The 64,917-nt window shown below is 41.5% G+C and overlaps 2 protein-coding genes across 2 annotated transcripts; one reads left to right on the plus strand and one right to left on the minus strand.

Moving 5' to 3' along the window:
- Nucleotides 1-21,034: 21,034 nt before the first annotated feature.
- Nucleotides 21,035-28,929, minus strand: LOC139447760 (uncharacterized). Its single transcript, XM_071229247.1, has 4 exons — nucleotides 28,818-28,929; nucleotides 22,993-23,165; nucleotides 22,426-22,506; nucleotides 21,035-21,484 (listed from the first exon to the last, which is right to left on the minus strand). The coding sequence occupies exons 1-4, from the start codon at nucleotides 28,927-28,929 to the stop codon at nucleotides 21,035-21,037; spliced, it is 816 nt and encodes a 271-aa protein (XP_071085348.1).
- A 15,215-nt stretch (nucleotides 28,930-44,144) lies between these two features.
- On the plus strand, nucleotides 44,145-45,384 carry LOC139448585 (ATP-sensitive inward rectifier potassium channel 12-like). The gene has a single exon (XM_071230153.1). The coding sequence runs from the start codon at nucleotides 44,230-44,232 to the stop codon at nucleotides 45,289-45,291; it is 1,062 nt and encodes a 353-aa protein (XP_071086254.1). The 5' UTR covers nucleotides 44,145-44,229; the 3' UTR covers nucleotides 45,292-45,384.
- Nucleotides 45,385-64,917: the final 19,533 nt, after the last annotated feature.

A 64,917-nucleotide genomic window follows, 5' to 3' on the forward strand; every position in this document is an offset into this window, starting at 1 on the left:
TTCGAATCCTTGTTTATATGTGACATCTCCCAAATGGGGACATTTTCATAAACTTGGCAAGTGATGATGAATTTTAATATTAATATTATTATGGTTTATGAAATTGTTAATAAAACTTTAATAAAATTGTGCTTCACTCTCACGAAAAATATATTGTCTGTGAGTAAATTTATATGTCACGTTACATCGGCATTTTTCAGTGATATTGGGACTACATGAAACATGGCTGGTTTTACATTTCTGATACAGGTGCTTGACTGACTGAGTAGTTCATGATCAATAAGATATGTTTAAATCAGTCAAGTTTGCAACAATAGATGAATAAGTTGATACATTTGGACCGCAGTTACCGATTACCAACTTAAGACATAGAGACAGGGAGGAGATATATAACCAAACCTATGATCCTGTTGAGACAGTTGACAGTTAGAACGTTGGATTAAATGACAGTAACTAATTTGAACATTCCCCAGTTATATCATAAAATACATCATAACTCATAACAGTCCGAGAGACAGCTTCCAGACTTATACTAGTATTGAAGGGACAATAGCTTTTGACAGTTTAAAAGTAAACTCACCTTAAGGTGCTTGGCAAGTCAAAACTTACCTCCCTGTATATGTTTTTTAGGTTTGACAGCAACTATGCTTGTAGATTTCATAGATAGACATGACTGGTTAGCTAGATGTTATTACAATACGCGAAAATGTCTTAAAAGTCCACAGTTTGTTTAAAAGTACAAAAAGTGTGTTATAGATCTATCAACGTTTTCTTTTATTGAACATAATATTTGCACTATATTGCTGTAAGCTGTAAATAATCTAGCCTCCCCATGTACGTAACTTACATATATTTATGTATGACCAGAACAGCAAAAAAAGTTCTGGTAGATAGGTACCTCGGAGATTTAACGTGCGCTTTCCGACTTTAGCCTATCTCGCACACGGGGAAGCGTAAAAAAGCGTAATGATTGAATTAAGAAGTGCAAACACCCCCCCCCCCCCCCCCCCCCCACACACACACACACACAAAAAAAAAATTAAATTAAGTTTAGTCCTTGTAGTAGTCTCTTGGTCAGCTTCTCATCCTGGGGGTCGGGATTCTGGTAGAGACTCTTGGCAAGGAGGGCGGCGGTATTGGCGACGCTTGTAGTGGTTGATCGGAATGTCTGATTTTTCCACTAGTAAATAAAGTTCTTTGGTATGACCTCTTTTATCCCTGCTGACGTTATCCTAATGTTCAATATCAGTCTGCCTCACCAAGCGTAAGAAAGCATTGTACATGATAAACCACACTGATGCAATTTTCTATACATATATTTGTAGATATGAAGCATTCTAGTTAATTGTGGATACACTGGGCAGACAGAATTGTGTTTATTTCCAGGCCATCCTGATCGTCGTTTACTACTATAAGATGTATGGTTGGAGGCAAGATCAAAGGCGCCGCACAGCATTTATTAGATAACAGACGGGGTCGTCCGTTTCGCTTTGAACAACCACCCCACCTGTCTGTAGGAGTTATATAATCAGTGCGCAAATAACTGTGTCAAGTCCACTGCCGGGCTGATGCGGTGTCAGTGTCAGCGATGAACATGAATGCCCAAATCATAGACCTGTAGCACTCACAAGTTGCTCAGCCAAAATATTTGAAAAGTGTATATTCAATTCTCTGATAACAGCAAATGTAACCTTAGAAAAAGATTCAACATACAAACAATCAAATGTAGAACACAGACCTATGCTTATTATCATTTCTTCTGGATATGATCAACCTGCGGAACCCTCTATCCGATGAAGTAACTAATGCTCGCTCATTAAAAGAAATCAAATCCTTAATTAATCGTTCTGATGCAATTATTAATAATTTTGACTTCAAATATTTTCATAGATCATGCCAAATTGTCCACTGTCGCCTTAGGCTCGGCTGCAGTGACTTAAACGCTGATAAGTTTAGACGACATGTATCAGACATACCAGACTGCACTTGTGGATATCACCTTGAAGATGCAATTCACTTTTTCTATAACTGTTAAAAAATACGATAATATCAGAAACACTGTGTATTTCTACACACATGGGTATGGTCTAAACATGATATTACATGGCAGTAGTTAAGCAGTTCTACAAACATGACTCTTCTTAAATCAGTTCATGACACCATTGTCAAAAGCAAAAGGTTTGAGTAGCTTAATTTTATGCATGTAGTAAAGGAAAACTGCATTACCTTATTTCACAGACACCACTTGCTTCAGTGTACTGGCTTCGTGTATTTCATTTGTGCATTTTGTATGTTTATGTTCATCACTCTCTTATATATATATATATCCAGCTGTTGTTAAGTTGTTACCTGGAGAGGTATTACATAAGCAAGTTTTGCTTGTTTACCGATCCAGATTTCTTTTGAAATAAAAATACGTTTAAGCCAACACAGCTAACCCTAAAACACATGATTGTAAACTATTCAAAAAGGAGCACTAATCTCTGGCTTCTTCTCGGGTGTCGAACTCAAACTCAAACTCATTTATTCTTAGAATAACATGACATACAATTATCTACAATTTTTATTATGTACAATTTAACTAAAATAATAAAAATAGGATACGTGGATACTAATACAATTTACCAATTGTATTGTACACATTGTTAAGGAATTTAGATAGGCCTTTTAGATTTCTTACACTGTTAGTGGTCATAATTTTCTTAAATGTTTGGAAACTTAAGATATTGCTTATTTAAGAGTTCATATCGCCGTTGGTGTAAAGCTTCACATCGGAATGAATAATGCAATTCATCTCCCACAGCGATAGAATCACAGAGTGGACACTGGCTGTCTTCCCTGGGAATGTTCAGCCATCGACCAGTTTCAACTGGTAATCCTTGGTTAGAAAATTCTGAAATTTAGTATTGGGAGAAATATTGATTTTAAGAGCAGTAGATATTTCGCAAATGAAGGTTGATTCTTCAGGTAATACGACCTTTGGATTTCCGCTTGGGCTTACTAGCTGCCGTGAGTCAATTTGCTCGTTAACGCAACCGAGCGTGACAAGAGACTGGGCTACCAGTCTGCAAGGACAGCTAAATAAACTTACGCATTTTTGAAAACTGATTGGTTACCCGTGATCTATGAAGATTTCAACAAAGGGCGCATGGTAATTAATTTCTTCAGCCTAAACAAACAGACAAATAACGGCGAAAGCTCATCGGATGTCGTTATTTGGAAATACCCCTGATTGTTACAGTTTGATAATAAAAAATTGATTAATTACTGTTATCTTGCACAGTGGATATGTCAAAAGTAAGTGTTTACATGTGAAGGTAGGGTTACTAAACCTAGGGAATACACTCATATCATGGCGTGAAGTACAGATGTAAAAACAACATACTTTGTTCAAAGGGTAAGCGATAATACACTGACTGGTTGTTCATTGTTATCTAACTCAATGTATGTTTTTAAGAACCGTGGACATTATAAAAATAGTTGTCACGTGTGCTTTCTCAGCTAACTTGGCACCTATGTGAAACAATTGAAACAAACTAAGTGATCAGTTAAGAAACAAACACGGGTTATAATATTCGATACATTTAAATAACGTTTAAAAACGATATATTTAAATATTTTAATATATTTCATATATATTCCAAATATTGTTTCCAAATAATTATTATTAAAGTATTTGATTCTCACATAGACATTTGACTTCGAATAAGTATTTTTGTACAGCTGCAGACGCAATGGATATTGTTCCTTTATGTTGATATTCCCGGATACATTATAACTTTGGTAGGTTGTAATAATGATATTTGCATTTTGTTTTCATTCATTCGCTGCAGCTTTGAACAGAATCATTCTTGTTCCTTTCCGTTTGGTTAGGAAGTTTTTCGATGCGCGATAGACGTTGTTTTCACAAGTATTTTCTTTTGTAAGCGTGTATATGTTACAGTCAATGTGTAAAATATGATTCACTCAGGCAATTTATTAAATATCTAAATATTTCAGTCATTTTACAAATTGACTGAATAATCCATTCATTTATTTAACCGACTGACTAAAAATGATAAAGACGACCAAAAGAGCTTAAACACATCACAATATATTAATTATGCTAAGAAAAGAAGCCAAACAATACAGAACTGTACTTGGTGATGATATTAAACATAAACAAATATTTGGAATTCGTTATCATATTAATAAAGATGGACATATTTTTCAGTTAATTTGTAAAATAAACTGAATATTTAGGCTTTTAATACATTTCCTTAGTGAAATCTGTTTACATTTTGAATGTAAACATATACACACGGTAAAATAAGCAATGTGCAGATGAAATATTTACTTTGTGTTGCAAGTCAAAATAGTGTACACGAAGATCGCACAATTACCAAGCAAGTGACTTATCAAAACTGCATCACCATTACCGATGCTCCCCACAAATATACCTACATTTCAAAAACTGTATTTCATTTTTGTTGATCAGTGTGACCATATGTCCTTCTACTTTCAATAAAAATGCGCTTACGAATGGCGAGCACAGGTCGCGAACAAGTCTAGATTTCTGCTATATCATCCGGGTACTCACTGAGAAAATACAGTAATGCACAGGTAACAACTACTCCCGCGGAATTGCTTTAGATCAGTGCTCTTTTGTACGTTGAAATACTATATATTGTGAATGCCAAAATGATGTATCAAGGTTCAAGTAGAAGATACATTGACCGTTGCACTGGGAGTTTATTCAACAGACCGTGAAAATAACACTGCTGTATCTTATTATTTATTTTAGATGACGCAGTCAAAGCTCACTTCTCCTGTCGGCCATTATCGAACGGCCAGCTAAAACACAACCCCGCGCTTACGTCTACAGGTCTCTTCCTGTAGTACGGTAATTAGTATTCTCTTTCTCAAGTGTATCCTCAATGATATAACCCACCCTCATTAATTACATGCTGCTCTTTTCCAGCCTTGGAGCTGTGATAAAGAGTCCAAGTCATCATAAAGTAATTAGGGTCCAATAAAAACAATGCGCCGCCAAACCTCATACATATTATCACTGAAAGTCGTACTACAGACGGTTAATGTCAAATCACAATAAAAGCATTTCAATTGCAATAACATGTTCCAGGACCATGTATTCTCTTAACACCATCGGATTTAGAAGCAATGGTCGTATAAAACAAAACACATCTATTTGATCACAACAGTATTCATGTTATTCACACAAAATCACATAAAGAAAGGAGACATTAGGAAATACATGTGCATTATCATTTTTCGTCAGGATAACAAAATTTTCTCTCCTTGTTACCACCTCCAGGTTCAGCTTAAGACGGGTCCTCCTTTGGTCAAAAGTTTGTTCCCCCTCTAATGAGTGTGTCACGCGTTGCACACGAGTGGCGGACGGGGTGCACACCCGTGTGCAACGCGTTGCACACGGGTATCACACGCATGACCAACCCGATGCACACTGGTTGCGTAACGCGTTGCCCATGCGTGTAAGGGGAATGGACTTCTAGGCAGTAGTGTACGTCCATTCCGCGTTTGGGGAAACATTTTTGCAGGACTTGCAATAAGGCAGCTGGATTTGTTTTGTTCTGAAGCATAATTTGTTGTGGGTCCGAATAACACATGCAAGTCTCCACCGTTCAGAGAAGAGCTTGGATGTTTTCAAACTTTGATTGAACAACTATGCTGCCTCAAACATACATCCCTAAGGCATATGTTTTACTTCAGATAAACGCGTGTTGCTTTTTGATGCACAGTGAAATCGAGCTTGGTTATTCTCTGGAGTTGACGATGTATGTTGTGATGCTTTCTTGTTTATTTGTTTCAGTAACATGTGTCTCCCCGGGGGTAATCGGCTGTTTTGTTATGTGTGCTAGCGGAATCGAGCTTACGGCTGCAACCTGTCCTGGATCACTAAGATGTTGTGTACGTACAGACGGTTGTGCTTCGTTTGTATGCTGTTTGAAACCGCACTCGGCAATATTCCAGCAATATGACGCCGGTCTGTAAATAATAGAGTTTGGACCAGACAGTCCACTGATTGACATCATGAGCGTCGATGTACGTCAGAATCAGTTCGATGCTCAACCAGATATTTGTAACATGGTCAAATAAATAAACTTATATTAATCTGATATAAACTTATGCATCAAATTATCAAAGCATTTCATCCAAACAACCACTCTTATACAGAAGGAGCGTGTGTGCGTGCGTGTGTGTGTGCGTGCGTGCGTGCATGCGTGCGTGCGTGTATTTAACGCCGACCTCAGCAGTAGACCAACCAATTAACAGCAGCCTGCAAATACTTTGGTCTCGACCAGACAAACCAGTTATTGACACACACAGTTTACGATTTTTCAGCTTTTGGCCTTGATGGAAAAAGTAATTTATGGTTCTATTAAATATTTTATTTCTATTTATTAGTCCACTATTCCATATAGTAACATATCACAAATATGATGTATACGTTAACAATTCCGTCATATGTAAAATACTAACGTGGATTTTCTTCTCTTTGCAGCTGATCTGAATACAACCAGGATAGACTGTTTTGTATATAACTTTCCTCTTCTGTCAGTATAACTGTACATATATGTTGTTGGTGAAATAAATAACTCCCTGATGTTGTTACTGGCATGTTTTTGGTGCTTCCAGTGACCGTTTGGGCTCAGATTTCATATTCTTCCTGATCAGACATATTTACGCGGTTGGTGAGGAATGTGATATTATAAACAAGTGAGGGGAGGTGAAATGGGGTTTAACGTCGCGTCCAAGATTATTGCACTTATATAGCGACGTGCATGTACGTGTGTGTGTTTGTCTGGCGTGGCTGCTTCTACTAGTCCAGACTTATGCCGATTTATAGTGCTAGCACACTGAGATACCATGCCGCAGTTTAACATGAATACCCCACTCAGACACAATATACTGACTCCGAGCCGACCAGCCCTTTAATGCCGAGCGCCAGACAGGGGAACAACAAGTACCATATTTAAACGTCTTTTGGTATGATGCGGCTGGGGATCGAACCCCGGACCTTCCGCTCCCCGGGCGGACGCTCTACCACTAGACCACGGAGGCGATCTTATAAACAAATGAAAGATATCACCCAACGAATGGAAACGTTGATCAAACACAAGTTAAACGATTTACTACTGCATTACACGTTTTCCATTAATTACCTTAGATTAGTTACAGACTGTATGGAGGGATACAGGTGATCGGAAAATGTTTGGTTTTATTATGACTTAATCCGAAATTGTCCCTGCAAATTGAGCCAAGTTTCGTACTGTGATCTCAGCTCTGATGACTTTCACCTGTCATGAAGGTCACGTAAATTCCATGCGATGAAGATAACAACAAAGAGATCCTGAATGCTAAATGTCGTCAAATTCCAATTATGAAATACACAAATATCGTATACACTATTATCGTATACATAAGTTATCGTATACACCATTATCGTATACACAGGTTATCGTACACACACGTTATCGTATACACAAGCTGATCAATAATATTAAAAAAAAAACCAATAGTACATCAAGTTGTACAACCGCCATCATATAGCTCAGGATATACACACAAAAATTAGACAGGTTCGATCCTCTATGTGATCACAAAACATTATTCTTTCGGACCTCAACGAAATAGATTTCTGTCTTGACATTTCCCGCCCCCATGAACAATCTCGGCAATTTAGCAATGGGGTTGAAGCTAATGTGACCGCAGAACCCAAACAATCTTTGATATGTACCACTTGCTGAAAACGATTCTGACTCAAGATAAAAATTAATGAACAACTTAAAGACTAACTTGCGTATCAATAACATTCGTATTTCACATTAAATGGAGTGTCTAAGTTGGCGTGTCAGCTTAATGTTGATGGAAAGCCCGAAGTGATGCAGGTCGATAACGTTTACCACGTCACCCAATATGTACCATGACATAATCCCTCAAGCATCTTTTATATACCATGACGCTCTCAATCAAGCATCATGTATGTACCATGACACTCTCATTGAAGCAACATGTATGTACCATGACACTCTCACTCAAGCATAATGTATGTACCATGACACTCTCACTCAAACATCATGCATGTACCATGACATTCACTCAAACATCATGCATGTTCCATGACACTCTCACTCAAACATCATGTATGTACCATGACGCTCGCACTCAAACATCATGTATGTACCATGGCACTCTCAATCAAGCATCATGCATTTACCAGACGCTCTTACTCAAGCCACATGCATGTACCATGACACTCTCACTCAAGCATTATGTATGTACCATGACACTCTCAATCAAGCAACATGTATTTGCCATGACACTCTCACTCAAACATCACGTATGTACCATGACATTCATTCAGACATCATGCATGTTCCATAACACTCTCACTCTGCATCATGTATGTACCATGACACTCTCACACAAGCAACATGTATGTACCATGACACCCTCACTCAAGCATCATGTATGTACCATGACACTCTCAATCAAGCATCATACATGTACCATGACACTCTCACTCAAACATCATGTATGTACATGTACCATGACACTCTCACTCAAGCATTATGCATGTACCAAGACACTCTCAATCAAGCAGCATGTATGTGCCATGACACTCTCACTCAAGCATAATGTATGTACCATGACACTCTCACTCAAGCAACATGTATGTTTCATGACACTCTCAATCACGCATTCTGCATTTACCATGACACTATCAATCAAGCACCATGTATGCACCATGACATTCACTCAAACATCATGCATGTTCCATGACACTCTCACTCAAACATCATGTATGTACCATGACATTCACAAGAACATCATGCATGTAACATGACATACTCACTCAAACATCTTGTATGTACCATGACACACTCACTCAAGCATCATGCATGTACCATGACACTCTCACTCAAACATCATGTATGTACCATGACACTCTCAATCAAGCATCATATATGTACCATGACACTCTCACTCAAGCATCATGCATGTACCAAGACACAATCCCTGAAGCATCTTTTATCTACCATGACACACAACCTCAAGCAACATGTATGTACCATGACACTCTCAATTAAGCATTCTGCATGTGCAATGACATTCTCACTTAAACAACTTGTATGTGCCATCACACTCTCATCAATCATCATGTATGTACCCTGACACTCTCAATCAATCATCATGTAAGTTCCATGACACTCTCACTCACGCATTCTGCATTTACCATGACACACTCACTCAAGCAGCATCTATGTACCATGACACAATCCCTCAAGCATCTTTTATCTACCATGACACACTCACTCAAGCAGCATCTATGTACCATGACACAATCCCTCAAGCATCTTTTATCTACCATGACACACTCACTCAAGCATTCTGCATGAACCATGACACTCTCAATCAAGCATCATGTATGTACCATGATATTCTCACTCAAGCAACATGTATGTACCATGACACAATCCCTCAAGCATCTTTTATCTACCATGACACACTCACTCAAGCATTCTGCATGAACCATGACACTCTCAATCAAGCATCATGTATGTACCATGATATTCTCACTCAAGCAACATGTATGTACCATGACACTTTCACTCAAGCAACATGTATGTACCATGACACTCTCACTCAAGCATCATGTTCATACACTTTATTCAGATGTATTGTAGGCCATAGGCCCATGATACAATGGTTACAGTGTGGTAATGGGAGTTGGAGATCCCAACAGACTTTGCCTTAGATTCAAAGCTTTTAGAATATACATGGCTAGTTTCTTAACAGTAAATGGGTTGGTGGATGACATTAAAATATTGTACTTATGTCTTGTCGGGAACTCATAATAATGCAAGGATATATATTCTGACCTCAAAGCTTGATAACAATCACAAATTAAAATAAAGTGATGCTCATCTTCGATATAACCATGTTTACAAACAGTACAAACTATTTCTTCTCTAGGTTCCTTATTATGTCTACCTGATTCAATTCTTAGATGATGAGAACTACATCTGAAACGTGCCATAATACTTCTAAATTTATCACATGATAGCCTTGTAATATACATTTCAACACCAAATGTTTGCTTATACAAAGAATAATAATATGATTTCGAACTTTCACGTATAACTGAATGCCAGTCTTGTTGGTACGATAATTTTAGCCTCACAAAAAAAATCCTTTATGAACAAAGGTATATTTGCAACACACTGTTGATCCCATATAAAACCAAAGCCTGCTGACACAATTATGTGTCTAATTTTGGAAACCCAGTTTACTTTACCATTACTTACAGCTTGCAGTTGCATATTATAGCATTTCTTTACATATCTAGATTCTGGCATTTTCAAAATTTTGCACCAATATTTAATAACTCTTTTATAAGCATAAATGTATAGAGGATATCGGCCACATTCACCTCTTATAACGTGATGTGAGGTGGAGACCTTAACACCTTAAAAGCGCTTACAAGCCATCATGTGGATACTTTCAATATCATTACAAATTTCAGGACTCAGACCCCATATTTCTGCTCCATATAGCAAAATTGGGCTAATTTTGGTATCAAATATTTTAAAAAATAAATCAAAGGGTATGGGCTTAAAGTTGGACAGAGATTTCAGTATGCCACATAGTACTTTCTTGGCTTGTAGTGCTGCAACCTTAACATTTTTACCCCATGATAAAGTTCTTGTAAAAGATAAACCTAAATATTTGTACGAGGTTACGCACTCAAGACTGAAACCATCAAAGTTCCATTTCTCATACTTTGATAAAACACCACCTTTTTTAAAAACAATGACTTTAGTTTTTTCCAGATTAACACACAAATGGTAGGTATCACAAAACTATTTTAACGTATCAATACGTTTCTGAAGACCATATACAGTGTCAGAAAGCAAAACAACATCATCTGCAAATAATAACAAAAATAGTTGAATAAGTTCAGGATGAAGCTGTATGCCTGTTGAACAAGATAATTCTATATCCATTGCCAACTCATTTATAAGCATAGAAAATAATAATGGACTTAAGACGCATCCCTGCCTTAAACCAAGAGGACAATGAAATTCTTCAGAGAAAATATTATTTGACCTTACACTAGCCTTAACACACTTATATATAGACTTTAAAGAAAGTAAAAACTTGGTGGATACACCCTGCTGCATTTATATAGACCACAATGTAGACCGATCAACAAGGTCAAAAGTCTTTTTAAAATCTACAAATAATGCATAAATTTTGCCATGCTTTTTTGCTAAATAACGCTGAATGACTGCAAGCATCATGTATGTACCATGACACTCTCACTCAAGCATAATGTATGTACCATTACACTCTCACTCAATCATTATGCATGCAACATGACACTCTCACTCAAACATCATGTTAGTACCCTCACACCCTCACATGACGTGTCCACATCCTACGATTACACCACCAAATAACGTGTCCACATCCTATCATTACACCCTCTTATGAAATGTCCACATCCTACCATTACACCCTCATATGACGTGTCCACATCCTACTATTAAAGCCTCATATGACGTCTCCACATCCTACTATCACACCTTCACATGACGTGTCCACATTCTACCTTTACACCCTCACATGAAGTATCCCCATTCTGCTATCACACCCTCAGTGACGTGTCCACATCCTACCATTACACCCTCATATGACGTGTCCACATCCTGCTATTAAACCTTCATATGACGCGTCTACATCCTACTTTCACACCCTCACATGGCGTGTCCACAATCTACCATCACACCATCACATGAAGTAACCCCATTCTGCTATCACACCCTCACATGACGTGTCCACATCCTACCATTACACCCTCATATGACGTGTCAACATCCTACTATTAAACCCTCTTATGACGTGTCCACATCCTACTTTCACACCCCCACATGACGTGTCCACATCCTACTATCACACCCTCATATGACGTGTCTACATCCTACTATCTCACCCGCACATGACGTGTACACATCGCACTATTACACACTCACTGTTCACATCCTACTATTACACCCTCACATGACGTGTCTATATCGTACTATCACACCTTCACATGGCATGTCCACATCCTACCAGAACACCCTCACATGGCGTGTCCACATCCTACTATTACACCCCCACATGACGTGTCCACATCCACAGGAACTCGATGATAGCGTCTATAACATAATATATTCGTATAGAAAAAAAGATTTCTACCCTCTATATACATAGAGACAAGGAGTGACACCCGCCATCTTGATTCTCAGTCAAGATTTTGCACTCGGTTCGAATCACAGCTCGATATCGCATGAAATATGAATGTCACTTATTTCAACCCATTAGAACATGCTAAACAAACCTCAGGCAACACAATCGTGTTCATCTGTGGCCACCTTACCTCGTATTTATTTTAAAACAACCTTCAAATCTCAACCCTAAGCTTCGACGTCGAGGTAAACAAGAAAAAGGTGGCCGGAAATAACAGCGCTGCACGGGCTTGAATTCGCCAAACGTTTCTGACTGGCTAAAAAAAAATAGTGGATCGAAATATTAGCTCACAGTGAAAGGAGGGAAATTCAAAACCGCCAATGGTAGGCCTGCTGGCAAAATGTTGGGGTTGACAAGAAAATCTATAGCATAATTAAACATTTCATTGCAGATTATCATTGACGGTCTTGAATTTCCCTCCCTTCACCATGTGCTAATATTATGATACACATTTTAACCAATCAGAAACCTTTGCTGAGTTCAAGCCCGTGTAGCGCCGTAATTTCCGGACACCTTTTTCTTGTTTACCTCAGCGGCGCAGCACAGAGCTGACATTTGAAGGTTGTTTTAAAATAAATACGAGGTAAGGTGACCACAGACGAACATGATTGTGTAGACGAACATGATTGTGTAGCAGGTGCCAATAGGTTGAAATAAGTGACAATCTTTTTTCATGCGATATCGAGCTGTGATTCGAACCGAGTGCGAAATCTTGACTAGGCACCAAGATGGCGGGTGTCACTCCTTGTCTCTATGTATATAGAGGGGTGTGATGTTTTTTCTCTATACGAATATATTATGTTAAACACGCTATCATAGAGTTCCTATGTCAACATCCAACCATAACACCTTCACACGACGTGTCCACATCCTACCCGCACAGCCTCACATGAAGTGTCCACTTCCAACTATCACACCCTCACATGACGTGTTCACATCCTACTGTCACATCCTCACATGACGTGTCCACATCCTACCATTACACCCTCACATGACGTGTCCGCATCCTACTAACACACCCTCACATGACGTGGCCGCATCATACTAACACACCCTCACATGACGTGTCCACATCCTACTATCACAACCTCACATGACGTGTCCACATCCTACTATCACACCCTCACATGAATTGTCCACATCCTACTATTACACCCTCACATGACGTGTCCACATCCTACTATTACACACTCACATGACGTGTCCACATCCTACTATTACACCCTCACATTACGTGTCCACATCCTACTATTACACCCTCACATGACGTGTCCACATCCTACTATTACACCCTCACATGACGTGTCCACATCCTACTATCTCACCCTCACATAACGTGTCCACATCTTATTATCACACCCTCACATGACATGTCCACATCCTACTATCACACCCTTACATGACGTGTCCACATCCGACTATTACACCCTCACATGACGTGTTCACATCCTACTATTACACCCTCACATGACGTGTCCACATCCTACTTTTTCACCCTCACATGAATTGTCCACATCCTACTATCACACCCTCACATGAATTGTCCACATCCTGCTATCACACCCACACATGACGTGTCCACAATCTACTATCACACCCTCACATGAATTGTCCACATCCTACTATTACACCCTCACATGAATTGTCCACATCCTACTATCACACCCTCACATGACGTGTTCACATCCTACTATTACACCCTCACATGAATTGTCCACATCCTACTATCACAACCTCGCATGACGTGTCCACATCCTACTACTACACCCTCGGAAGACGTGTCCGCATCCTACTATCACACCCTCACATGAATTGTCCACATCCTGCTATCACACCCTCACATGAATTGTCCACATCCTGCTATCACACCCACACATGACGTGTCCACAATCTACTATCACACCCTCACATGAATTGTCCACATCCTACTATCACAACCTCACATGACGTGTCCACATGCTACTATTACACCCTCAGAAGACGTGTCCGCATCCTACGATAATTACATCCTCACATTACGTCTCCACATCCTACGATTACACTCTCACATATCGTTTCGATATCCTACTATTATACCTTCACATGACGTGTCCACATCCTACTATTACACCCTCACATCATGTGTCCACATTCTACCTCTACACCCTCACATCACGTATCCATATCCTACGATTGCACTCTCACTTGACGTCTCCAAATCCTTTGTGTGTGTGTGTGTGTGTGTGTGTGTGTGCATGTTTGTATGATAGTGGGTGTGTATGTCCCTGTGTGTGTAGATGTGTGTATTTATGTATGTATGTGTGAGTGTGTGTTGCTGTATGTGTGTATATGAGTGTATGTCTATGTGTATGTGTGCTTGTATATCTATGTGTATGTGTGTGTGTTGGTCTGTGTGTATATGTGTTGGTCTGTGTGTATATGTCTGCATGTGTGTCTGGGTATACTTTTGTGTGTATCTGCGTGTCTATGCGCATTTGTGTATGTATGTTTGTACATGTTTGTATGTCTCTCTCTCTCTCTCTCTCTCTCTCTCTCTCTCTCTCTCTCTCTCCTATTAAAACATTTAAACAAGGTTCAACGCTATTTTGCCTTTTACGCCCAATGCAATCTGTTTCGGCGGAGGGGCGGTCGGGTAGCTTAGTGGTTAAAGCGTTCGCTCGTCACGCCGAAGACCCGGGTTCGATTCCCGACATGTGAAGCCCATTTCTAGTGTCCCCCGCCGCGATATTGCTGGAATATTGCTAAAGGCGGCGTAAAACCAAACTCACTCACTCACTCACTGTTTCGGCGGATAATCGAGACTGGTTATTCCCTGGTGTTGTCGATTCACATGTACGACGTGGTGGTCTCTGTGATCGCTTGTCGTCTCTGGTGTTTTCAGTGAAGTTGTCGCGGGTATCAACGGGTAAATAGCGTTCAAGCAACACCCAACTGGCGTTTCCGCAGGCCAAAAATCGAACATGTTTTTTGGTGTAATTGAGCGTAAAATGATAAGCCATGCGATAACCCTCAGAATTATTTAATCACGGACGTTGTGTCTGTTGCCTTCTAGTGGATAATTGCATCAGATTGCACTCGTCGACATGATCTATGTTCAGATCAGTTGCTATGATACATTGTGACTTGCACCCTGTTGAGATCCGGGTTGAAATCAGTAGTTTGTCGTAAGAGCCTAATAATGGGACCGGGTGGTCAGTCTCTCTGCCTTGGTTGATACATATTGTAAGCCTTTCTACTGTTACTGGAAAACACCAGAGGTTGGAGGTGGTTCTGTTTCAAACCCACAATACTGAATTTCAAATTACGAATTGCTGATGTGGTTAGGCGTAATTTGTCAAATGTCTATATAGGGGCATCCTGTGAATAAACCTATGTGTGCTGAATTTCTTCTTGTGTATTTCATTCAGCAATTTATCTTTGTTGAAGTTATTAGAGGTTTGAGGTGAGGTGAATGTGGTTTAACGTCGCGTCCACGATTATTGCACTTATATAGCGACGTGCATGTACGTGTGTGTGTGGCTGCTTGTACTAGACTGGACTGACGCCGATTTATAGTACTAGCACACTGAGATACCATGCCGCAGGGGATTGAACCCCGGGCCCTCCGCTCTCCGGCCGGACGCTCTACCATTAGACCATGGAGGCGGTCCTTGGAGGTTTAAAACCGAAGTAAAGCCAGGCTCTTGTCTGGTCACAATACTGAGACAGTTAGCTCTGGTGTATTCGTGTGAGTGAGTGAGTGAGTGAGTGAGTGAGTGAGTGAGTGAGTGAGTGAGTGAGTGAGTGAGTGAGTGGGTGGGTGGGTGGGCTTTGGGTGCGTGCGTGCGTGCGTGAGGGAGGGAGGGAGGGAGGGAGGGAGGGAGGGAGGGAGTGAACTGGGTTTAACGCCGCTTTTAACAGTATTCCAGTTATATCGCGGCGTGTCAGCTTATTGTGGAAGGAAAGCCCGAAGTTTTGTAGGTTTCAGACGTAAAACCCACGAGCACGGGTATGGTGCTGACAAACCTAGAAACATAATTTGGGTGAACCGGGATTCAAACCCACAATCATAGGCTTCTGGCGTGCCCAAGGGACGCAACTCGGCACAGTGAATCGCGTACCCCGTATTCCAGTGAATGTAGAAAGGTTTATTATTGGCGCCGTCGACTGGATTTTTTTGGTTTGAAGGAGGCTCTTACATCTTCTCCAGTCTTAGGATATGCTCATCTTAAACAAGTATTTGTGGTGAATGTAGATGATAGTAATATGGGACTTTGTCTTGAGTCAAAGTTTTTTTAGCAAAGGAACGAGTTATTGCTTACGGAAGTCTGACAACGGAACGGTTGTGTCAGCCGTGAGAAGTTGTTGGCGGTAGTAGAAGGTCTGAAGCATTTTATCTGATAGGACGTTGGTTTGAGAACAGACCATGGCTAGATGCGTTGGCTTATGAGTTTTAAGGAACCGGAGGATCAGATGGCTAGATGGTTGAAAGTTTTCGCTGCTTATGATTTTGAAATACAACATAGAGCCGAGAAATTATGTTCTGATGCAGACGCATTATCAAGGAAACCTTGTAAAGAACATGGGATAGTGAAACTTGCAGATGTGCAGGTGGAATGTCCTTTGGAGCGGGCACTAGACCGGTTACCCGATTCACGAAGGGTTTATTAGATCACCGGGATTCCTTGTTAGTTGTGGGTGTTCAGGTGTCAGGCGTTCAGAGTGATCGGATGTTAAGCACTCTGCACTCCCACCGTCACTGATTGGGTATGTGTTGAAAGGTTTACATGAGTTGCCGGCAGCTTAGTCGGGTGAGTCAGTCTAATCAGTCCAGTAGTCCATTCCTGGCGTTGTCCTGGCTGTCAGTTTGTAAGTGGCCGCATCCGGGTATATGTGTCAAAGAATGCGTCCGACACACAGAATAATGTGATAAGTGATTGGAATAAGATCGGAGGTGTCAGGATTGGTTCCTGCTTTGTCAGGTCAGGGAGTAAGGACCCGAGCTGGGCGTTGTGTTCGACCAAATACTCTTTTCAGAGATTGTATAGGGTGATGTGACGTATATGACTCTATGATGAATATGTTGAGCCTCTATGACGGATATTTTGAGCCTCTATGTTGCATATGTTAAGCCTCTATGATGGATATGTTGAGTCTTTGTGATGGATATGTTGAGCCTCTGTGATGGATATGGTGAGTCTCTATGATGGATATGTTGAGTCTCTGTGGCGGATATGTTGAATCTCTATGATGGATATGGTGAGCCTCTATGATGGATATGGTGAGCCTCTATGATGGATAAGTTGAGTCACTCAAATTTAGACTGCATTAGACTCTGGGTGCATTTATATGGGTAGTTAGATTTGACAGTTATACTATTCAGTTTAAGTGGAGGTATTAGGCATGGTTTTAAAAAATACCTTTCATGGCTCCGATATATTTGCTGCGGATGCTACGATGTGTGTGACCCGGCAAACCTCTGAGAGGGACACACGTAACAACAATGGTCCCTCATTACACAGTATCCAAGGGAGTCTACTTCCCCCAATCCTGAAACTGGCTGTGAACGGCAGCACCATCCACACACAAACAGGCAAACACCTCGGAAAGAGACGTGCACTGACGAATGACGGCCAAGTACCACTCATCGGATTTCGTTACATACATATTATCGCACTCCAATTTTGTAGATCGATACTTATGGTGTCCAGACTCGACTGTTCAGACATGATTATTTACAGAACACTGTCATATGATGGAATCAAGACAAACAAGCCAACAAACATCAGCAAATATGTTAGAACAACTGTTGTTGCAGTTCATCCTCGATAATCCAGTGTATGATACCCTGAATCAATTCGCCATGTCAGCGTCGTTTTAGAATTGACGTCATATCTTTTTCTCATGTGAGTAAACTCGCACTGGGTTTGGGTTCGAATAGTTCTTCATCAACCCATACTTGCCGTAAAAGGCGACTATGCTTGTCGTAAGAGGTGACTAACGGGACGGGTGGTCAGGCGCGCTGACTTGGTTGATGCATGTCATCGTATCCCAATTGCATAGATCGATGCTCATATCATCAATCCCTGGATTGTCTGGTCCAGACTCGATTATTTACAGACCGCCGTCATATAGCTGGAATATTGCTGAGTGCGGCATCAAACCACAAACAAACAAATATAAGTACTGTAATGTAAATGTCATGAATGATATTGCTTGTTGAAAGAGGCGAACTACAGGATTGGTTGGTGACTCTCGTTGACTTCATGTCAACCTGTTGTACAACGACTGTGAGGGGCATTGCTCATGATATAAGTCACTGGTTTGGTTGACCCGTCTATACATAGCCAGAGTTTGGGTCGGGCGCACCAAATATTAACAGCAAGCGTAACGTTCACACCGTAAGGGTATTGTGGAAACGTGATCCTGTCTGACCAGATATCACAAATTGATCACCTTCTCTTATGCATTGTGTCTTTGAAAACTGTTCTGTTCTTTGCGATTATTACGTTCATTCATTTATCTTCTGCAGGATAAATATTAAGAAATTGTTCACCGAAGGTCTTTATGGGTTAATGAGTTTGGGGGTTGGGGGAGGGCGGGGGATATTGATGGTTGTCTGTTGTACCTACACATATTCATGTACATATACTTGTATCAGAAAAAAAATCACTTATTCATAATCGTAAATCGTAAATTCAAGCACACGCGTTTAAAAACCTCACAATGCGTCCAATTCTATTCACCAAGTGAACGTACATGGTCCTACAATAGTATACCCCGGAATTTGGAACAGTGTGCCACATGCAAATTTCATTCTCAGCCTCCTGGGGAGTATACAAACCTAGCTGTTGTATGTGGCGCTAGAATATGTACAGTCTCATTACCATCTCATCTACCGGGCACCCATTCGCTGATTGGTAAACTGAGGTATATTTAAAGTTTCCTTTCTGGGGCGATATCACGTGTAACCTGAGTTTCAGCGTTGGGCGGAAATCCTGGACATTCTCGGGAATCAAGCTTCCATTCATATGTACTGTTTAGATACATGCTGTTATACTGTTCTCTCATTGACATGCTCGTGGTTCTCCAGTTCAGACATGCATCTCGTTTACCTCATGATGCAAAATGTAAAGACGACCTATATGTCAATGGAACGAAAATATAATAGTCTTTCCATAAGAAATCGGTATTACAATATACATCGTTCAAGTCGTTAATACTAGACTTGATCTATATCAATAAAAACACTCAGTTTTTCAGGGTTTTACTTTTTATCGTCAACCTTGATGCTTCCAGCACCAACAGACAAAAGATGTTTCAATTTTGAAAATAAAACCACATTATATGTGATCAACCATGAGAGAAGGTTGTTGTTTTGTTTTTGTTGTTGTTTAACGCCGCACTCAGCAATAGTCCAGTTTATATGACGGCGGTCTGTAAATAATCCGGACCAGACAATCGCAATTGGAATACGATGACATGCAGCAACCAATTTACCCGATCCCGTTAGTCTCCTTACGACAGGTCAAGTGGCCTTTACGGCAAGCATGGATTGCTGAAGACCTGTTCTATTCCGGATCTTCACAAGTCCATGAGATAAGGGACCTGATGGGTTAAAAAATCACGCTTTGACTTTCATTATATTTCTAAAAAGGGGGACTTAGGAACACAAATATACAATTCACAATCTTCAATACATTTTTATTTCAGAGATACATTGCATCAAACATTTGGACACATTTTCTGCAAAGTCCCATTTTCAGAATAATAATTGTTTATGTAATGACAATTTGTTTTAGAAATGATGCCTGATTAATGGAAACTAACCGTGTTGAAATGGTTTAAAATTAAGTTTTGTATTTCATTATAAACTTACGAGCGAAAAATACTATATCCTTGTACAGTCCGCACACATGGCGATTTTTTATATAAAAAAACGTCAAACATCTTTCTTTATGACGTCACAGCAGCATTTTTCTTTTTCTCTTGGTCGGTTCGAAGCTTCAACCCAACACCGCCCTCAGGTCAAAACGAAATACACAGTTTCTCGGTTTCAAATATTGTCCATGTTATCATTACAACGTTCTAACACGCTTACAATGTAGCTACAACCGTGGCGTAATGTGGATTTGTAATAGGTGTAACCATACAACAACCGTCATTACGTAGCATCGCATACGATCGAAGCAGTCCAATGTGTAAATATGTAATAGTGTGTCCTCATTTAAAAAGAATATATTTATATAACGTTCAAAAGGGAGTGTGTCTTTTGTAAGACTCTGGGGGTTATAAGAATATATTCCATCGGTACAACAGTGAGTGACTGAGTATGGTTTTACGCCACTTTTAGCAATCTTCCAGCAATATCACGGCGGGGGACACCAGACAAATGGGCTTCACACATTGTACCCATGTCGGGAATAGAACCCGGGTCTTCGGCGTGACGAGCGAATGCTTTAAGCACTAGGCTACCCGACCGCCCCGCCATCGGTACAACAGAAGTACGAGTGAGGTTTTACTTATTCCTCCATCAATACACCAGCGTCATGACGCGACCACTCAGAACATGATTCATACATTGTTGCCCCACGGGTGATCGAATCTGGTGTCACCAGAAAACACTTCAACAACACAGCTTCCGTACACATGCGGACAGAAGCAATAGCAATGTTTAATAGAGATTACGGTTTAAGTTGGTCCACAGCTTGAGCCTTGTTAATACAGTGCCATCTGTTTAATATGGTGCCAGCTGCGTGTAGGGTGGTGGCATACCGCCATCTACGTGAAATGGCATCCCTGGTCTCGATCCATGTGTCAGATACACAGGATGCGCTCGCATCTGCCCTTGGCCGTAGGGGCTCCTGGCGATATAGACATCCTGTGCGTTCATGATTTGTTTCAATTCATTGCTTTTTTTCTCTTTCGTCATTTTTTGTGCTGGCTTTGTCCTAAATGTGTATCTATAGTAACTAAATTTCCAAAAGCAGACAAGACTTGTCACCACGATAAAGCACTCAATGACAACGTCCACAACAGAAAGCGCCAGGTTAGCTCGCATCCTCGGCATACACAGATCGTTGGAAGGGTTCCCGTCCGTGCACATGTAGGCCACGTATCCGGCCAGCGTGAGACTCCCCACACTCATACACAGACACGCGATGGTTAGACACCCATAGGCCAGTAACTGCAAACCAAATGAAACAATGTATAGAATTTTATGCTGGAAATAAAAAAACAAATACGCGCACGCACGCGCGCACGAGCACGCACGAGCGCGCACACGCACACCCATATATTCTTGCTTATGCATCGCTATATAAGTGCAATAAATTTGAACGCGACGTTAAACCCTATTTCACATTGACTATTGTCCGGTCCGTTGACGTTGACGTTGACGTTGACGTTGACGTTGAAACGACCAATCAAACCGTGCTGAAAGTATTTACCTACGACAGCTTCTTGAATGTAGCTACAAAATCCAATTTAGACATTCTTTCTTCCCTTTGAGACCGCCTCAGTGGTCTAGTGGTAGAGCGTCCGCCCGGAGAGCGGAAGGTCCGGGGTTCGATCCCTGGCCGCGTCATACCAAAAGACGTTAAAAGATGGTACGTGTTGTTACCCTGTCTGGCGCTCGGCATTAAGGGGCTAAAACAAGGACTGGTTCGGAGTCAGTATACTGTGTTTGAGTGGGGTATTCATGTTACACTGTGGCATGGTATCTCAGTGAGCTAGCACTATAAATCGGCATCAGACCGGACTAGTACAAGCAGCCAAACAAACACACACACACGTCGCTATATAATTGCAATAATCTTGGACGCGACGTTAAACCCCATTTCACCTCACCTCACCTCTTCCCTTTGAACAGTATTTCAGCTATAAAACGGCGTGCCTGCTGAATGCGGGCAAAGCTGAAAGCGACATTTACCTGTCAAAGCTTGTGTACGAATCTCACACACCAAGGATCATTATCTTGGTAGGAGATTCGAATCTCTGCAGGGATAACTTTGGAAGGGGAAAACATATTTTGCCCTTCATGATGAGATCAAGGATATAATTATCGTATTTTAATAACGGATAAACAGTGACACAATCACTGACTCATTTATCCACTCACTAACTCACCAAACGCTGCGTGTTCCGTGTCACCTTGCCGCCACCAGTGTTCGAGTAGATGCGATGAGCAACACCACCTGCCGTTATACACTGTCAAGGAAAAGCAAAAACAAGAGGATTATTTTCAAAGCAAAGATAGGCACTTCCGGTTCCGTATGACGAGCTTGTGGACTCCATACTACGGTTAGGGATAACGTAATCCAACTAATGAACTAAGGGTAAATATAAATTATTTCAGGGATTATGTTTATTTTTCTGTCTGAATTAAGAGTTCGCAATTTTGACTTGACTTTAAGTTTTTGGTCACGGAAACCATAATGCATTCCGGCCAGTTTCTGGTTTTGTCTCCACAATAAGCCGACACATTTCTGTCTAACTGAATTTTTTTCAAAGACGCCTTTAACAAAAGTCGGTTCCTTTGTGGTAAACTGAGGCCAAGACGAATCCTCATTCTATTAATTAACACAATGACAATCTCTGATCGCCCACTGTTCATTCCTCCTAAAGGAAAGACACGGGAAAAGGGTTCAATGTGTTGTAGAATGTTGAAGGGAACATCAACCCGGTAAGTCTCACCGTTACTCCAGTCCATATGTCTGCCCCAATGTAAAACGGAAACTGCAGCTTGACTGACGCTATGAAGACGGTCACTATCCCCGCCAAGGTGGCAAGGACGCCCAGTGCTATTTGTGGGACAGCAAGATGGCTGAGGCAGCGGCTGGCGTTGTTGCGTTGATACAGCACAGTGCCTGTAACGTTAGAATGTGTACTCGAGTGAGGGGGTGATAGCTGTAAGCGAACTTTATTAACCTGAGCCAGGGAGACGATTGGCTGACTTTGCTGACAACAGTCTACGCTGTCGGGGGACGGGGACACAAAAGACATCCAATCCTCATTTAAGTCGAACCTTTCGAGCCCTTTATGAGAAAGTATGATGATATATCTACCTACATTGGCCTCCACAGGAGATATCTCTTTGGTCAGATCACGAGATCCTCCTAGGTTTTCTGCTTGTTTGTTTTTTGTTTGATGCCGAACTCACCAATATTCCAGCCATATGACGGCTGTCTGTACACAATCGAGTCTGGACCAGACAATCAAGTGATTGGCATCATGAGCTTCGAATTATGCAATTGGGATACGATGACATGCATCAACCAAGTCAGCGAGCCTGACCACCCGATCCCGTTAGTCGTCTCTTACTACAAGCATACTCGCCTTTAAGGCAAGCATGGGTTGCTGAAGACCTAATCTATCCCGGATCTTCACGGGTCTCCTAGGAGATATCGCTGCCATGAAATGGCATCCTAATGCTTTGCAGACAATTGTGATGCCATCGGTTACCATGACGTCGCAACAAAAAACATCTGCTGATGAAGGTAATTAGCTTTACATTTTACACTGAATACACTACTTATTACTGTTTTTAACTGAAAACGTTGGAAGATTGATGTTGAAGGATCAATAATAGCTCACCCTCGTGTCTTTTGATATCAAATATATCAACACTATCGTTGGCAAGCCTCGGTTTTTTAGCTTTTATCCACCCGTGTAAGACGATTGGGTGAGATTCGTTATATAATCAACACGGAATGCAGATATAGATTAGCAAATTGATGTTTGTCTTTTGTTTAACGCATAATGAGCAATATTCCAGCTATATGTTGGCGGACTGTGAACCTTGACAAGACAATCCAGTAGTTAGAATCATGCGCATAGATCTATGCAACTGGGATACGATGACATGCATCAGTGAACCAGACCACCCGCTCCCGTTAGTAGTCTCTTATGACAAGCATGGGTTCACCAAACAAGGAAACAAATCTGACCCGGATCTTCTCGGGGTCACTCACTGAACAAAGACGTGTTGTGGCATGTGTAGCTATCCTACTCCGTATAGAATGTGTTTAGCATGTAAATACATACAAGAAATGGTTAGGTTCAGGAATGCGTTTGAGTAGCCCAGTCGTTGAAGGCGCTGCGTTTCGCTGTGCAGAGTTGCGTCCCTTGGACACGCCAGAAACCTATGATTGTTGGTTCGATTCCCTGTTCGGCCCGATAATGTTTCTAGGTTTGTCAGCACCATACCCGTGCTCGTGGGTTTCACCGAAATGGTAAACGTCTAATACCTTTATCACTTCGGGGTTTCCTCCCACGTTAAGCTGACACGCCGTGATATAACTGCAATAATGTTAAAAGCGGCGTAAATCCAACTCACTCACTCACTGATAGCACTGTGTTGTTGCTGTATGACAAATTGTATATCTTTGACACAGGAAATGGAAGCGGACAATGAACGAATATCTGATTACCACGAAAAAACATCCGTTTTTGTGAGTTACCCCCACACTCCTATATCCCAATCAAACGTTGAAAAGAAACATATTGAAAGCGCCCCTTTTAAAAATCATCAACAGTGTATTTATGGATAACGGGTTATTCTTACATTAAGACCAATGTTACGTGTCGAACTCAAAGTTGAAACAATAACTTTACTCAGAAATCTATACCCAAATGAACTCAGTGTGAAACCAACAAACAACACAGAAATGACATGCAATTAGCAATTTTATGATAAAAGTCACTAGGATTTCAAGTCAATACAAATTACTGCACAACAATAACAATGTACAGTACACAATTGAGTGTCAGTACACTATTCAATGCCAGTTCAATTACAGCGGCAGTATAAAATGCAATCATATGGTAATAATATCCACCAATAGCAGAGCCAATAGCAGCATCAGTAGTCTCGCATTCAGAATAGGCCTGACTGGATGTCTAGCTTGAAAAAGATGAGATACACAAAACCGATGTAGTGTGAGATGGTAGGCACGCCCATTACCCCTTATATGATCTAAATCCCTTCTCGAACTTCACATGACATGCTGGATTAGTCCATGCTGTTCGAGAAGATCCCAGATTACCCTTGACCCCAAAAGCATCTAAGTATCGTAACTTCCACACCACTGCTTACATTAGATAGTACTACATTCTTAACTATTGTTAAAACACAACGTTATGATTCGTAACAGAAACAATGTACAGTAAACTACGGTTATAACGAACTCAAAAGGGACCACTAACTTTAGTTCGTAATAAACGTAGTTCGTTATAAGCATACATACAACATTTTTCAACAAATGCCCTTGACTAAAACATAAGTTCGTTATATCGATCAGTTCGTTATAAGCGTGTTCGTAATAAAGTAGTTTACTGTAATACAATTACAACATTGTTTGACAATACATGACATTGCTATTCAACACCCGAAACATGTCAAGCTGTTAAACGCAATCCCATTCATGTTTAGACCCTCAACACGTCACAGCCTCTTGACAAGGAACGCATTCAGAATGTTGCTGAGTGTCAAAACATACTTTTACAGTGTAGCTACCTTTGTTATTCGTGTGAAAACTCGTATACTCCCCACGTGCAATGTCAGTTATATTCAGGTTCAGATTCAGTTTATTCATATTTCCAGGCCATCTGACCCATAGTACATTACCTCGAATTATCTAAAATATATAGTTGCATCTTAATATCTCCTTTGATACAAAGAACTTTATCCCCCCAAAATGACAACTTAAGCAATTGTTGTGAATTTGAAGATGTACATGATGCTGCTGCATCCAGTATGGAATAAGAATTTGCTGGATATGTAGCAGCTTTAGAAATATTCTGGGCCATGACCAATGGAACTTCGTACAAGACATAAACCTTGACTTAATATGTCAATGCAAATGTTCCCCTTGCTTATAACAGTGATGTCTTAAAAGCAGTTATAAATGTTTTCTCTGCATATTGTACTAATCGTATTTAATACGTAGGGTTTAACTTCAATGTTACCGATAGTTGTCTCCGAGTTTCAGTGTCGTACAAACAAGAACGTGCCCCTGATACTGGATGTGTGTGTGTGTTTATGTTGTGTAGACCGCCTCCGTGGTCTAGTGTTAGAGCGTCTGCCCGGAGAGCGGAAGGTCCGGGATTCGATCCCCAGCTGCGTCATACCAAAAGACGTTAAAAGATTGTACTTGTTGTTACCCTATCTGGCGCTCGGCATTAAGGGGTTAAAACAAGGACTGGTCGGCGCGGAGTCAGTATACTGTGTCTGAGTGGGGTATTCATGTTAAACTGTGGCATGGTATCTCAGTGAGCTACCACTATAAATCGGTATCAGTCCGGAATTAGTACAAGCAGCCACACACACACATACACGTGCTTCCACGTCGCTATATATAAGTGCAATAATCTTGGACGCGACGTTAAACCCAATTTCACCTCACCTCACCTTATGTTGTGTAGTACGAAATATATTCTACTCCTTATTTCCAGCTGTCCAGTTAGCAATAAAACAAAGGCCATACAAAACATGAACCTATGGTACGTGTACTTGAAAGCACTAGAATCCTTACTTTAGTAAGAAAGTGTTATCCAAAATATAACATTAGTTACAAGTGACCAGCTTCTAAATGGCATGTTGTGTTCATAGCTTTCGGGCAAGAACGTGATCTAAACTACCAGTTGTTGGACCATTTTCTGTGGAAGTCTCGGTGTCTGTGTGGGTTAGACCGCTTACTTTGAAGGCTGGCGATTCGATTCAGAGCCAGAAACTGTGGGTTCGAATCCCGGGTGGAACTCAACCCCCCAAAAGTACAAGAATCTGTACTTTACTAAGGAAGTGTTGTCTCAAATATAACATGATGACGATGATTGGATTCACACACTCTTAAGGGACGCAACGTATATTTTAGTCGATTTCAGTGAAAGCGTAGACTGATGAAGTATTTTTATAACTGAATGGTGACTAATATATAATATACCGTACGTTCTGTCAAGCGGAACGCCCAACATGAGGTAGTATTAGAACGAAAACACGCCTCGCCACTGTGGTCCGTTGATACGCATTATTTCATTTGGCAGCGTAATTACTTTCAAAGATAATATTTTCCTGAAACCGACAATAGGACTAAAGCGGTGAAGGAGTTCTTCGTTAACAGGTTTAGCATACGACCATCGTGTTCACCCTTGTTTCGAACGCTTTGTTTAGGTTGACACAAGCACCCGAAGCATTTTAGATATCACAGCTTAATAATAATAGTAAAAAATAACGAGTAAAAGTAAAAAGTCAAAATTACTGCTTGGGGATACCTTTTATTCTTGGAATGCATTTTTGCATTAAATTTCCTAACTGCCTAAAGTCATGTCATGAGGGATGTTTAAACCGTCATTAGCGCACATTCCACCTGATGAATCACATGCAGGATATGCTGGTAGGTGTGGGCTTAAAAAGAACATTTGAATGCTCGGCAACATTTAACTGGCTGTAATGTTTATTCATCAAGACGAATAGCATTAACCTCATGTTAAAAGGCTTTTACGACCCGACACATTTACGTCGAATGACATTACCGCCTTGACATTTACCATCCATAATCTTTCAAATGGACGGCGCGCCTGTTTTTTTTATATTTAAGAAAGCCATTTGGACAGTTTGTTAAATAAACAAACTTTTATTAAAAAAGCATGTCAGATAGAAGGAAGAGAACCGTACGGAAAATGGACACGATTACCACCTGAGATTTGCCGTCTCATGCCCTTTACATCCTGAAACTTTAACGCCTAATGACGTTCTGACACCTGAAACTTTAACGTCTAATGACGTTCTCCCACCTGAAATGTTAACATCTAATAACGTTCTACTTCCTGATACTAATGTCTAATGATGTTCTGCCACCTGAAACTGCAACGTCAAATGACGTCCTACCGCTTGAACGTTGATGTTTAATGACGATTAGCACCTAAAACATTTACGAATGACATTCTACAACATCAATCTTCAACGTCTAATGACGGTTACCACTTGGTCATTTTACGTATAATGACGATTAGAAGTACGTAAGATTTGAACGTCTCATGACTATTGCCTCCGGAAACTTGAACGTCTAATAACGTTCTACCACCTAAGACTTGAACGCCTCATAACGATTACCTCCGAAAAACTTGAACGTCTAATAATGTTCTACCACCTAAGACTTGAACGCCTCATAACGATTACCACTTTCAATTTTAACGTCTTATGCCTGAAACGTAATCGTCTCGTGGCTATTACCACCTAACACTTTCATGTATTGCGACGTTCAAAGATAATCCTTGCCAACAATAGCTTAATATAATTGCATTTGTATCAAAATGTACTAGCTATTCCTTGCCGATTTCACGTTTACTAGTTTTATTTCGCCAAATTAGAAACGCCGTTTCTGGACTCCCGGTTTCCTGTGTAAGAATGTGCGAGAATCAGCAGTAACAGCAACTAATCGTTGCAATTGACGACCTGATCAAGAAGAAATCACCTAGAATTGAAGGGTACCATTTTACAGCGGTATCAACATGTAACTTACTTTTAAGGGAATGCTGTCCTCCCCGTGGCGTGTTCATGTTGGTGTGTGGAGGAGGCGGGCAAGTACCCACGTAGTTCACATAATGTCTCCTAATGTCCCTCGCCTCTGTCATGTCCGCGCCTCTTCAACTGTCAGGGATCAGGCATGAAGGCTCGTTGTGGACATTTATATACACACATTAGCATTTCTGTCTAGGCGTGTCGTGTTGGGACATTTGCCCATGTCATGAGACGGAAAGAATTTCACGAATGCTGTTGCGTACATTAAACGTTTGAGGTTTGCGCTTCATAAACTTTATGGTAATGATTTAATAATCGTGTAATCATTAAACAAGTATAACGGAAACATGCGCTGTCATACGTCTTAAGATCTCGTGCACATAAATGACAGGATGTTTGCATTACATACAGAGAGAGTGTGAATGTGTTTGATAGCGTATTGTACGCTGAAATGTGGATTAGATTTTGTCACAACTGGATGTGGGACGCTGCACATTTATTGTCAAGGTAAAATACAACGTGACTGTGGTCTTAAAAGTTTTTCGATCAGGGTCACGTCCAAGGCTTTCGGAATCTTTCAAAATGTTTTACGATAGATATGTGGAGGATATTTCCCAACTTGATGTATCAGTGACCACGAAAATACATATTTTGATTCGTACCACATGTTCCCGTGTTTGTTTCAGGTGAACAAGTCGACACTTCTTTAAGCAGAAAGGGCTCATGTTTGATTGTACATTTCCTTGTTGTTTAACGACGCACTCACCAATATTCCAGCCATATGACCGCGCACAGTAAATGTCGATTCTGGACCAGACAGTCCAGTGATGTACATCTTGAGCATCGATCTACACAAATGGGATACGATGACATGCTTCAATCAAGTCTGCGAGCCTGACCACCCGATCCCGTTAGTCGCCTCTTACGACATGCATAGGCTTGCTGACCAAAGACGTATTCTGACACGGATCTTCAGCAAGCCTGTTAGTCGCCTTTTAAGGCAAACATTGGTTGCTGAAGACCTTGGATCTTCACGGGCCCCTAACCATCTAACTTACTAAGTAAACCCTTACCAATATTACAAAATTTAACTATTTACACAGTTTCAAAATTTATCAATAAGTACAATATATATTACACAAACAAGAATTAAATGACAACATGGGAAACTGGAAAAAACAGTGGAGCAGCATACCCCATGCGTTAGTCACTTTGCTCAGATGACTTATCTTCTTCATCCTCTACCACCATCTCATCCTCGGACTGAAGGTGTCGTCGGCGCTTTGAAGAGTGTTTTCTTGAGGGGCTTCTGTCCCGTTTTCTTTTTACTAGGCGTGGTGTGATGCCCACACGGAGTTGTGTGATGCATTCTTTTAGGTCGAGGACATCGACATGCATGGCTTCTATGAGATGAAGCACTTGTGTCACTGGTGTCACGGGTGTCAGGGGTGTCACGGGTGTCGACGTGGACGGTGTTGCTGACGTTTTCTTTCGACTGGGTTCTGGGCAATCTGAACCGAAATGACCCATGACTTGACAGTTGTAACAGGGGCAGATGAAACCTTGAAACAATTATCCCTTGTGATGGAAATATTAACACTATCAATCAGGACATGCTTGACCGTGATTCTTTCATAACAATGAATTCAGAATGGAGGATCATCACCTTTCAATAAATATTCATCTGTATGTATCACGTGGCTAATACGACATCGTCGCATTTAGACTTCTTCAAATCTGGACTGACAACCCATGTAGGTGTAGCAGACAGTTGATTTTATTGCATGCAATAATTATTAATTCATACCGACTTTCGTGTCCCACTTCTGCTGCATCATATCTCTGATGTGACGTCTTATAACAAGCCTATAATCACTGTAGGAGATCAGAAGTGGTGTCCCAGATTTGTTGAGTGCTGCTTTTGCTTTTGATCCACTGTGTTACCAATGATTCCATCATGGCTGGGAACCAACAGAAGACGATGTCGTACTGGCCAGTTGCAGGACCATTATGTAGTATTATTTCACGTAAAGGTGGATGTTGAAATATTCATAATGACCCGAAGACAAGAAAGGGAATCAGAAAATATAATAAACTGTATACGCTTAGGTTGAGTATTTATATATTTGAGAGCAGTTCATATTGCTTTTAATTCTGCTGTAAAAATTGAACTGTCATTTTGTTAATCTTGATTATATGGTATTGGAACCAGTGACAGTGGCGCTAGTAACTGTGTCACCCTCCTTGGATCCATCTGTAAATTATTTGTAAGTATTGTTGGCGCTTCTAAATTGATTATTTTCTTGCTGATGTAATAGTTGATTAGAGTCCGACTTCTCTAGTTTTTGTTTTTTTTGTTTAATTACAGATCTACCTGTGGCTTCACCAGTTGCCACTGAGAAGACGTCAGAATTTTGGTGGGAGATACTAGATCCTGACCCTGATTATAATGATCAGAACCCACGTCGACTTGAAATTATCTGTCTGATAAAGACTTAGTCTGACTCATAATCAAAATAATATAAATCTTTTACAATACCAAGTTCCCCTGCAGTGTCAAATACTTTTTCTTGATCGAAAACGGTTGACACGGCATGTTGTTTGTAGAAAATGACAATCTTAACGAATGACTCTAATATAACTAAATGGTCAACAGTACTTAGATTTTTCAGAAATCCACACTGAATATTAATAATAATTCAAATATTAGATCCAAGTATTATGTTAATCTATTGTTTCCCATTTTGCAAACGCAACTGGGCAATGAAATCGGTCTATAATTTGAGGGATCAATATGATCCCATCCAGGTGTTGGTGTTGGAACTGTTATGGCATCACGCCAGGACAAGGGAAAGTTTCCAGATGTCCAGATATTGAGGTACATAGTTAGATGAGGTAGAAAGTTTAACTTAAGTTACACCAAGTTTATTACCAATATCTGAAGTAATTTTCAATAATTCATCCCCATATTTAAGATGGTGACTTCTAGATCTAGAACTCTTACCTTTGATTTTTGGATCATGTTTCACACTTTCGACATAGGCGTACATGATGTACGTGAGTTTAGTTTTGAAATAATAATCTTCCCAAGACTGCATGGTCACATGAAGAGCAACAGTTTGAAGAGGGGCATTGAGAGGAAAAGGGCTCTGGTTGACACCTTGACACCAAGATTGAAGAACCTCAAGTTGTTTTTGCGTCCGGAGGTGAGAAGGATTGAAATGTTTTGTACAGCGTATCTGTGTTTATTTTTCCTGTATGTATCCTGAAACATAATGCTGATGTTCAAAACTTGTAGAAGTAACTATAAATCATCAAGATAATTGTGCAGTCATCTCCAATTCCACAACATGTTGTGTGAGCTACTCATGGGCTACTCATGCGCGGGACAGTGAAAGATTGACCTCCATCTTAAGAGGTTTAAGTGGATTGTGAAACTCAACAGTGGTTGGAAGTGAAGAAGGTACGTCCAATGCTAGAGACATCTGGCCTTTCGTCTCAATTGCTTGTTCGCTTCTTTCATAAATGGTCTTTATTCTGAACTATTTCAGTATCTTTAAAAATTGGATTCGGAGGCTATGGCTGATAAAGGCCGTGATAGGCTACGGTTGGAGAGGCTGAGGATGATGTTCCAAACCTTTCTTGAGAAATTGGGGCAATGCCATCAAGGGTAATTTCCTGTTTTACCCACGAGATTGTTGTGTGACATAAAACAGATGTTTTGACTGGAATTGGACTTGGAGCTGAACGAGACGAGACTGCAGCTGAGTACGTTCTGGTTGTAGAAGATGGAAATTAGGATGGTACTAACTTGTGTGCGTCATAATATAAAATATTGTTAGTGGACTAGATTTTGAGACGTTGTGTTCGAAAAGTATACAGGACTGAGATTCATTTGTGCACACTGAACTCACGTGAGCTCCACAACGGTAGCATACAGTGTTATGCTTACAGTTCTTGGCCCCGTGGTCAAGATTTTGACATCTGTAACATCGGAGTGGATTTATACATATACCTCATTTCCTATGTTGATGTATCCAACTTTAACTAACTACATTTGGTTGGTGCATGCCATCGTATCACAATTGCGTAGAACGATGCTCATGACGTCAATCACTGGATTGTCTGATCCAGACTCGATTCTTTACAGACCGCCGTCATATGGATGGAATATTGCTGCGTGGACCGATATGCAACAAACAAATAAACAAACATGTAGCTACAGTCTCATGTGGGAGAGACAACGAGCGCGATCTCGCACGATGCCTCGACAACAGTTCAGAGTTTTGTGTTCTGAAACAGCAACAGCAACATTGACTAATTGTCTGATGGCTAGAAGGTTTAGATATTGCTGTTTTTCATTTCGCCACAACATCCATTGATATCCTTAGAAAGGGCAAACGGGATCAATTTGACTGGAGTATGGTCTGAAGCTTCAATCAAGATGAATCGAGCCCATAAATACAAATTTATATCATGATCTTCATGAGATGAGCTTGCATCAATATGTCGTCTTTTCGAACAAGCGTGTTTTGGAGACATAATGAAAGAAAGTGGTTCTGCTCTTATGCTCCCCACCCGGCATCGAGTGTGAAAAGACTTATAATATATTTGTCAGAATTCATGCTTTCCATGCACAGAGCATGGCGTGACCAGCCGATTGATTACACCGGGACAATTCTACCACCCGTCTAGATGAAGTTAGAGTCAAAGCGGTGTATTGAGCAAAACACGGTTCCTTTCTCCAGTGTCATCAGCCACCAGAATCCCGTCCTCCACCGACACAGGGGCGCAACCCTCAGCAAACAGACCCGTGAAGATTCGGGGTAGAATAGATCTTCAGCAACCCATGCCGTAAAAGGCGACTATGCTTGTCGTAAGAGGCGAATAACGGGATCCGGTGGTCAGGCTCGCTGACTTGGTTGATGCATGTCATCGATCCCAATTGCGTGGATCGATGCTCATAATATTAATCACTGGATTATCTGGTCCATACTCGATTATTTACAGACCGCCGTCAAATAGCTGGAATATTGCTGAGTGCGGCGTTCAACAACAAACCAACCAAACCAAACCTCAGCAAACAGGTTGCCCAATTCGGTTGCCTCTGACGACAAGCAATGGGGTGCTTGGGACACGTTCTACCCCGGGTCACCAGGGATTCCTCTTCTGGAACATTATTGGCACTAAACACGGCTTACTACAAGTGTGTGTGATACTGATACCGGATGCAGAATTGTATGATCCGCTGCAGTCAAGTAGAATCGGAAATATGTCGAGACGCATCCAGAGGCAACAATAACGAGATGACGCCATAGGAGTGAAGAAGTCATGTCTGTATTTATGAACTGACTGTCGCTTTGTTTGAGTCCGTTTTGGGTATGAATCTGGGTAGAGTGATGATATTAACTGTTTGGCTCCAGCTCTAAGAAGTTCATATTCCAATGAACTCATACAACAAGAAAATATAAAAACTCAACGCCAAATAATAACCAGTCTCAATTATCAAAAGAACAGATTCCATTGGGCGTAAAAGGCAAATGCAAAATAGCGGTGAGCATTATATGAATGGATCACCGAAAATCAGTGAAGATGCCAGGTGTTAACGAAAAGGGTAAAAATGTACTGCAAGTAAATTCTTGCATTTTTAAACCCCTATTTGGTATCTTGAAGTTGTCCCTGATGGTATGCCATAGAGGGGTTTCACTCGATCACGGCGGCCATATTAAGTCCAATTCTTGCGCGGAAACATATTCCCTCAATACCATGGGCGTATATATGCTCGGGAGTCACACATGCCTTGAAGTAATATTATCATTAGATGAGCAAATACCACAGTTAGTCAGCAATAGTGACAGTGTGATATAAGTTATGACGTACGGAGATTACCACTCTTGTTTCAAAACATTTCTCACGCGCGAAAGTGAGTCAGGTACGCTTTGAAACAACGAGTTATAAGATAAATGGTATCTGACAGGCATGTGTGCAGTTATCTGTTTCTTACACACCCTAAAATCGCACCTTTTTTAGCAACAAACCGATGCATCTTGTCATTATTGATGTCACTAGACGTACTACTTACTACTCATAAATAATGTGACCCTAAACAAAAATGTTTCCTTAATATCTGTAGATTATCAAGGCGATGATGATAATGCAAACGAGATAAGATAAAAGAACCCGTTTGATGACGAGTTGATAATTTTCACATCAAAGGAATTACCAAATATGTACAACAGTGTTTACTTCCGTGTGGCGTGCACACACCGCTGGATTTTTAGATGAGGAATTTCGTTGATCGAGGGATAATATATACATAAATGTGTCATGTAAGTAATCAGAAACAATCAGACAATCTGAGTACTATGAATACACAATGCCATTTAGAAAATGGTCAAATGTAACTTGTTATATTTAGGATAACACTTTCTTAGTAAAGTACAGATTCTAGTACTTTTTGGGTTGAGTCCCGTGCGGGATTCGAACCCACACCTGCCAGGGTGAGGCACCTAATCGCCAGCACACAAAGTCACTGTGGAAGCCTCGGTGGCTGAGTGGGTTAGATCGCTGACTTTGTGTGCTGGCGATGAGGTGCCTCACCCTGGCAGGTGTGGGTTCGAATCCCGCATGGGACTCAACCCAAAAAGTACTAGAATCTGTACTTTACTAAGAAAGTGTTATCCCAAATATAACATAAGTTAAATCTGAGTACTGTTTTATGTTTGTTTTTGTTTATATGTTTGCCTTAAATGACAGTGGATGAAAATAGTTGACGCGAACTGTGTGACAGGAGGGATTTCTAAAGGGGTGTTGGTCGCCATTTGTTGAATTACTTACGTAAAGGTGATTACTAAAAAATATCGAATAGATGCAAACGTAATTAAATAAATAACTGCCAACTGCTGTAAATATTCGGTTTAGTCGATAGTTATGTTGTATAGTTTTCCTTATGTTGTTTGAAAGTCTGGTCTGAGGCGACCTTAGAGGCGTTCAAAAGATGGCTGGTAGGAGATTCTGTCACGAACAAATCACAATTCAGTGCACGCCCAAACTCTGACAGGTGAGGTGAAAGGGGGTTATTTAGTTTGTCTGGTTGTTGATTAACGTTGCACTCAGCAATATTCCAGCTAAATGACGGCGGAGTGGAAATAATCGAGTCTGGACCAGACAATCCATTGATTGACATCATGCGCATCGATCCAGGCAATCGGGATACGATGGCATGTATCATCAACCAAGTCAGCGAGCCTGACCACCTGATTTCCGTTAGTCGCCTCTTAAGACAAGCATAGTTACATTTTATGGCAAGCATGGGTTGCTAAATACATATTCTAACCTAGATCTTCACGGGTCGAAATGGGGTTTAACGACGCGTGCAAGATTATTGCACTTATATAGCGACGTGCATGCACGTGTGTGTGGCTGCTTGTGCTAGTCCGGACTGACGCCGATTTTATAATTCTAGCCAACTGAGAAACCATGCTGCAGTTTAATTTTAATACCCCACTCAGACACAGGATAGTGACTCCAAGCCGACCAGTCCTTGTTTTATCCTCTTATTTCCAAGCGCCAGACAGGGTAACAACAAGTACCATCTTGTAACGTCTTTTGGTATGACGCGGCTGGGTATCGAACCCCGGACCTTCCGATCTCCGGGCGGACACTCTACCATTAGACCACGGAGGCGGTCCTATATACAAGAAGCCGTATGTGACAGGTCAGTGATGGTGTTGGTGCCCCGGTAGACCTAGCCTAATCTTTGTCAGACTGAGGGAAAGACATTTTCAGTGACAAAGGCTTAAATATTCAAGGTCACCTGACATGGATTAAGTCATAATCATAAACAACAGTAAGTAATCAGTGACAAAGTTGCGCAGCTCGTTCAGGATGGCTACAGTCAATGTACAATACAATGGGGATTAACCATGAGGAGTATACCTCATAACGGCAACGACCAATCCTTGTTAAATGCTCTTAATGCCAAGCGTCAGACAGGGTAACAACAAGTACCATCTTTTAACGTCTTTTGGAATGACGCAGCCGGGGTTCGAACCCCCGACCTTTCGCTACCCGGGTGGACGTTCTACCACTAGACCGCGGAGGCGGTCCAAAACTCTGACAAGAAGATAAATGTGTCTATGTGATCATTTAAGAACGGTTTACATTTAAGGATTGACTGTGGATTGTTTTCGGTTCATATGGATACAAAAACGAAAAACGAAAAACCTATGTGCGAACTTTATAAATGTCCCCGGTTTTCACAGGAATGAGGAAGTAGTCAGTATTTACGTCATATCCAGAATAATTCATCGTGGATAACGCTCATTATATATCTTCATGTGGTTCGGAATGACGATTTCGGTGTCACGTGACGGTCCTCTCGTCCACTGGGATTACCATAATTCCGACTATATCGTAAGCCTGTGTTTATAAATTAAATAGTGATGATACCAGGTGTTCTCACAATGGTGTCTGGATTACAATGATGTAGATCGCGTGAAATTGTGTCGAAACGTTTGGACTCATTTGTAAGAGTCTCTCCTGTATGTAACCGTAGTTGGGCCACGGTGAAATTTTTATTGGTCTAAGTATCTCCTACGTAGGACTTATTATCTCGTACGTAGGACTTAGTATGGACTAGAATAACTATCTCCTACGTAGGACTTAGTATCTCCTACGTAAGAGATAGGACACCTACGTAGGAGATAGTAAGCCCTGCGTAGGAGATAGTAAGTCCTACGTAGGAGATAATAAGTCGTACGTAGAAGATACTAAGTCCTACGTAGAAGATACTAAGTCCTACGTACGAGATACTAAGTCTTACGTAGGAGATAGTAAGTCCTACGCAGAATATAATAAGTCCTACGTAGGAGATAATACGTCCAACGTAGGAGATAATTAGACAAAAAAAATTACCGTGGCCCTACTACGCTTCCGTACTCCTGACCATCATGTTAACCGTATAGACAGCAAATACAAACATGCCTTGGAGATAAGTTCATCAATCATTCCAGCATGTGTTCAGCTTCTGTGTCTCGCCGCCAACTCTACCTTGCTGTTTAATGACCAAGATGTCGTCCCAGAGAGGGGGAACATTGACCGAGACGGTGAAGAGGCAAGGGCAAGCTACTCAGTATGCAAGCAACATAATGTAGTAAGCTCTTCACTCGTGAGATGGCAGGTTTATAGTTGTACGCAACATTTCCATATCGTTATGGTTGATAATTGCCAGGCTCGTGTATGTTCCAGTTTGGGCCGACATCGTCTGGAATAGACGCTCACATTTCATTCGCTTTATGATTTATATTTTGACTATTTGCATATGTGTGTACAACTGTGCCCATCCCCGTGGTGTACGTAGAGCAATATAAGACGTGAAAGAACTATTAAGGTACGCATAGTTAAGATTGTGGTTGCTACTAGGTTATTAAGGGAATTGGAGGATGAAGATTACTTAACTTCCAAAGAATGTATCGTTGAGGTGAGGTGAAATTGGGTTTAACGTCGCGTCCAAGATTGTGGCACTTATATTACTTGTGTATCTGTGTGTGGCTGCGTGTACCTGTCCGGACTGATGCCGATTTATAGTGCTAGCCCACTGAGATACCATGCCGCAGTTTAACATGCATACCCCACAAAGACACAGTATACTGCCTCTGAGCCGATCAGTCCTTGTTTTAATGTCGAGCGCCAGACAGGGTAACAACAGGTACCATCTTTTAAAGATTTTTGGCATGACACGGCCGGGGATCGAACCCCGAACCTTCCGCTCTCAGGGCGGACGCTCTACCACTTGGTCATGGAGGCGGTCTGATGTATCTTTGACAATTACGGGAAACAATAACAGTCACTGTTTCTTCCCAATGTAACAATTTACTAGTATGCATTTAGATTGTGGTTGACATCGCAGATGCACAGATGCACAGATGATATGAGAAAGTATGAAAAGGAAACCTGACAGGAGTGGTAACCGAATAGTAGCGCAACAAGTCGACTACCGCTCCTACCACCACCATAACTACTACTACTACTACTACTACTACTACTACTACTACTACTACTACTTCTACTGATACTACTACTACTACTACTACTGCTACTGCTACTACTTCTACTTCTACTTCTACTACTACTACTCCTAAAATAAAAACAATAATAGTGCTTCGCGTGTGGGTATGCCGGTGTTGACTAGTCACCAGCATTTCATGCTTGTCTCCAAGTGGGATTCCGGGTCACGATAGATCCCTTGCTTCTGATGTTTGCCTGGAAGAGTAAGTGGGTGATTATTGCAGAGTCAATCTTGTAGACATAGATCCCCATCCCCGTCTTCTCCAAGTGGGGATTCCTGAACAGAATAGCCCCCTCCCGCATCTCTGGTCCGTATTCTCCCTATGAGGATTCTTAGACAGAATATGTCCCCCATACCCCATACTCCATTCGTGACCAACTCGTGTTATACCGGGACAAGCTGAATAGCGTCTCGTGGCCATTTTTGCGACTTGGTTCCGTCTAAGCGCTAAAGGGCATAGTTTTTAGGATTGTCAACAAGTTGCGTAATGATTCACTTATATTTGCCCCATATATCATATATATTCCAGATGCTATTAAAAACACATCGGGACGTTAATATACAATATAGTTGAACACATTTAACCGATCTTGGGTGCACTTTTAAATGCAAAAATGAAACATTATTCCTGGGGTTATTCAATGCGACTGAGAAAATACGCACCAAATAACGCAGCAAGCGGTGACGTGGGATGGTTCCCGCCCACGGTGTGTTAATGGGAAAGTGTGAAAGTGGCTTTCCTCCCACATTAAGCTGACACGTGCACGCCGTGATATGACTGGAATACTGTTAAAAGCGGCGTTAAACCCAACTCACTCACTCAGTTATACCACGGCTTGTCAGTTTAATGTGGGAGGAACGCCCGAAGTGATGCAGGTCTTGGACGTTTACCACTTCGGTGAAACCCACGAGCACCGGAATGGTGCTGACAAACCTAGAAACATAATCAGGGCGAACCTGGATTCGAACCCACAATCATAGGTTTCTGGCGTGCCCAAGGGACGCAACTCTGCACAGCGAATCGCGGCGCCTTGGACGACTGGGCCACCAGTGCCCCCTGTTATGTAAAGTATGCAATGTTATGATAAGACAAAAATATCTGTTTGTCTGCGATATCCACTCACTCATGAGTAATGCACATGTTTACGTTGTATTCTCTCTATATGGCCATGGCGCTGTTATTAGCCCGTCGACAGATCAGTATGTTCTCGGATTCTTTGAGAGTATACAACTCGGGCTACCAATCAGGTGATTCAAATGTAGCGCATTTCACTTTCTCATCAGCATGGCTTCCCCATAAACAATATTCGTACTACAGCTACTGCAACAGATGCTGCTTCTACCACGATTATGTTAGCATTGAGTACTGACGATCGACCAGCAACCCGACAACAGGGATGTTCCTCATAATAGTAAGCACATGCTTGTTTGAAAACTAGATAAATACAGGCAGTAGTTATATCTGACGGAATATATAGAAGAACTGCTAAACAAGAAACTACAACTACACTTTAGAGTAATTGAGGGTGTTGGATGTTTCGCGGCTTTGGTCAGTATTCCAGTTCCACCTTGGCATATCAACTTCATGTTCATGTTGGAAGGCCACTTAGAGGAAACCCATGGGCAGGAGTATGCTGCTGATCTACCAAGGTTCATAATCGGAGCAAATCTCGGATTCCACTCCATGATCAACTGATATTGTCTGCAACAACTGAGGGAGGCCATACCTTCGTCTCAAAACCACATACCGTGAACCAGATCCTGGCATTTCCTCGATGATCCTCTATCTGCCCAGAACAGACTGTAATAAGAAGATTATTACATATTAATAATTGAATACATAATGAATACTTTGGATTGAAGAAATTTCTATCTCCATGAAGGTAAAAGGTTGTTTTAACCCTGTCTGGCGCTTGGCATTTAAGGGGCTAAAACAAGGACTGGTCGGCTCGGAGTCAGTACACTGTGTCTGAGTGGGGTATTTATGAAGTCAGCGATGAGACGCGATCTTGACTGCATGATTTTGTATTGGTCAAGGGGAGATAATAGGACTTCCTAATTATCTCCATTTGGACTACAAAATCCGTTGCTTCAAGGAAGGTTGTCTTTTTTCTCATATCACAAATAAAATCAAGAGACAAATGAGTCTTAAATTTATACAAAATATGATAATAATTTAATACATGAACTTTTTTCAGACCAGGAACAACACAGTATTATCATGTGGCAGCTGCTGTATGTATTAGTGCTCGGGAATTTCAAGGGGTTTTCCCAGAAATGTGGAAGTAGTCCGCCAGTGTTTACGTCATATCAAGAATACAATCTCGTGAAAAACGTATGAACGTCAAATTGTGTCGTTCCTTCACTTATGAACGTCAATTTCGCGGTTATGTGACCAACCTCTCGTCCAATGGAAAAGCCATATATCGTGTAAACCTCCAATTAAACAAACGAATTGTATATAGTGCTCGGTTTGCGAAACACGAAAGGATATGTAAAGTGGTTACCGTGCTCTCGTCCTTTTACTGTCATATTTGAATTTCAAGCGAATGATGACGAATTGTACATAATTATTTCCAGCTGTATAATTAACGTTAGTGGCAAGCCTCAAGCCTCGACTTTGCACGTGTATAACAGGGATCATAAATAACTCCTAGATTGATATATGTGTCATTAGAAAAAAAGAGGGTATTAAATAAAACTTGTTTACTCGCCTCAGTCCTGGCCAAATTGACGACGAGATACCCATCCATATAATGATTTCTTAATATACAAAACATGCGGAAGAACATATAAGTTCTGTCTGCATACCCATATGCACGTTGTGTAGAATTTATATACCTCTTTTGCACGTTAACTCATCCGGGCAGTAAGGCAATTGATACCTCATTTGTACAGAATAGTGAGTGAGTGAGTGAGTGAGTGAGTGAGTGAGTGAGTGAGTGAGTGAGTGAGTGAGTGAGTGAGTCAGTGAGTGAGTGAGTGAGTGAGTGAGTGAGTGAGTGAGTCAGTGAGTGAGTGAGTGAGTGAGTGAGTGAGTGAGTCAGTCAGTCAGTCAGTCAGTCAGTGAGTCAGTCAGTCAGTCAGTCAGTCAGTCAGTCAGTCAGTCAGTCAGTCAGTCAGTCAGTCAGTCAGTCAGTCAGTCAGTCAGAATGGTATTACGCCGCTTTTAGCAATATTCACAGAAGAACATGTGGATGATAAGAGAGTACTTACTTCAAGTGCCTGCCATTACACAAGGCCAATACGAGAAGAAAGTCGTCATATGCAGGATGTAACTCGATATACGATAGTCACTGGATAAAGATATAATTGTATCTCTGTTGACTATATTGGAAATCCAAGGAAAGCATGAAATCATTTATTCACCAACCACCCTTCCTCATAACGGTAATACATGTTGGTGTTCAAGGCTATGACAATAACAGGGGCGGTGGGTAGCCTAGTGGTTAAAGCGTTTGCTCGTCACACCAAAGACCTAGTTTCGACTCACCACATAGGTACAATGCGTGAAGCCCATTTCTGGTGTCCCCGGCCGTGATATTGCTGGAATATTGCTAAAGCGGCGTAAAACAATACTCACTCACTATGATAATAACAACAAAAAGAACACTTTTCCTCGAAGATATTGCAAAGAAACAGCGACACTTAAACCGTTGAAAGCATCTCCAAGCAAGACATTGGATTTGTGACTCTCTTTCTCCACCTGCCAACATTGTACGAATCTGTCCTTCCTTTTCAAGATCACCGAAGCATGCACTGTGGATGAAGCCCCTTTCACTGGTTGGTTTTATGCCTAAAAATATCCCACACCTGCTACCCCGTCCCTGCTGAAGGCGCAATTGTTCGCCCACCCGGTCCGTGAGCGCTTGGTTGTCACGTGAATCTCGAAGCTACGTTTTTTAATCGAGAACTGAAGTGGACAAATCATGTGTGCGTAAGGGTTGTGCATTACACAGCTCTGTGTTTACCCGGGGTATCGGGTTACGGGTGTTTTACCGCCCTCGGCCCACCTTGAGTAAATATGTTAAAAAACTCATGTCAGCTGGTGATCATATTGATGGGTGATCCGTCACCGACAGGTATACGAGGAAACGACAATATCTCACCTGTCATTCGGTGAATCTACTGACTACAAGTCAAGACCTACTGCAGCGTGTAGATTGTACGGATACTTAACAATGCCATCAAACATCCAGGATATTTCACATTGTGCCCTGATGGATAACATTGGATATACTTCTTTCACGTACTCGCATGGTCATATTTGTCGCGCTATGGTCGACAGGACAGGATAACGTGATGATTCGATACATTGATTGTGATGAGGATTTGTGATGTCATCTGCAGGACACATCTCTATGAAGACTCGGGATTAGATAAGGCAGGATTAACGCCATCGTGTCAACTTTGGATGTCTGAGAATGTGACATAGTCGTCTGAGGTGCATATGGTATGACATCATAACTGCATGATACGATAATTGAGGGCTCATCCCATGAGATTGTGATCATTTTGGTACGACGGTACATCCCTCATTATACGAACTGTACTGTGGAGTAACGTTCTTACGTGTAGATGACCGGGTATATCCACCCGAGTGTAAACATAATTTGACATGTCTATATGAAAGCAAAAGGTTAGCGTCATCGTTTGTTTGTAATGACAAATGAAAGTCTTTTAAGTGGTCAGTATATCAAATTCATGTCGAAACTGAATATGTTTCCATGAATGTTGGTATTCCCTGATTTCAAACAATATTTTATGAAGTGAGCTCACGCAATTGAGATCACCATGTCTGTTCAGCATGCAAATACCCTCATGTCAAGTTGTAAATGAGTATATATAATATTGCAGATGCAAAAATGTTCCCCATCCTTATCAAAGTCATTATAATATGAACTGTTAAATATATATGGTGCATAGAATTATTCACCTTCCTTGGTTAACCTTGAATTGATTCAATGTAAAACTGCCTGTACTTGGACGTTAAACACCGTTCGGAGAAAACACTTCGCGTTTCAGAGTCACGTGATCTCTGACTGTTGATTTCGCACTTGACGTTTCGACCGACACTGCAGTGACAATAAACATCCATTAAATAGTCGGTATCACCGTGTACACATGAACGTTTCAGGGCGAGCTAGATGCATACATAACCACGAGCAAGCGTGTCTTGTTTCACTGACATGTGAGGACGTTTTATTCTATGAGACCATGACAATGGAGAAGACCTACGCAAATAAGAAATGTACTCACCCCTACTTAAATCTAAGATTTATTTGTCTCTCTGGGTGCATGTTCTGATAATTGTCTGATGTTTTCATAATTAAGAAGAGAAAATATGAATTACTTTTCATCGAAGCCAGGTTTACAAAATCCATCACAGCGCCTGATTTCAAAGTCCGGGTCAACCAATATCAAATGTGTGAATATTGAAAAGCAACGGTTATATTACCTCTTGGACGGATTTACGACTGTTCTAGAGCTCCAATGGCGCTGGGTGGTGTGTATTTTTTTCAGCGGTTTTCTCGTCAGTTGGTGCTTTTTTGCTCTCCTCTGGTTTGCGCTCATGAAGTGGCATGGCGATCTTGACAACCACCAAGACGAGAGGACTCCTTGTATCTGGAATGTACACAGCTTTACCTCAGTGCTGCTATTTTCTATAGAGACACAGACAACAATAGGCTACGGGTATCGCTATGTCAGCGAGGAATGTGAGATCGGTGTGTTTCTGTTGGTGCTGCAGTCTTTGGTAGGTGCTATGCTTCAGGCTCTACTTGCTGGAGCCGTGCTTGCCAAAATCCAAATTCCCAAGAGCAGACGAAAGACTGTGTTATTCAGTGATCGCGCGTGTATATGTCTGCTTAACGCTGAGCTGTGTTTGTTGTTCCGAGTCGGGAATATAAGAAAGTCTGAAATTGTTGGAGCTCAAGTGAGAGCCATCTTCGTGAAACAGGAATACACAGAGGATGGTGAGCTTCTCCCACAGTGTTCGAAAGATCTGAAGTTGGGCTTCGAGGAGAGCGGAGGCCGAATGCATCTATGGTGGCCGACAACCATTATCCATGTTATCGACGAGTCAAGTCCCTTCTGGAGCATGTCTCCTCAGACTTTGAAGGAGAGCAGGTTTGAAGTTATACTTGTTCTTGAAGGCTCCATTGCTTCCACCAGTTTGAGCTTCCAGGCACGAACATCTTATCTTCCTCATGAGATAGACTGGGGGCAGCGCTTCCAACCAATGTTTAAGACACGAGACCCCGTGGCCAAGTATGAAGTTGATTTCTGTTACTATGGAAAAAAGACTCCTGCACCCTGTACCCCAAGGATGAGTGCAGAAGACTGGAGGTCCAAACAGACTACAAGAAGACGGAACAAGCACACACTGTATAGTCTGTCTGACTGAGACTTGTCCTGGGTTCGACTCCCTGGTACCAAATTATCAAACATCGATATAGTGCATCGCTTTGGGGCTTTCCTCAAATTACTTAAAGTTACTTATTTTTTATAATGCACACTCATCATGATGATGGCCTCTGTTTGATATTTCCTGACATGGACGTTTTAATGTTTACCCACAGGTGCAAACCAAACATAATGCACTATCTGTCTCCATCAGAGGAATCATAGTATTTCTTTGTGATTGACAAATGTCTACTAAAAAACAGTAAATAAATTATATTCATTGAAGACGGTCAATACAGTTGTTTTTCACTAGTGAGTGAGTGTGTGAGATTTTTTTTACAATTACAATAGTGAGTGAGTGATATTTTACGCCGCTTTAGCAATATTCCAGCAATATCACGGCGGAGGACTAGGGAAATGGGCTTCACATATTGTACCCATGTCGGGAATCGAACCCGGGTCTTCGGCGTGACGAGCGAACGCTTTAACCACTAGGCTACCCGACCGCCCCTACAATTACAATAACAGTAGTGAAGTTGTATCGCGTGGTGTCAGTTTAATGTTGGGGGAAAACCCGATGTGCTGCATGTCTCACTTCGGTGAAACCCACGAGCACGGGTATGGTGCTGACAAATCTAAAAACATTCTCGAGGCGAACCGGGATTCGAAACCCCTCTTTCACTGCTAGTATGGACTCGATACCTTTTAAGAAACGATATTTTGACCAAGTCCTTCAACGGCTGCTCTGGACACCTTGCTGCCACGTTTTACAATGCAGTGCTGCAGTTCTTATATGTACCAGGATCCGCTGACTATGGTTTGAAGTGTATTCACCTGGTCGCCCACTCACTTACAACTGATTATAAACAAAACTAAGCAGATGTATAATTAAGGTGAGGTGAGGTGAAATGGGGTTTTAACGTCGCGTCCAAGATTATTGCACTTATATAGCGACGTGCATGCACGTGTATGTGTGTGTGTGTGTGTCTGCTTGTACTAGTCCGGACTGATGCCGATTTATAGTGCTAGCACACTGAGATACCATGCCGCAGTTTAACATGGATACCCCACTCAGACACAGTATACTGACTCCGAGCCGACAAGTCCTTTTTTATCCCCTTAATGCCAAGCGCCAGGGTAACAACAAGTACCATATTTTAATGTCTTTTGATATGACGCGGCTCTCCAGGCGGACGCTCTACCATTAGACCACGGAGGCGGTTGTATAATTAAGAATAGCCTTTCAATTTGTGTTTTTTTTGGAGTATGAACCATAGAGTGAGGGCCGAACTGTATGAACGTCGGAGCTTGCATACTACAATAGTGTCGATGTGCATTTCTTCGTTTTGTTCACTAGGACGTAGCGAGGATATCCGTGAACGATCATGTCGTCAAACTCTCTGATGTTTTTCAATGAATGCTAAAACGCTGAGTTCATGATTAAAGGGTCCAAATGATCAGCAATTACACTTCTGTATGTTTTCGTGCTAGGGAATTCCCAGGGATTCCCCCAGGAATGTGGAAGTAGTCTGTCAGTGTGTACGTCATTGCAAGAATACAGTCTCAAGAAAAACGTATGAACGTCAAATGGTGTCATACATAAACTTATGGACGTCAATTTCGCGGTCTTGTGACCGACCTCACGCCCAATGGAAAAGACGTATATCGTGTAATCTTCACATTATAAACTTATTGGCATATAGTGAGTGAGTTGGGTTCAACGCCTCTTTGAACACTATTCCAGTTATATCACGGCGTGTCACCTTGGTGTGGGAGGAAAGCCCGAAGTGATGCAGGTCTCAGACGTTTACCCCTTCGCTGAAACCCACGAACACGGGTACGGTGCTGACAAACCTAGAAACATTAAAGGATTCAGACCATATCGCGAGCATGTGTTTATGAATCCCTATCAATTAGTCATGGTAGCAGGTGTTCGCGGAAAAGTGAGCGTATGCTGTCCCACCAGGGATACCAGTCACAAACACATGCAGAGGCATGTCAATTGATCGTCTGAAAAAAAGTCAAAATTGGGAATTGACAACGCAGTATGATTATTTGCTAACTGTCTTCCGATCAATGTAGTGAAGTTGACACTCGACAAATATGTATGTTCATAAAGATATGTCTTCGTGTGTTTATCGAGTTGAGTTGGGGTAGGGGTCGTGCAATAAGATACTACAGACACCTTGTATGCATTCTGTCTGTTCATAAGGGATATACGTTGTGCCCTGGCAACTGACGCCTCTGGGGCGTTCAAGATCTACGCGAACGAACAAAGGAAGGGCAATAACTCGTGTCGTCCTATATAACCTTACGTCCGAGAAAGTACCTTCTTGTGTAACTTCGCCAGTGTGTGTGTGTGTCTCTCCACCAGTTTCAAAACAGTCTATGCACCTGGTCATCATGCATCTCCTTATAAAATATTGTCACAATGTTTCGGACATGTCGGTCGATATTTACATGTTTGTCACAAGGTAGCTCCCCTGCAGTACAGACGATAAACAAAGACATGTCATGTTCATACTTTAGAATAAGACAAAATACATCTTGTGCTATATTAGCATTTGTAGAGTGAACATGTATCAACTGAAAGAAGAATAGACTTAGGTCATTCTTATTTGTCCATGGTATTTGTCGACCATATCAACAGACATGTGTAGCAACTGTCCTATAGATTCCAGTCATTATATTGCAGAACACACACCGCCGTTCTAATACTGATACTGCTGGATACAGATCGCTGATCAGCAATATTACAAAGACTACAGATCGGTGATCATGATTATATTTGTAATATTGCTGACTACATGCCGCCGTTATGACTCTGATATTTAAAGACTACACATCGCTGATATATTTGTAACATTGCTGACTACAGGCCGCCGTTATGACTGTGATATTTAAAGACTACACATCGCTGATGTATTTGTAATATTGCTGACTACAGGCCGCCGTTATGACTGTGATATTTAAAGACTACACATCGCTGATATATTTGTAATATATCTAACTACAGGCCGCCGTTATGACTGTGATATTTAAAGACTACACATCGCTGATATATTTGTAATATTGCTGACTACAGGCCGCCGTTATGACTCAGTCTGTGATATTTAAAGACTACACATCGCTGATATATTTGTAACATTGCTGACTACAGGCCGCCGTTATGACTGTGATATTTAAAGACTACACATCGCTGATATATTTGTAATATTGCTGACTACAGGCCGCCGTTATGACTCAGTCTGTGATATTTAAAGACTACACATCGCTGATATATTTGTGTTATTGCTGACTACATGCCGCCGTTATGACTGTGATATTTAAAGACTACACATCGCTGATATATTTGTGTTATTGCTGACTACAGGCCGCCGTTATGACTGTGATATTTAAAGACTACAGATCGGTGATATATTTGTGTTATTGCTGACTACAGGCCGCCGTTATGACTGTGATATTTAAAGACTACAGATCGGTGATATATTTGTGTTATTGCTGACTACAGGCCGCCGTTATGACTGTGATATTTAAAGACTACAGATCGGTGATATATTTGTGTTATTGCTGACTACAGGCCGCCGTTATGACTGTGATATTTAAAGACTACAGATCGGTGATATATTTGTATTATTGCTGACTACAGGCCGCCGTTATGACTGTAGTATTGAAGACTACACTACGCTGTTACAGTCTTGATATGGCTGACTACAGGCCGCAGCCTAACATGACTTAATCCGTTATTGTGGTAGCTAGCTAACTTATACTTTCAAATACTCACTCTGACACTAACAAGTTGTGATAACTCCACATCCAATGTAATTATCACATTACAGTCAATAGCAAGAACAATTCATCAAACAAACATCAAATTTAATATTTTAATAATAAAATTTTAAACTGCGCAGGTAAAGTGATACAAAACTGTTTCGAAGTATTGTGTGAAGCGCTCGGCAAATCTTTATTACCTAGAGTTTACGGTCGGTATCATGACCTTACTTCTCTTGTCACGAGTTCAATCGGCGATACTGTGTCGAAATATAAGTTACATTTTGTTCTACGCATTATATAGCAATGATTGTTAGTGTGCTAGTCTAGCAACCAGCAACCAAGCGCAAGTATGGAAAGGTTAGTTGTTATAATTTATCACGAGAGCAATTCAATCGCTGCAGAACCGAACGAAGTCATGTTGACAATGGAAAATATTATACCGAACAGTCTGTCCGACATTTAATTAAATACGCTGTGTAAATATCAGTTCTATTAAAGACAAACAATAATTGTTCTGCCACCGACACGTTTTAGCAGCGATTAGTCGACGGTAATAGATTACATTGGCGAAAGTGGAAATAGGACGTTAATGACCTCTAGATATGATGCCGATATTCTATATATAAAGCATGCAACAATTTTAAGAAATAACATCTTGACAAATATTGTATATCCAACATGATGAAATATTCTATGTAAGGTTTATTTGTATAAGTTGTTTATTTTGTTTATTCTGTACCTTTTGTATGTCGGCCGAAAGCCTAAATACAATAAACTTTTTATTATTATTATTCTATTAAATACAGCTTCTTCAATTCTTCTTAAATTACAGCAGCATTGGGGAACATCTTAACTCTGTTCTTTTCAGTGATGCAGGCAAGATATTCCTCCATTTGGCTACGCTACACCTTTCTTTCTTTTCTGTCCTCTACTCAATCCATTGTGTTTTCCTCTTCCTACCTTTCACTTCTCTCCCGCTCTCTCTATCCTTTAACTTTATATGGGATGGTGGGGTATACCCAGTTGCTAAAGCGTTCGCTCGTCACTCCGAAGGCCCGGTTCGACTCCCTACATGGATGAAGCCCATTTGTGGTGTCCACCACCGTGATATTGCTGGAATATCGCTAAAAGCGGCGTAAAGCAATACTCACTCATTTAACTATATCTGAACTACGTATTGTGTGGCCACAATGCACGACCCGACAGGGGATATGGCATCGTATCCGAGGGTGTTTTGTGTGACCCAGATTCATTTACTGACAGATAGTTTGAATAATGTTCCCTGCGGCGTAAAGCGACATTCACTCACTCACTTACCAGGCCCCCTACCCCCTTGTCTACCCAATCGTTTCCACCTCTACCACCTAGCCCAAGATCCGGGGTAGAATAGGTCTTCGGCAACCCATGCTTGCCGTAAAAGGCGACTATGCTTGTCGTAAGAGGCGACTAAAGGGATCGGTGGTCATGCTCGCTGATTTGGTTGATGCATGTCATCGATCCCAATTATGTGGATCGATGCTCATGTCAATCACTGGATTGTCTGGTCCAGACTCGATTATTTCCAGACCGCCGTCATATAGCTGGAATATTGCTTAGGGCGGTGTTAAACAACAAACCAACAAACAAACAAACCTAGCCCATTATCGTCTTCAAGTATAACAACATAATGTGTGTTTACGACAACATAAGCCTGTCTTACATAGTCCATCCTCTCGTGAGCTTCAGATCACAGCCTTCAGAACCAAGCTTAACTTACTCAATGTCTTTTCCAGGCACAAACGTCTCTCGTAAATTGTAATTCAGATTTAATTACACAGTAGACAAAACAACACGAGAAGTAGCCAGACATTCGTGAATGTTCATTAAAAGCTCTTCCATATCGATTTTGTCTAAAGGAACACATCTTCTTATTGACTTTTCTGATAGAGTCAGCTTCTTGAAACGTGATCACCGATATGTTACGCGCTATTTGATATACACGCTACGCAGTTTTTTTGTAGACGCACAGAAAAAATAAATGGGGTTTTAAGATGTTTTGAAAATTGGTCTTGTTACAACAGTAATACAAATAATACAGTGTATCCATGTAATGATGCCGTTGTCGTTACGCACGAAAATGGCAGATCAAAAATAATTTCGGGAAGCATTGTCCCAAAGAAATGTCTATACAAAAACATACAACTTATTGGATAACAACTTCTGGTTTATCGCATTTACTGTCGTTTCGATGTAGATGCTTACACCGTTATCAATCTGGTGTGACTACAACCAAGTGATGAGCAGGATATTTGATCATATGTTGTGATACGCTGCAGGTTGATATTAACAATAGGTAATGGTAAACAAAAAGCACACAGATAATGTCAGGTGTACAGTAAGACTATGACACAGCCATTGGGTTATGAAACCAGATATACGGTAAGGATTAAAAGATGAACAAGCTGATTGGATGCCATTCAACATATTTGACCAAGCTGATTGGATATTAATATTTCCGAAGAAATGTCCTTGAATATATATAGACGTCACCTCCATATTGGTGAGTGACCATAGACAGGAGTTTCCTAACTCCAAGGGCCCGGTGTAGCGGGGTTCGTTGTACAGGTAATGCGTGACAAGGATTCTTGAATTCCTATCAATTGATTTCTGGGTGAAGTTGTAATTTAATGGTGTTGTTGCATTAAGTGTTAAAGAGGTCGCCTTCTCCCTAAGCAATTTCGGCTGACTTTCCCTCTTTGGGACTCATGCGTGTGAGTAGGGTACACATATCTATTTTGAGTTTGATATTCACTTTATTTCTGTTTTTGTATTGATATTATTTCTATTTTCGTATATTGACATAATTTCATTTTTATCCTTAGCTGCTCTGTATATACTATATTTTAACGGAGACTCCATCATTTATATACTTACGCATTGTCTTAAAATCAGCCTCCCGCAGGTTTCTGGCTAAAGCTAAGTTCATTATGTCTATATTCGGACGGGAGTGAACGGAAGTCAGGGAGAAATACAGACGATGTCTTAGCTTAGAAATGTTTTGTCAATCATTTTCATTATTTGTCAATTGAGCTGTATCAGCATTGATTATTGGGAAACGCCTCCAGCACTCGGCAACACGTCAATGTTCAGCAGGACTAAATCTCCCTATTGCCCATAGCAGTGGCTGGTCTTTTAGTCTGTCTTACAAATAGTGTGTTGGCGACAATAATTAGACAAGACATACTTCATTCAGACCATAAAAAAATCATTGTGGAGCGCTAGAGCCGTCTCTTAATTCAATAGAACGGGACTGAATTGTTTGAATCAATATAAATGCTCTGTTCTTTTTAGTGCAGTTAATTTCACAACGGGTTCACCGTGTTTGATTACCACTTAAACACAAGAAAGAGACGCCATAGCTGGCCTGGATTACATTCGTGTCGATGTAGAGCCTTTGTAGACACCACGTTGCGGATATTCCTGTCATTGATCTATAGCCGAATACACCAGGTATACACTGGCTGATACATAGGTTACCGGAGGTGTGATCTCATAGGTAGAATGGTTGCACCGGAGGAGCTCTTAAAAACACAGCTTATGTAAGTGGCGTTCAATAAATGCAAGCAGAGTTAGCGAGTTGGGATAAGTCTGAACGTCTCTTGTCTGAGAAGGAGGTGAGATGAGGTGAAATGGGGTTTATTGCACTTAAATAGCGACGTGCATGCACGTGTATGTGTGTCGCTGCTTGTACTAGTCCGGACTGATGCCGATTCATAGTGCCAGCACACTGAGATACCAAGCCGCAGCTCAACATGAATACCCCACTCAGACACAGTATACTGACTCCGAGCTGACCAGTCCTTGCTAAAGCCCCTTAATGCCGACCACCAGGGTAACAACAAGTACCATCTTTTAACGTCTTTTGGTATGACGCGGCTGGAGATCGAACACTGGACCTTCCGCTCTCCGAGTGGACGCACGACCACTAGACCACGGAGGAGATTGTCTGATGAGGAAGTGTGGCAAACTGTTAAGTTTCAGTATTTGCAGGTTGTATTTATAAAAAATATTTCACATTAGGTGCCACGATTTATTACAGACCCTACAGAACAACGAGGGTGACCTCACGGGTCGTAGTATGTGCAGACTTAGAAGACTTCTTGGTCAGAGCTTCTGATCTTCGCTCTATCGTTACATGGTCCATTTTCTGGTGCTTGTTAATAATATCTCTAGCTCGTTAACATTATAAATATACATATAAATATAAATATACAAATAAATATACAGATCCTTTCAATTTTGCCGTTGTATTTTCAGGTTGTATACTGTCGTCTTCATGCGCGTAGTTGTATGTCAATGTTAAAACGTCTGTGATATGGTGTGAGCGCGGGAAGCATGACACCTATTGATGGTGGGGAGTGGTACAGACAGTCTCGGTTTTCATCTCATTGTGGTAGGGGCGTCGGGTAGCCCAGTGGTTAAAGCGTTTGCTCGTCACGCCGAAGACCCGGGTTCGATTCCCGACATGGGTACAATGTGTGAAGCCCATTTCTGGTGTCCCCCGCCGTGATATTGCTGGAATATTGCTAAAAGCGGCGTAAAACCATACTCACTCACTCATTGTGGTACGTTATACTTGGAGCATTCCTCAGTTAGGTTGTGACATAATGCGGCTCGAAAGTGACTGAGTGAATGTTGTTATACGCAGTCAGTAATGTCCCAACTGTTGTGGCAGTGTGTTCATAATCGAGTCTAGCCCAGACAAACAGGCGAATGTAAGTATGACCAACGATACACAACTATCGGGTACAAATCTCGTGCGACCAGTGGGGGATATTTGAACTAATTTAAACCGGAGTCCTCGAGCTGTGATTCGAAAGTACCAGTTGTCATATTATTCTGGGTAAGGGAACGACCATTTTATGGAATCCAGATATTTTTACAGCTCCAACTGCAAAACCAGATATTGTTTTTTCTTAATTAATACTATGAACCTAGATATTTTAATAAAACATCTTGCAAAAATGCATTTTTCATGGCTGTCAATTTCTTCATTTCCAACAGGCTGAAGCATGATTGCTTTTTTTCAAGCTTTTTCTGTGACAATTTATATTTTTCGATAAAAATGTCCCACGAAACCCAATTACACTAGAGGTGTGATTCTGTGAGACTGTTGACCCAGAATAGGTCTTCAGCAACCTATGCTTGTCGTAAGAGTTGCCTATGCTTGTCGTAAGAGTCGCCTATGCTTGTCGTAAGAGTCGCCTATGCATGTCGTAAGAGGCGACCAGGCTTGTCGTAAGAGTAGCCTATGCTTTTCGTAAGAGGCGACCATGCTTGTCGTAAGAGTCGCCAATGCTTGAGGTAAGAGGCGGCCATGCTTGTGGTAAGACGCGACTAACGGGATCAGATGATCAGGCTCAATGTCATCGCATCCCAATTGCTGGATTGTCCTGTCAAATATTTACAGACCGACGTCACATAGATGAAATATTGCTGAGTGCGGCGTTAAATAAGTACACAAACAAACAAAACTACCACCATGAACTGAACTGGACTCACTAAACCACTGGGAAATATTAAGTACACACCCGGGTCTGATGTTGGCTAAAATGAAACAAACAAGAAATGGCTATTCGATGGTGATGTACATGTATTTGATGCGGGTATCATAGCCGCGTTTTGAACCTTAAGTTTGCATTGTATCGGCTACTGAGTGAGTGAGTATGGTTTTACGCCGCTTTTGACAATATTCCAGCAATATCACGGCGGGGGACACCAGAAATGGCCTTCACACATTGTACCCATTACGGGAATCGAACCCGGGTCGTCGGCGTGACGAGCGAACGCTTTAACCACTAGGCTACCCGACCGCCCCTGTATCGGCTACTGTGTTCAGCCTAGTAACGATTTGAAAACGTTTGTAATGTATTTTAATATATTCCAGCGAGTGTTGCAGACGAAATATAAAACGTCAACGCCAGGGAACAATCAGTGTCGCTTACCTGCCGAAGCAGTTTCTATGAAATATGGACAAATAATATGAAATATGGAAATCGGTGATGATATCAGGTGTTCGTGACTCACACCACTTGCATGAAAATGTAAGTGTTTGTTTGTAGCCTGACGCCGCACAGCAGTACGACGAAGAAAATCCAGTGAAACGATAGCGCATTTAATGATTTTGTTGAAGTTAAAACCGATATGTCAGTTTTGAATAAGCCCTGTTCAGGGCGGTGGGATAGCCAAGTTGTTAAAGTGTTCTCTCGTCATGCTTCACAGAGGTACAATGCACGAAGCCTATTTCCGGTGTCCCCCGCCGTGATATTGCTGGAAGATTTCTGATAGAGACATAAAACTAGTGCACAACTATTGTTCTAAATGATGTCGAACTCAATCACTCACTGTGGTGAGTTGCGTCCCTTAGGCATTCCGGAAACTATGATTTTGGCTTCGAATCCCGGTTCACTCCGATTATTTCTATAGGTTTGTCAGCACTATACGTCTGCACGTCTGAGACGTGCATCACTTTTGACTTTTCTCCCACGTTAAGCCGACACGCCGTGATATAACTGGAATACAGTTCAAAGCGGCGTTAAACCCCACTCACTCACTCACTCACTCACTCACTCACTCACTCACTCACTCATCTCCCAACTGCACATTCCCATTTTCACACAGATTTCCAACCTCAATTTCAACATGGAAAGTGATTTCGCTGCATTTTCGCAACTTTCCAACCCCATGGCAGGGATCACAGAATGCGTGCAGACATTGTACCCATGTGATGAATTAAACCAAGGTCTATATCCCGTCAAGCGAAAGCTTGACCCACTGACCTACCCCACCACCCCTGTATGTACACTGTATGGGACCGTCTCCATGATCGAGTGGATGAGGCGTCTGCCCGGAGAGGGAAGGTTTGTGATTCGACCCCTGGACATACGAAAAGACGTTAATAGATGGTACTTGTTGTTACCCTGCCTCGCGTTCGGCACTAAGAGGATAAAACAAGGAGTGGTCGGCTCGGAGTATCAAAGTGGAGTATCCATGTTAAACTGATGCAGGGTATCTCAGTGGGCAAGCACTATACATTTAGCATTAGTCCGGACTGGTACAAGCAGCTATATATAATAAGCTATATGTTATAAGCATCGTCAAACCCACCACACTCATATATCACTTCATGAAAGGCTACATGCTTCAAGTAATTAATCACATGTTATACTTGAACTAGACGTACCCAGACTTGACGCGCTCTGCTGTGTTAAGCACTAGGCTATTAGAAGGGCATCAAGGGTGTTGATGAGGATTTGTGATGCTGTGCGCGCTAGAGATGCAGATAATAATCAGTTAACATGATTGCAGATGAGGATGCAGACGATAAGGAGAAGACATGTATTCACAACGATGCTATTTTTTACGCGGCGTCACGAGGTTTCTTGAGTACGTAGTTGTACAAAATGTTGTAGTTTGTTGTTTAACGCCGCACTCACCAATATTCCAGCTATATGGCGTTCTGGAAACAATCATGCCTGAATCAGACAATTCAGTGATTGATGTCATGAGCATCGATCCACGCAATTGGGATACGACAACATGCATCAACAAAGTCAGCGTCATGAATGGCTTATGACCGATCTAACCATTATCTCCATGGGTCATTATAAGGGGGGAATAAAACCAAATGTACCCCGAGTAACACTGCTACAACGAGTTCATCATACCGAAATGTTTTAATCTTACAAAAATTAAAACAAATTCAAAATTGATAGAAAACAGCTGTTCGATTGAGCTAAGGTTACTTGTACAATGTCACGTGATGTTCATTGACTCGGGGTGGGGGGGGCATTTTGATGTGAAGCGGGGTATAAGAGATATATTCTCCAGCTCAGTAATCCACGTACAGCCTGTGTTCTTCCTGGCGGGGTATAAGGTATCTATTCCCCGTTCAGAAATGCATTTCCCTCCCTAGATCACGTGAACGAATCAGACCTCATTATTCTGTCATGAAGGTATGATAACAGGTATTGTAGGATATACATCTAGTGTTATTTTGAAACTATCTATAGGACTAACTGATTGTAAAATACTATTATTACATATTTTAGTATTAGTAGTATTGTATAATCAACCATTATTTATCTAAATGATTCGGCAGATCTGTAGAACGACATTTTCTGTTATTATTGTGCGTGTTTAATGTAATTTAGAAAGAATATCGTGTTTGCTACCACTGATTAAAGTAAAAACAATTCTAATAACATACATTTGATTATTGATATTGATAAAATAAGGTAAGCATTGTAAAATCACTCCACTGGTATATCATCATGAACGATCGCTGCAGTATAGGGGCGCTGGCTTACCCAGTGGTATTCACCCGTAACGCCCGTAACGCCCGTAACGCCGACCGCCTGTGTTCAACTCCCCACGTGGGTAAACATAGCGTTTAGCATTATTGCGGCCATATCAGAGTCGGGGAACCAACATTTGTGTGGAATCGAACCCATGTCTTCGGTGTGATGGACCAACGGTTTAACCGCCAGGCTAACTAACCCATAACAATGTCAGTGCATGATGCGAGTTATTATACACGGGGACGGGAAGTGTTGCTTGTTGTGCAAGGCAGTGGCTGCATCAAGACGGAAGGAAGCTTGGCTCAGTCCTTGTACGGTTGATATGCCCGCATTGAGTTGGACATGGTGAGGGCAATTAGTGTTAGTGTGTGTGAGTGTCGGAGGGTGTGTGTGTGTGTGTGTGTGTGCCTGAGAGTGGGGTGTGTGTCTGAGGGTGGGGATGTGTCTGAGGGTGGGTGTGTGTGTCTAAGGGTGAATGTGTATTTCTAAGGGTGTGTGTCTGAGGGTTGGGGTGTGTGTCTGAGGGTTGGGGTGTGTGTCTGTGGGTGGGTGTCTGAGGGTGTGGGTGTGTGTCTGTGGGTGTGTGTCTGAGGGTGGGTGGGTGTATCTCAGGGTGAATGTGTATTTCTAAGGGTGTGTCTGAGGGTTGGGGTGTGTGGCTGTGGGTGTGTGTCTGAGGGTGTGGGTGTGTGTCTGAGGGTGGGTGGGTGTGTCTAAGGGTGAATGTGTATTTCTAAGGGTGTGTGTCTGAGGGTTGGGGTGTGTGTCTGTGGGTGGGTGTCTGAGGGTGTGGGTGTGTGTATGAAGGAGTAGCTGTGGGGTGTTTGGGTGTGTGTGTCTGAGGTAGTAGTGTCTATCTGTCTGTCTGTGCTTGTACTAGTCCTAACTAATACCGCATTAATAGTACCAAACCACAACGTGGCCACCCCACTCAGACACAGTATACAATCTCCGAGCCAACTAATCGTTGTTTTATCCCAATAGTAACACGTCTTTTGATATGAGACGTCCACGGAGTCTTAGTCCCTGCGTTCTTCTCTCGGGGCAGACGCTGTTTCCACACGACCAAGGAGGTCTAATGTATGGAATAACATACAGGGCATGTCTTCCACAGTAATGGTGCAGGACTGACAAGGTAACAACTCCCACGACAAATGGTTTTCTCAGGGGTCGTCAAAAGCGAACAAACGAAATACTCGTTGCAGACTAACCAGATGCCTGCAGACAGAAGACCATTCTCTGAGGAATCATGCCCTGCCTGACAGAATCATTTTCCAAAATACAAGCCACATGGATCTCCTGGCTTTGAAACTGAGCACCTGCAGTTCCAGGAACCGAGCCACCGACCTCGCCCTTATCCCGGCAGAGGCTGCATCCACTAGACCACGAGATGTTTTACCAACACCAGTTGAACCCTCATGATAATGGTGCCATGAAGACTTGCTTCAAAATATTGGCCTTACCCATGTAGACTTGCTGGTATATTGAAGTTCTTGCATTTTCCAAAATACAAGCCACATGGATCTCCCGGCTTTGAAATTGTCCACCTGCAGTTCCAGGAACCTGTAGGAAGACAAGGTAGTTGGACAGATCTGAAGTTGTCACCATCAATCTCATCCTTTTAAACCAATTTCTTCCAACAACACTATCGAGCAAAGCTCCGCCCGAATCACTTTATATTGACACAACGTGTCAAAATTTATATCGCGCCATGAAGTTTCAACCTGGCGCTTTTTTTAAATGACTTATTTTTAGTGTCGATCTCGCTACTTCAAAAATTCATTGAGAGCAGAAATGTTCATTACCAACGCTGATGACCAGATCTGTTTTGTGATATATATCTTACATGGTTGTGCATCCTCGCCAGGATGTGAGAGTCATGGGTTTGGATACCAGTTTAGTCCTGATCAGGGCCCACTTGCACAAAGCAATCTTAGCGACTATCGTAAGCCTATGTTAAAGTGTGGGAGTTTCGATCATCTTAGCGCTAACATCGCTTTGTGCAAGTTGGCCCTGGACTTGTGGAAATGGTTTCGTGGCTTTCATTTTCAGCATCGTGCCCTGAGGCCAGCATCTAATTCTTTGGTATTACTTTCGCATTGAACGTGCCACCGAACTACATGTGAAAACGCTGTGTTACACTGATGTTCTCTTTAGCATAGCTGTACCGTGATAGCTGGTCCTTGGAAAAGCACTGTGGCCTCCCCTGAACGTTCTGTAAATAATCGAGTCTGAACCAGACAATCCAGTGATTGACATTATGAGCATCGATCCACGCATTTGGGATACGATGACATGCATCAACCAAGTCAGCGAGCCTGACCACCGGATCCCGTTATTCGCCTTTTACGACAAGCATAGTCGCCTGTTACGGCAAGCATGGGTTGCGGAAGACCTATTCTAATCCAGATCTTCACATACTTGTCCAGTTTATGGAGATATCTTCTGAAGTCTAAATATAGGATCATTAGGATAGACTTATTTTTTATTAAATATCATATTCTTGATCACGAGTGATTGCGCTTTATCGCTTTATCACTCTGAAACATTGTCAATAACCCCTGGGTTTAGTATGTTTCCCAAGCAACGTAAAAACAAGCACCCCGAAGTGAACTCTCCGCCATATTGGATTTTGTTGACAACATCACGCTTTGAAAATCCAGTTTTGAGACGCCTTATTATTCTTTCTTACTGAATGAATGATTGAATGAATGAATGAATGAATGAATGAATGAATGAATGAATGAATGAATGAATGAATGAATTAATTAATTAATTAATTAATTTCCTCCAGAGACGAATCCGAAGATCTTACATAGGCAAATACATTATTTACAATACATTATAGATTAAACATATTTCACACCCGGTTAAGTTACCTACATCCCTGGACTCATCATACGTTTAGGATTGAAAATGAAAACAAAGCAAAATTCAGATTTTACACTGTGCAGCATTTTGACGCTAATTCTCGCACCGCGAAGACGGTATATTTGCCTTGATTTATGAGTAAATTTAATGAGGCTGCAAACCCCCTTTTGGTACTCGGATACATGAAACGTTTATCTGGTACCCGGATGCCAATACGCCAGTGTTGGAATTATTTTTCGTCTTTTTTATTCCTGCAATGAAGATGTATTACCATGGTTCCAGCTGGTTAGCTGTACTTATTATACTCGTGATACTGATCCGAATGCGCAATAAATCGAATACATCGAATAAACAATAAAATCCACAAATTATAAAATACAAGTGTTACCAATCCTCTTATGTAGCACTCTTTCTCAAGTGAACTCTCATAATTACGTCACTGTGAAATGATATGACGTCATAAAACAATGTATGACGTCACATACTTCTGACATGAACTCGCCTGGCGGCCTATTCACGAAGCTGTCATAGCGCTACGATTGACAATTAAAACCACAGGGCCCCGTTTGGCTTGCTGTTTGAGGAGGCGGCTGGTGATCATGTGGAAGGCTTTTCCTGGGGGGCGATGCAGAAGGGCGCTGATTCGGGTTTAGGGGTCGCAGGTCTGGGTGTGGTATGAAGTACAGAGGAAATGACTTTCTTTTTTTTTATAAATTTTTATTCAGTCATATACACAGGATACATATGCACTCGGAAAGCAATACAGCTTTATGAATACAGGAACTTCTCAAAAGGATATGCTAAAGAGGAGGCCTAAGGCATTTTCCACATCATGGTACAGATGAAGGCATACTCCACATCATGTTACAGATGAAGGCATATTTATGTATACAGAGGAGATGACTTGATGGGTCCTTTAGTGAGGGTAGAGATGATGCCACTCTTAGTTCTAAGGGGTTGGTGGGAGTTGGAGTGGATGTACTGTTTGGTGTGGATGGACTTCCGGTAGGCACTGGTTTGGATTCTGTTGATTGGGGTTCTGGAGACAAGGACATCTGGGAAGTCTAGTCGGTTGTTCTTTTCTATATCGATGGTGAACTAAACTCTGGGGCGTTGTTGGTTTCGATGTTGTTGTAGAAGGGTGGGGTCTTGGGTAAAACAAGAATTGCCCTAAAGCCACGAGATGTGATAGCGAAGGCCAAACTAAAATCACTAACAGACAGAAACTATAGTGTTTTTGTAGATTGTAAACAGGCCTTATATATTTGTTCAGATTGTAGTAACATGTGTACAATTCATATTTGCGGGTATATTTTCCGTCAGTACCGTACAGAAATCCTCAGAGAGGCATCGTGTCGGAGCAAAAGATGCCAATGCTATTATTAATTTACCGTACAGAAATCCTCATATCCTATAACAGAGAGACACAGAGAGGCATCGTGTCGGAGCAAAAGATGCCAAGGCTATTATAAATGTACTATCATTATATCTTTAATGTTTGCTCAAAGTGTGTGGTGCAATCTGTCTGTATTTGACAAGTGACCATATGGTAAACATGTTTCCGCCTTATCAGATGTGATTCTACATCGTGACGCTTTACAGGAAATAGCCTCATTGAAAGCTGCATCCTGGTAACAGGGGAGTCCTGAACATGCTACAGAGAAACATACATCATACACGCATACAGACTGTTCACAAACTGCTATGATTTTCAAGGGTTTCAAGTTTCAAGGATGAAATGGCCATCAGTGATTTTTTAACTCGAGGTTTTTTAGATGCCAAGAATATGCACAAATAACAATAAAATAACCTTATTCTTAACCTTGTTAAATACCATCAGTAACGCAACGAATATTTAATCAACTGACACAGCTTCCAGCTGCTTTGTTTGTGACAGCGTGTGTAGCACACCAATTGGTCCACGTGCAATACACGCAATGTTTGTTTGGTTATTGTTTTTACGCCGCACTTAGCAATATTCCAGCTATATGACGACGGTCTGTAAATAATCAACTGGATCAGAATAAATCTAGTGATTGACATCATGAACATCGATCATGAACATGGATCACACCGGCATTAATCCACGTAATTGGGATACGATGACGTGCATCAACCAAGTCAGCGCGCCTGACCACCCGATCCCGTTAGTCGCCTCTTACGACAAGCATTTTACGGCAAGCATGGGTTGCTGAAGACCTATTGTACCTGCATCTTCACTGGATCTTGACGATATTATCTTTCACTGATCTTATTGAACATGAGTGAGTGAATATGGTTTTACGCCGCTTTTAGCAATATTCCAGCAATATCACGGCGGAGGACACCAGAAATGGGCTTCACACATTGTACCTATATCGGGAATCGAACCCGGGTCTTCTGCGTGCCGAGCGAACGCTTTAACCACTAGGCTACCCGACCGCCCCTTGTCACGAGTGTTAACCTCGAGAATTACTTGAATAATTGATGACAACACTTTGGAACCCACCCCACCCCAATCTTGTTTTATCTCCGACACAAAATGAGTTCACTGTCTAAACTTTTACAGATTTGCGTCGTGAGGAAGTTGCGTTGAGATAGGTTTAAGACAGCTGAAAACATTGCCCTGATGGCAGTCATAATTTTTGTTGTAAGTCTCTAAGATTTGTGTCAGCTAAAATTGCTTCTTCAATCGGCCGCCTGGTTAGCAGAATGGAGTTTTTTAAACTTAATCGAAGTCATTCTGGTTGGTATTGACGGATGTCAGGTTTTTCAAACTTGGAATTGAAGGAAAGAAAGAAATTTGTTCATGCTGTCCAGCGGATTTCCTTCCATGTAATCACGTTTTTTTCTGACCAATCAGGTTGCAGCCCACACTCTTATTCTTTTTGCAATACTATTTACAAACTGAACAAGTTTGAAGAATGATTTTTTTATGATCAGTCCGATCTCATCCTCGTGTCTCATGGTATCAAATATATCAACACTCGTCGATACACGATAACTCCCGGAAAAGTCTCGGAGTTTAAACGTTTATCGACTCGTCTTGATATACTGACTATCGGGTGAGATTGTGTGTGTATTTTGCTGCATGGTCTACTACTGCAGTATATTCGCGATTGTATTCAGTCGACACAGCTATACATCACCCACCACGGTCTGGGGGAGAAATCAACAGGTTAATTGAAAACTATCCTACCGTACCCGACATGTTTATGTCAAGGCAACAGCTGCCAACGGCTCATTTTTCATACTTCAAAGTAGTGTACTGTTTGGGTAATATATACAATAATGGGTGATGCATATTGATATATTCTGCATTGTAAAAACTCCGAGCAACATTCATATACTTGCCGATTCAAGGTTGAACCACAATTGGCATATTGGTTGAACGTTAGCTCAATATCCCTTTGAGCAAAGCCCGTGAGTTCAACGTTGAACCTTTATTTCAGTTCAACGTAAAACCAGTACATAGTTACGGATACAGAAACAGCTCATTTAATTGCTGACGTTTGGTCAACCCTTTATGTCAAGGCAATATGCTTTTAATGTTTGCATGTAAAATACTTAGTAGTTTAGTGTAGTTCGCTCTATGAAAACCCCGTCTACCGAATAGGGTATTATCTGTACATTACATAATGTTACAATCATAGGTTTCTGGCGTGCCCAAGGGACGCAACTCTGCATAGCAAATCGCGGCGCCTTAGACGACTGGGCCACCAGTGCCCCCAATAATTGGTTTAACCTGAAGTTAACCTTGAACTCAAAACTGGTTTAATGTTATTCCTTTAATTGGATGTAGCAGAATGACATCCATTATTTGGTGCAACGTTTACTTTGAATTTTTACAGTGTACCTAATGCAGATGAATATCACGAACATAAACATTATCTCAAACTGACACGAATGTAAAACGCAAGCTACCGCTGTGTTATTAAAACTGATATGAACGGCCATCTTGGTGCATTTAATTTGATGCAAAGGCGTACATGCATCTTTGAACGTCTTTGCTTGATGTTATTACAGAAACCCCCCCCCCCCCCCCCCTCACCCCCTCCCCCCCCTCACCCCCTCCCCCCCCCCCCCCCCCCCCTCCCCCCAAAAAATGCACAGACGCGCCTTTTCGAGTGGGACATTTCCTCACTGAAGTACATATTTTCCGGAGGCAGTGAGGCGGTGACTGACTCGTAACGCTTGTGTCGTAATGAGCGTATCTGATTACAAAAGCCTCATTGCCGTGAAGTGCATTCAGTGAGTGTGAGTGAGTGAGTTGGGGTTAACGCCGCGTTTAACAGTATTCCAGTCATATCACGGCGTGTCAGCTTAATGTGGGAGGAAAGCCCGAAGTGATGCAAGTCTTAGACGTTTACCACTTCTGTGAAACCCACGAGCACGGGTATGGTGCAGACAAACCTAGAAACATAATCGTGGCGAACCGGGATTCGAACCCACAATCATAGGTTTCTGGCGTGCCCAAGGGACGCAACTCTGCACAGCGAATTGCGGCGCCTTAGACGACTGGGCCACCCGTGCCCCCCATGAAGTGAGTGAGTGAGTGAGTTAAAATGTAACGTCTCCTCGGTATTATTTCAGCCATATAGCGACGAGGACAATGTTTTATATGTACAACTGCGTCGTAAATGCAAAGTTATTTTTAAATTTGT

The sequence above is a fragment of the Haliotis cracherodii genome, unplaced genomic scaffold (genome assembly GCF_022045235.1).
Source record: "Haliotis cracherodii isolate W230 unplaced genomic scaffold, xgHalCrac1.p SCAF_7, whole genome shotgun sequence".
Classification (NCBI taxonomy): domain Eukaryota; kingdom Metazoa; phylum Mollusca; class Gastropoda; order Lepetellida; family Haliotidae; genus Haliotis; species Haliotis cracherodii.

What these genes read in the sequence shown, in the direction of transcription:
- LOC139447760 (XM_071229247.1), bottom strand. Translation starts at nt 28,929, where the DNA reads ATGACAGAGGCGAGGGACATTAGGAGACATTATGTGAACTACGTGGGT. An exon ending in AGGACAGCATTCCCTTAAAA is followed by an intron (nt 23,166 to 28,817) that starts GTAAGTTACATG and finishes CTAACGTTACAG; the next exon opens with GCACTGTGCTGTATCAACGC. An exon ending in ACATATGGACTGGAGTAACG is followed by an intron (nt 22,507 to 22,992) that starts GTGAGACTTACC and finishes TTTCCTTGACAG; the next exon opens with TGTATAACGGCAGGTGGTGT.
- LOC139448585 (XM_071230153.1), top strand. Translation starts at nt 44,230, where the DNA reads ATGAATTACTTTTCATCGAAGCCAGGTTTACAAAATCCATCACAGCGC.